Source organism: Malaclemys terrapin, chromosome 7 (assembly GCF_027887155.1).
Source record: "Malaclemys terrapin pileata isolate rMalTer1 chromosome 7, rMalTer1.hap1, whole genome shotgun sequence".
Classification (NCBI taxonomy): Eukaryota; Metazoa; Chordata; order Testudines; family Emydidae; genus Malaclemys; species Malaclemys terrapin.
In genome coordinates, this window is record NC_071511.1 from 117,774,476 (window position 1) to 117,846,237 (window position 71,762).

Below are 71,762 nucleotides of genomic sequence, written 5' to 3' on the forward strand. Positions count from 1 at the left end.
TATATGATCTTGGGCAAGTCACCTAGGCCTAGATTTTTAAAGGCGTTGTAGTGCTCAGTGTCACAATATCTAACTAATTAGGAGTCTGTCTTGTTTTCAAAAGTGATTTAGGCACTTAAGAGTCTTACAATGGTATTTAAGCTCTAAGCTTCTAAATCACTTTTGAAAACAAGACAGGATCCTAATTCAGCTGGGCATTGCAATGCTGAGTGCCACAATGCCTAAATACCTGTAAAAATCTGGGCCTAAGTCTGTTTCTCAGTGCCCCATCCATATAGGGATAATAGTACTTCCTTACCTCACAAGGGTGTTGTCAGGATAAATACGATAAAGAATGTGAGGTGCTCACATACTATTGTGGTGGGGAGTGTCACATTTCAGAGCATTTCTCTGCAGTGGTCCAGCAAGGGTACGCACTGTCAGGTTTCCAGCTCCCTTGCCCATCACCTCTCTTGGTGAGTCTCGCTCTCGGCTGACTGGGGTATTTCCAGGCTGCACAGTCCCATGACTGTACTGTTATTCCCACACTGCCCAAGCAGGCCTGCTTGCTTTGTCTTCAGAGACGGTTAGCAGTACGACTGCCTACAGTTATATTACTACACAGCTCTTTCTAAGCAAGCCTGTTTGAGTCTCAAGGTAAAAGCATTACAGAGAAAACCTATTCAAATCATTAGAAGAACCTACACGCATGCTAACAAGCTTACCAGAGTTCACCCCTACCCCAACATGGGCTCTGGTAGGAACAGTCCTTCACTACTCTGTCCAAGCAGGGGGGCTAGAACAATTTGTATAGGGGAAGTGCTGAGAGCCATTGAACCAAACCGTAAACCCTGTATGTGATGGAAACCACTTCCTGCCGGGAGGTGCGGCAGCACCCCTAGTTCCAGCACCTATGCGCCCAAGGGGTTTCCTTGTGGTACCAAGTTCATCACCGCTTCAGCTCAGAACAAGCATGCAGTCTTTTGGGGCTGGGCCCTCAGCAAGCCAAGTTTCTCCAAACCTTCCCTAAGAATTGGGGCTCTTCTTAGAGCAGAAATAGTGCCCCGAGCCTGTCTGAAAACAGGTATTTAACCAAAAATCTTTTCTTTGGCCTTGGCTACACTGACGCTGTACAGCGCTGCAACTTGCCGCACTCAGGGATGTGAAGACGCCCCCCCCACCCCCCCAGCGCAGCGAGTGCAGCGCTGTAAAGCACCAGTATAATCAGTATAATCACCTCGGAGAAGTGGAGTACATACAGTGCTGTGAGAGAGCTCTCGCAGCGCTGGTGGCACGACTACACTCACCCTTCACAGCGCTGCCATGGCAGCACTGTGAATTTCCAAGTGTAGCCAAGGCCTTTGTCTGTTGGTCCCTGGAGGATTCAGTTTGAACTAATATATGTGGACCCCACCAGATGGTTTCAATAACCAGAGGAAATACATTACCATCTCCGTATTCCTGGAAGAGTTACATACAATTCTACAATAACACAGTTGCATTTTTAATACAATGAGCCCCCAAAATATCAAACCAAACTCCATAAGGTTTAACTTAATTCAGGAAAGTATCAGGGGGTAGCAGTGTTAGTCTGGATCTGAATTAAGAATGGAAATTTCCATTACATGCGTCTGACGAAGTGGGTATTCACCCACGAAATCTTATGCTCAAATACATCTGATAGTCTATAAGGTGCCACAGGACTCTTTGTTGCTTAATTCAGGAAAGTTTATCTTCAGTCCATCAGGTTTGTCCAGGGTATAGAATCATATTGTCAGTCTGTCACAGGGACGATATTAAATACCCAAGACATCTAGGTAGAGAGGTCAGAGATTCCATGTGGGCAAAGGGATTTGTGAAAACAATGTCCAGGATCGGGGCCTAACGTAAGGCCAGATACCCTGGGTGAGTGGAGGGAATGAGGACAACAGTAGCAGTGATAGAAGAATGTGGCTATCCAGACAAAATGTGGGCATAACTAGTAGGTTTCTGGATGGGTTTGACCAAAGCAGACCATTGCTACAAATAGCCTGGAAAACGTGATGGAAAAAAGACTAGCATAGGTACGAAGAGATTTAGGGACGAAAGCCCTGGTGTTTCTGACCAGAACCAGCTGAGCCAAGAGCTGGTTACATTTGCTGTTTGTTGCACTGACAGCCAAAACTACCCCCGCCATTCACTGGGGGTATTTTATTCTGGCTGGTGCTTCTATAACCACCACTCTAAAGTCACACGGTCCCTGTTTTTGTAGGGGATGTTGTTTCTTCACAGAAGCCCATTGAACTCCCATGGAAATCTGAAACCTACTAACTGTTTGGTGGATAGTCGCATGCAAGTGAAACTGTGTGGATTTGGGCTATGGGAGTTTAAGTATGGAAAGAAATACCGAGTAATTACTGAGAAAAATACCAACTATGCAGGTAAGTGGATTATACAAGAATTACAAGCACAAGGGATGCACCAAAACAACGATTGATGGATTCATCTAGCGGATGCTTTCCTTCACACTTTTTATCTACAACACCTCTTTGAATATTGGTGATTGGAACACAGCTTTTGGAAATTACAGAGGGTTTTTTTTTTTTTTTTAATTCCAGTAATGCTGCCTATAGATGAGCAAATAGCAGCAAATAATGCATATGATCAGTTTTTGTCTCTATTTTGCTCAATAATTGTCTTTGAGCAGCTTATGATTTTCTACAATTTGTTGTTTGAAAATGTTTGCTGAATAATTTTGGTAAATAATTTTTGGTCTGTAGCTGTGGATGAATTAAGGCATAAATGCTATAGACATTTATCAATATTGATAAATGCAAAGTAATGCACACTGGAAAACATAATCCCAACTATACATATAACATGATGGGGTCTAAATTACCTGTTACAATTCAAGAAAGAGATTTTGGAGACACTGTGGATAGTTCTCGGAAAACATCCACTCAATGTGCAGCGGCAGTCAAAAAAGCTAACAGAATGTTGGGAATCATTAAGAAAGGGATAGATAATACAGAAAATATCATATTGCCTCTATATAAATCCATGGCATTCCCACATCTTGAATACTGCGTGCAGATGTGGTTACCCCATCTCAAAAAAAGATATATTGGAATTGGAAAAGTTTAAGAAAAGGGCAACAAAAATGATTAGGGGTGTGGAACGGCTTCCGTTAGAAGGAGAGATTCATAAAACTGGGACTTTTCAGCTTGGGGGAAAAAAAGACGACTAAGGTGGGATATGATTGAGGTCTATATAATCATGACTGGTGTGGAGAAAGTAAATAAGGAAGTGTTATTTACTCCTTCTCATAACACAAGAACTAGGGGTAATTAATGAAATTAATAGGCAGCAGGTTTAAAACAAATAAAAGGAAGTATTTCTTCACACAACGCACAGCCAACCTGTGGAACTATTTGCCAGAGGATGTTGTGAAGGTGAAGACTATAACAGGGTTCACAAAAGAACTAGATAAATTTGTGGAGGATAGGTCCATCAATGGCTATTAGCCAGGATGGGCAGGAATTGTGTCCCTAGCCTCTGTTTGCCAGAAACTGGGAATGGGCAACAGGGTATGGATCACTTCATGATTACCTGTTCTGTTCATTCCCTCTGGGGCAACTGGCATTGGCCACTGACAGACAACAGGATACTGGGTTAGATAGAACTTTGGTCTGACCCAGTATGGCTATTCTTATGTTCTTATAGACCTGTGCCTAAAGCCCTAGGTTCTGGAATCATTTGATTACAGGAGAATCACTTTTTTTATATAAATAAAGGCAAAGAAAAAAAAGAGGGGTAAAACTCTCCCCCCCCCATTCTATCCTTCATAGTTGCAAAGAAAAGCTTGAAAATGTGACTCAAGTGCAACTGATGTAGTGAAGTCTGCCTGAGTCTGCAGGTGGCTGAAACAATAGCTCTGAAACGTGTTAACAGCCTCATGCATCTGAACAGGGTGCTTACTCCAAGGGCCACAGCTGTGAGGAGTCATACCGATACCACCCTCTAAGGTGCTGGCTTCTCCCCAGTCCACAAAGGCCTCACTACCACACTCAGAGTATCTTTCCAGGCACAGTTTTATTTCCCAGATGTAGGCAAACAAATCCCAAAATAGTTCCTCAGCCCACTCTCGGCTACAACTCCCAGGGGATTTCCACCTTTGCCTTACTCAAACCTCCCTCCTTCCGCTTCAGGGCCTGTTGCAAGATCCTTCTGTGCTCTTTTAACAGAGCACCACCCAGGAGGCTCTTCCCCCCGTCCCTCACCCGCCGGTTCCCACTGTCCCGCCTCCGGGGGGGCTCTGGCAGCCTTTCCCAGGGAACTTCCTGCTGCTCCTGCCCCCGCGCTTCCAGACAGCCTGGCTCTTTATGGCTGCAGGTGGTGCTCTCCCCTCCTAATTGGCTGAACTGGGAGACCCTGTTCTAGCACAGGGGAGCTAGGTCTGCTTCATTTATGCCACCCTGTGACCCTGACCAGGGCCAGCTCCAGGCACCAGCTGACCAAGCACGTGCTTGGGGCGACACCTTGTAAGGGGCGGCCAATCTTGGGGTGTCAGGGGGCGGTCAGGGTTCTTTTTTTTTTTTTTGGTTCGGCGGGGCAGCGCTTGAGGGTTTTTTTGTTTGTTTTTGTTTCAGCAGCGCAGCGCCCGGGGTGTGTGTGTGTGTGTGTTTTGGCGGTGCGGCGCCCAGGGTGTGTGTGTGTGTGTGTGTTTCAGCAGTGCAGCGCGCCGTGTGTGTGTGTGTTTCGGCAGTGCAGTGCGCCGTGTGTGTGTGTGTGTGTGTGTGTGTGTGTGTGTTACAGCAGGGTGGTGCGGCGCTCGGGGCGGGGGGAGGGTGTTACGGCAGGGCGGCCCTCTTTTTTTTTTTTGCTTGGGGCGGCAAAAAAGTTAGAGCTGGCCCTGACCCTGACAGAGGACTCCACATGTGGGCTTTCCCCTCCCAGCTACTTGGGAGCCCATTCTCTGTTTTTACCCCTATTCTCCCAAAGGGGGTCTTGCTGCCACTTTGGGGGTTGGGGGGAGAGAAGGAGCGCCCTTGCTGCTGCCTGCCCCTCTCTAGCTAGCTACCAGGCAGTGGTGTTGTGTGGATGAATGAGTGCCTGCAAGCGGCAGAGAAATTCTCAGTTGGATGACACTCTAAAAGCACAAACCATCCCAAATAGTGTTCAGAATTTTAAAAGGCTGTCTAGCCTGTTCTTTGCCGATGATGAGTTTGACCCAGCTGAAGCACAGACTTCCTTGCTGTTTCCTATTTTGCCTTGTAGATCTCTATTGGACAGCCCCAGAACTGCTCAGGATGGGGGAATTTCCATTCCATGGGACCCAAAAGGGGGATGTCTACAGCTTTGCTATAATTATGAGGGAGCTGATTTATAACAATGAGGATGGCCCGTTCCAAGACCTGAACAAGGAAGCAGAAGGTAGAACTTTGTTCCTCTCTTTGTACTCCATTTCCAGATGGTCTTCCCTCTGTGAGCACATTTTTGTATCCTGGAGTTACCCTAAATGTAGTAGGTCTTCACTGCAAATAAAATGTGTTTTAAAATTCAGATTAGCTGTGACCCGTGTTAGCTAACTGTGGTTAAAATAGCAGTGAAAACACAGCTAACTCAGGTTAGCAGGTAGCATTCAACCTCAGACTCCCGTATAGGTTTTAACCTGCGCTGCCATCTCTTTAATGTTATTTTAACCCAGATTAGCCAGAGCGGGTTAGCTATTCTGAGTTAGGAACACACCTTTAATTTGCAGAGTAGATGCACCCTTGGGATGCAAGAGACTTTTTGTACGCTGAATATTATGAATGAGTATAGGCAGATAATTGTATTGCATAACTATCTGCTTGCTAAGGATAGACACCTTTGGTCTTTGGAGAGTCACACAGGCTTAACTGTATATATGTTTTAAGTGATTTTGCAACTTTGCCTAATAAAGCATAAGAATTTAGAACTTAATCTGAGCAAGAGTTCCATACTGGTTTCCTAACCTTGTATTGATTTCCTGTCACTATTTCTCATTGCTTCCCGCATTATAAGAAAAAAAATCACAGTTGCTTTGTTTAGCTTTGATTCAAATACAGCAGCAGCTGTCTTCTCCCACAAACTCCTATAGTCCACATATAGTATCTCCTTGAGGTGCATTACTCTTAGGAAAACCTCTCTCTCTTGTTCGACCTTCTATCGATCTGAATAAATTCCATGTTGTCTATTCTGTTCAGATAATAGGGCTCTATATACCTTTTTATCTGACTTTATGTGCAAATTAAATGCATCACAGCAAAGTGAAGTGTAGTAATCGCTCAGCTGAACATAGTACCAATGAAAACACCACACCATTCACACTTTGGAGCTATTCAACAGCCTGCAGTATTATGGCATGTGCCAAGTTACTACAACTACACTCTGAAATCCCTGTATCTGAAGCCTGATCTACACTACGGGGGGGATTGATCTAAGTTACGCAACTTCAGCTACGTGAATAACGACAGTGTGAGTCGACTGCTGCCGCTCCCCCGTGGACTCTGCCTGCTTCTCTCGCGGCGGTGGAGTACAGAAGTCGACGGAAGAGCGCTCGGGGGTCGATTTATCGCGTCTAGATTAGACGCGATAAATCAACCCCCGCTGGATCGATTGCTGCCCGTCGATCAGTGGGTAGTGTAGACATACCCTAAGAGGAAAGAGTATTAATCTATAGAGACAGATTTGGAGGCACAATTTTCCTCAGCACTCCAGGGTGTGTGAACACTGCCTGTGGGATGGTACAAATGGCTTCCTTCTTCTAAACTAGCCAGCTGCATGGGTTGCATAGAAGAAACAGACCCTAAGCTCATCCAGGTGAAAGACTGTGATTTGCTCTGACCCTTATGTGAGGTGCATAAGAGAAAGGGAATCTCCATGCAGTCTCTGTTTTTCCTCCTCTCAGATGCCTGCATTAAGGACCAGGACAATTTGCTCCAAAGTTAGGGACACTAAAATAATTAATAGACTCAAATCCTGATTGATCACATTTGCTAAATACAGAGATAATAAACCGACTCAGGGACCCAACTGTACTTGTCCCACTGCGGCCATCCCTGTCAACAGAGAAATGCAGTGAAAGGATCATTGCAATGCTTAGAACGTGTTGGGATGAAGATCCAGGGAGAAGGCCAACGTTCTCCTCTGTGAAGAGAGGGTTAAGAGATGCAAGCCCCGAAGGGTGAGTCTTTCTTACCTGTCTGAGAATGATACCAGATATACATTGTGCTTTTCATCCAGCAGGCTCCCAAAGTGTTTTATAGATGGCATCCATTACATAGGGATTACTCACACATCGCTGTAATGCAGCTGCATCAGAGATGGGATGTAGCAGCTGTTTAACAGCCCACAGCACCACTGCAGGATAGTTTAGAACAGGAAAATAAAGAGTTAGATTTTCCCAATATCTCACCTTTCTGACTATAAGGATAGTAAAGTTCTGGACTAGACTTCGAAGAGAGGTTGTGGAATCCCATCACTGGAGGTTGGACAAACACCTGTCAGGAACGGTCTAGATTACTTGGTCATGTCTCATCACAAAGGGCTGGACTAGATGACCTCTCAAGGCCCTTCCAGCCCTACATTTCTGTCATTGTATGAATAATGTCCAGCTGAAACCACAGTTGAGGGGTGGGGTGGCGGTTAAATGGATGTAGTTAACTTGAAATCTAGTCAGTTTTTAAAAGAGAGTTTAAAGTTCTTTCCCAGAACTGTAGCTCCTCCCTGTCAATGTTTGCATTTTTGCAATCACAGTTTTCCTAGTGGTGAAATGTTTTTCTTTCCTCTCTTGACTGAAAGACTCACATGGTGGAAACTGTGGGCTATACAGGAGGAATCATTAAACTAATGATATGCGGAGTACTGTCAAAGTAGACTGAAAAAAACCAGGCATTTTATGCTCTAATCTTTTTCACATACAGTATCTTAAGTGTTACCAGTAATAAATATGTAAAAAAACCAATCAGACAAAAATATATTTAAATTGATGGTATCTTTAAGTAGTTAGCATATAATTATCCACAGCAGAATTTGGCCGGGATGCCAGGATACCACTTTGAGTCTTGTAAGGGACTTTGATTTGATGTTTCATCTGAAAATTGTCACTTCTGGCACCACAGTGCTCCCAAAGACTATGCGGGGGCATTGGGTCAGTACTCACATTAATTGTAGCATGGATAGTCTCCATGGATATTTCTTATCCAAGTTAAATTATGAGATCTGATGACAGGCCCATAGTGGGGAGTAGCCAAGTATCAGAAGTCATTTCTCTCCCATGAACTCTAGATGCTAGAGGTGATCTTTGATGGAAATGGAAGTGGAATACAGTTCCCATCAAAATTTTGTATTACACCTCTACCCCGATATAATGCTACCCGATATAACACGAATTCGGATATAACGTGGTAAAACAGCGCTCTGGGGAGGGAGAGGGGGGACGGATCAAAGCAAGTTCGATATAACACGGTTTCACCTATAACGCGATAAGACTTTTTGGCTCCTGAGGACAGCGTTATATCGGGGTAGAGGTGTACTTAGTGCTATTAGGTAAATTAAAAACAATATTTGTTTGAGCAATTCCATTAGCCACATCAGCATCTTGGATAACATGGTAAACAAACTGGAAAAGTATGCCAATCATTTGGAGGACGTGGTGGAAGAAAGGACAGCCCAGTTGGTGGCAGAGAAGAAAAAGACAGATAAACTTTTGTCAGCAATGTTGCCCAGGTAATCAAACAACTTTTGTACGTTCATAAGTTTGTCGACAATAGAATTTGGGGCAAGACAGAGCCTTTCATACTCAGTGTATCTCAGAATGCTTTGCAAAGTACTATTGTCACTTAAACACTGCTAGTACAGCCTCGGGCTCTAACTAATGAATGGTAATTAAGCAATGAATTATTATTATTCGTTATATTGTGATAGTGCCTAGAAGCTCCAGTCAGGGACCAGGGGCACATTGTGCTAGATGCTGTACAAACCTAGAACAAAAAGACTATTCCCCCGAAGAGCTGACAGTCTAAGACAAAGGACTATAGCCGGGTACACCAGACATGAGGAGCAGTAGGAAACAATCAGACTGAACTGTTCAACATAAGTTGTGGTCTAAGCGTGCCAGCTCCCTTACTCCTTGTCAAATATTTTGTAGGTATAGCCTGGATTCAGGCTAGCCAGCATCATTTTAAAACGCATTTAATGCCATCAACTTCTTGTGCTCCACTGACCTTCACCCTCACACACCTCTCTAGCAAGTGGCTACTTTTCTCTGTCGCACCCTCTTTCCCTCCAGTAGATGCTTTAATTTGGGGACCTTTTGCCAAAGTGGAAGCTGGTGTAAATCCAGATTGAATCTGGTTTGGGGATTTTTAAGGCAGGCTTAAAAGTGCTTTAAACAGGCCACTTGGTGTATTTCCCAAACACGCAGGATATTAAGGCCAAATGGATTTATTCTGAGGTGGAGGGAGAGAGAGAGAGAGAGAGACATGGAGGAAATGATCACTTTCTCCTCCTGTCCCAGCTTCATCCGAGAGCAGCTCATCGCTGGGAAATCCGTGGAGCCTGAGAGTTTTGATTCTGTGACCATCTTCTTCTCAGATATTGTTGGGTTCACCAATTTGTGTTCTCTCAGCAATCCCCTGCAAGTGGTTAATCTCCTGAATGACCTGTACAGCCTGTTTGATAACATCATTAAAACATATGACGTATACAAGGTGAGACACGCTGCTCCCCGGGTTCTCAGGCAGCACAATTGCTGGGCCCAGTCCTGCAAGCAGTGTGTTTGCAGAACTTCTATCAAAGTCAAGGAAAGTTTCCTGGAGAGCGAGAGAGCACTCAGTCAGGCTCCCCAATCTGTAGTCACTTACATCCAAAACCCATTAATATCACTGACCTGATATAGTTCCAATTGTTGGTGGTTGAGTGCAGTCAGTGGCAGAACCATGACTAGAATGTAGAAGATCTTAACTCCTGGTTTTAAGCTTAGTCCACTAGTTTGCACTGTCTCTACATATCTATTCAGGGACACCATCATAGCACCTAATCACATCAGCCACACTATCAGAGGCTCGTTCACCTGCATATCTACCAATGTGATATATGCCATCATGTGCCAGCAATGCCCCTCTGCCATGTACATTGGCCAAACCGGATAGTCTCTATGCAAAAGAATAAATGGACACAAATCAAAGGTCAAGAATTATAACATTCAAAAACCAGTCGGAGAACACTTCAACCTCCCAGGTCACTCAATTACAGACCTCAAAGTCGCAATACTCCAACAACAAAACTTCAAAACCAGACTCCAACGAGAAACTGCAGAACTGGAATTAATTTGCAAACTGGACAACCATCAAATTAGGCTTGAATAAAGACTGGGAGTGGATGGGTCATTACACAAAGTAAAAACTATTTCCCCATGCTAATTTCCCCCTCCCCCCACTGTTACTCACAGCTTCTTGTCAACTGTTGGAAATGGGCCATCCTGATTATCACTACAAAAGTTTTTTTTCTCCTGCTGATAATAGCCCACCTTAATTGATGACTCTCATTATAGTTGGTATGGCAACACCCATTTTTTCATGTCCTCTGTGTGTGTATATATCTTCCTACTGTATTTTCCACTGCATGCATCCGATGAAGTGGATTTTAGCCCACGAAAGCTTATGCTCAAATAAATGTGTTAGTCTCTAAGGTGCCACAAGGACTCCTTGTTGTTTTTGCGGATACAGACTAACACAGCTGCCCCTCTGAACTTTAATATGGGCTGCTATTTGCCCTGTGCTCCAGACACGTAACGTGCTGCCTAAGTGCTTGGTTTTCCTTGCTACAGGTTGAAACCATCGGAGATGCCTACATGGTTGCCAGTGGCCTTCCCATCCGCAATGGAATGAAGCACGTTGAGGAAATTGCTACAATGTCTTTGCACTTCCTCAGTGCAATGATCCCTTTCAAGATAGAGCACATGCCCGAAGAGAAGCTGAAGCTGCGGATTGGCATTAACACAGGTAAGTAGCGCGAGTCTCACCTGCTTCCGATACTGAGATTTGTTCTCGGTCCATATAAGTTGAGCCACAAATACATAATTCACATGTTTGCATCAATTCGTAATTCACCTCAGGATGAATCAAGCGTCAGGTTAAGATGAGACAGGAGAGCATTTTTTAAGGGGGCTTATCCTCCATTCCTAATTCAGCCAAAATTCCCCTCAACCTTAATTTGGAGTTTTGCCTGAGTAAAGAACTGGTGGCCAAATGTTTGTTTTAACCTTGGGTATGGGGTTCATCCTTAATTCATTGTAGCGCATATTGAGCAGTTACAGCATGAGACAGGGAGTTAGGAATTCTGGATTCTCTTCATACCTCAGCCATGACTTGCTGTCTGACGTTGACTACTTACATAACTGCTCTGTACCTCAGTTTCCCCATCAGGAGGCTGGCAATATTAACATTCAGTGTCCTTACAGATTGCTGGGGAGATTAATTAGTTCCTATTTTTAAGTGCTCTGAGATCCGTGGTTGAAAGGTTCTATCGAGGTGTAGAACATTAATATAAGACATTCAGAAGCACTAACAGTGAGTGCACTTTCCTGTGTTTGTAAATCACCGTGTAAATGTACAGTGCTATGCAAACATTTTACAATGATTATAGTAACGTTGGGCTTCTGCTTTAGTACTCATCTAAAGAATGACACCTCCATTCTTAACTGGTGCTTTCCATTTCCTATCCAAGCAATGCTGGCACAGCTTGGAGTCTATGCTAACAGAAGAGTTTGTGGGGAAACTCAATGCAGCATATACCAGCAAGATCATTTAGATGTACATTTCAGTGGTAGGACTCTTCCTGAAAAGATAATGCATGTATCCAAGGTCATCTCACAAATACTGGCCTAGAACTATAACCTACCATTGGAGCTGTAATTTCTACAGCTGGGCAAAATTTTTCAGATGAATAGTTTATTTGCTGAAAAATGCAGTTTCAGACAACATGAAACTTATTCAAAAATTTGACACAAATTTGCCAAATAGTTTCATCTGCAAAAATGGAAGAGAAGGCCACGTCCCCTATAACTTTTTGGCCCAGTGTATGTAGGGCTGGGATGTTGGAGGCCTAGGTTCTCAAATTGACAGAGGTCAGGAAGAAATCTCCCTTATGGGCAGGTTATTACACAACTGCTTGCTGCTATAGAACGTTTTGAGACTTACTCTGAAGCATCTGGTACTGTTGAAGTCAGGCTGTTGTTGTAGATTGACCACTTGTCTCCTTTAGTATGACAGGAAAGCATAATCCCAACTATACATATAAAATGATGAGGTCTAAATTAGCTGTTACCACTCAAGAAAGATCTTGGAGTCATTGTGGAGAGTTCTCTGAAAACATCCACTCAATGTGCAGCGGCAGTCAAAAAAGCGAACAGAATGCTGGGAATAATTAAGAAAGGGATGGATAATAAGACAGAAAATATCATATTGCCTCTATATAAATCCATGATACGCCCACATCTTGAATACTGCATGCAGATGTGGTTGCCCTATCTCAAAAAAAGATATATTGGAATTAGAAAAGGTTCAGAAAAGGGCAACAAAAATGATTAGGGGTATGGAACGGCTTCCATATGAGGAGAGATTAATAAAACTGGGACTTTTCTTATCAAACTGTCTGTACTGGGCTATCTTGATTATCACTTCAAAAGTTTTTTTTCTCTTACTTAATTGGTCTCTCAGAATTGGTAAGACAACTCCCACCTGTTTATGCTCTCTGTATGTGTGTGTATATATATATATCTCCTCAATATTTATTCCACTCTGTATGCATCCGAAGAAGTGGGCTGTAGTCCACGAAAGCTTATGCTCTAATAAATTTGTTAGTCTCTAAGGTGCCACAAGTACTCCTGTTCTTTTTGCAGATACAGACTAACACGGCTGCTACTCTGAAACCTGTCAGATTAGCTAGGGATTGTTGCCATGTTCGCAGTTGCGGAAACTGAGACAATAAGCCATGAGTTGCGCAAATCAAGAATGGAAGTTGGCATCAAAGCTGGGATTAGAATTTAGGAGTTGCACATTCCCATGCTTGGGCTCCAGAAAGGAGACTAAGACACTCTTTCATTTAAACTGCTTCTCCAGTGCCTAGTTAGGAGTCCTAGTGCGGGGCAAAATTGCTTTGCATAACACTTGCTGTCTTGATAGCTTCATGGTTTGTGCTTTGTTTTGTACTTTAGGACCTGTTGTTGCAGGAGTGGTGGGAATCACAATGCCACGGTACTGCCTGTTTGGAGACACTGTTAATACAGCCTCAAGGATGGAAAGTACCAGTTTGCGTAGGTACCATTTACGACGAGTTTGCAGTCATCCTGCATGGAATTTTTTTAAACCACAAATAGAGGCAGTGTTACACTTAACCCGTTGTTAATTGACATTTTTTGTGTCAAACCTTTGCCATGCAATGCTCTGATAACCCAGTTTGATGAACCCTGAGGGTTTCTTACATCTGAGATCATTGTTGTCGGATAATAACAACTAGTTCTTACATGGTGCTTTTCATCAGCAGATCTCAGAGCACTTTACAAAGGAGGTCAGAATCATGCTCCTTATTTTACTGTGGGGGAAAGTGAGGGATGGAGGTGAAGTGACTTGCCCAAGCTCACCCAACTGGCCTGTGCCAGAGCCAGGAATAGAACCCAGGTCTCCTGAGACCCAGTTCATTGCTCTGTCCACTGCTATCCACAGTGGCAATGTTTCATATTTCACAACCAGCTGGGATGTTCAATCTTTGAAGAACTTAAAATGAACATGGTGTTTTGTATGTTTGTTACTGCCCTCAGACACACACGACTGTGCATCATAGAGCCTATACTGCTACATCAGTGGTTCCCAAACTTTAACAACCCGCGAACCCCTTTCACTAAAATGTCAAGTCTCGTGAACCCCCTCCTAAAAATGAATATTTCCATGGATTTTCTCCCTTACCTCAGCGTAAATTATAAAAGCATTGATCTTGGACATATGAAATTTGTTTTTATGACATGCTTATTACACACTATTTATTAATTATTATTTATCATTACAGTATTTTTATTACATTCTGAAAACAGCAACACTCTTCCAAGATCTCACTTCTGTACCTTGTATCACTTTTGATTAAGCCTGTTATAAGACAAGACTCCTATCAGAGGTGCCAGTAGAAAAAAGAGGTGCGGGGGCAAAGCCCCCATGCACCCCAGGGCCTGGGGGGGCACTGCCAGAAAAGTGGGGGGGTCCACGGGGGCCACTGGAAAAAAAGGGCAGGGACCCACAGGGAGGCACACTGTCGTGGGGGCGGCACGTGACCCTCATTGCCCCCCTATAGGAGCCTCTGGCTCCTATGTTTCATCAAGGAGTATCAGATGTAAAACAGCATGAAGGTATTTAAGAAGCCAACTCAGAGTTCCTCCTACACAAGCATTCAGGTCTTGAGCAGTCCAGGCAAACAATGCACGTTAGAACAAAGCTTAAACTTGTTCTTCATAATAATTTAAAAACAACAGTAGCAGCCTATTTAATTTTAAAAGCAGCAAAAAATATACACCTCCCTTTCTATTTCGTAAAAGGAGTCTTGAAGTTTAAATCTCCTCGGCGTGATAGATACGCTTGCTTTGATCTGCTTAGCTCTTGGAAGTCCCCAAAGTTCCGGGCTGCTGGCCCGTGCTGCCCGGGGTCCCTATGGACAGTTCTGTCCGCCATTAGGGAATTTTTTCCCGAGAACCCCCGTAACATTTTGTGAACCCCCAGGGGTTCACGAACCCCCGTTTGGGAACCACTGTGCTACATGGAGAGGTCTTTGCTTGCTCATTTCTTTCCCGCTGATGCCATGAAGCTCTGAATGACCGTATTGTGCAGCGTAGTGACAACTGCAAGGACCTAGATAGCCATGGATGTTACAATACTAAATATGAAAAGAGAAAGTTTGAGGTTTATATAATAAATACCGTGCTTTTGCCCTGGAAACCGTTTCTGACAAGTGACTTCATTTTAAATGGAGTCAGACTAAAGCCTAAATTTTAATTACAAACCCTTCTGAACAGGAGGAAAGATTCGGGCCAAAAATGAAACACAACTTTTAGGAAGCTAAACATTAGGTTCTAAAGAGATTGATCCCGCCCCTTTAACGAGTTAATCCTCCCCAGCCAGCCAGTCATATACATTTACAAAATAAGTAAATAGATTTATTTTGCTGTAGCTCTCCGAATCCATGTCTCCACAACCACTGCTAATGCCTTGCAATCCATCGGCGGGTATGACTTGCAAGAAAGAGGGACCATAACAGTAAAGGTATGAACATTGAGAGTGCAGAATGGGAGCCTATCATGCCAAATAGGTAGATCTAATATATTCGACAGCATATGAAGGAATTTTCAAGGATGTACAATGTATGCAGAACATATGCTTTCCTGGATATGAGCTGATGTTAATGCATCAGTGTAAAAACAAAACAACAAACATGTAGAGGTGTTCAGTACTATGGTGTGACTTAAATCAGACACCATCATTTTGTATATGATAACCATCTGCCTAACATAGGACAGTGCTTTGCAAACTAGAATGAAGCAATCCAGAAAAACAGGACTCAGTGATGTGAAGTCTTTGTGCTTTCACAGCCCTTTCAGCATCTCACATTCTTAGATCCTGTGCATGGTTTCTACCTTGTCATGCTCTGTTGATATTACTATTCTTTATTGCTTATGTTGCTGGAGTGCCTTGAGGCCCCAGTAAGGGACCGTGGCCTCATCATGCTAGCCACTGTACCAAGGTATAACCAAGAGATGCTTCCTGCTCCAAAGACCTTACAGTTAGAGCTTGCCAGAAGTTTTCCAATGGAACAGTTTCATTGGAAAATACCCATTTCTCAAACCTGAAATGTTTGACAAAAATGGTTTGAGTTCCACGGTCCCTGGCTGGGGCCAGGGACCCTGGGCTTCCAAGTGGGCAACCCTAGGACCCAGCTGGTCAGGGAGTCTGGAAGGCCTGGGGTCTCCTGCCCCAAAGCAGTTCCTGTGGTGGGGTTGCCCCGCAGCTACAGACACTGGGAGTCCAGGCAGCTGCTGACTGAAATCATCATGCGTGTCAATTTCATGAGCACAGTAGGAATTTCAGTCAGTATCAGCCATGGTTTCAGGCAGGGCTGGTCTTAGAGGTGGGAAGTCAGGACGTCTGCCCTGAGCACTGACATTGTGGGGCACCGGATCATTGCACTTGGAGGTGCCAAATCCCTGGAGGCAGGGAGGGAGTTAGTTTGATTTTTGTTTTGGTTTTGGGTTTCTTTTTAATTGCACCTTTTGAGTATGGGAGACACCGAAAATGTCTTCCGTCCTGGGTGACAGCACATCTAGGGGTGGCCATGGTTCCAGGGAGCCCATTTCATTTTGAAAACGCCACATGACGATGTCTCCTTTCCCCAAGATTTCCAGTTTGGGGGAAACTTTGAACAATTTGGAACAAAACCAAATTCTGAAATACCAAATTATCCCACAATCCAGACATTCCTAGTTTTGGCCAACTCTACTTAAAATCAATGTGGGTCCCCCTCCACCCCCCCCCCCCCCGCCCCTGATTTCTTTGTACAACTCCACTTTCACTTCTTTCTGTTATCAGGGAAAAGGAGAACAAAGAACGTTTTGGTTAAAAGGAAAAGCTGACCTTCACTTGGCTCTCCCAGAGTTCAGTGACAAATGGTGAGGCCGTTTGAAGGAAACTTTGCAGGTAAGACAGTGATAAGGTTTCTGTAGGGAAGGGTGTTAAATCCGTATGCTGATAATGCAGTTATACAGTTCAAGGACTGGAGGAGTGATCTAACATGTGGGTCAATTGAAGCTACTTGCGTGGCATTGCCTCTTAGGAGGTATGTTTGTGCTGCAGCTGGGAGCGTACCTTCCAGTCCAGGTAGACAGGCATGCACTAGTTCTGCTTGAGCTAGCAAGCTAAGAATACCAGCACGTCACGGGCTAGACACCAGAGTACAAGCCCACCTGATCTCCTAGGTCCATGGTCGGGTGGCTAGCCCGTGCTATACTGTCCACACATGCTAGTTTTAGCATGCTATCTTGAGCAAAGCAAGTGTTTGTCTGTCTGCTTGTGCTGGGAAACATGCAGTGTAGACATATCCTTAATGAAATATAGGAGATTTGGGAGTCATTAACTTGACTCCTCGGGTGGTTTATATCAGTGTTGCTCCATAGTGGAATTACGCTGTTCAGGATCTGACCCTATTGTGTGTTATCCAAATATTCTCATTCCGGCATGACAGTCTGAGTTCAACAGAGGCACGGCGGTGTAATGGCGTCGTGGTTCATGAGGACTGTGAATAACAATTCCTGGGCTATGAGATGGGATTATCGCTTACAATAACATTTTCAAGCCACACTGTTTTGCTTGTTAAATCTGAAAACAGTCGGTTATTCCTTGCCCATTAACTCCTAGACTCACTTGAAACTCAATCCACCTGGGATCTATGCTGGCATAGAAGTGTAACCAAGTGTTTAGTGTGTATTAGTGTATTAGTGTGGCCAATCCACACAGCATCTGAGTCTCTTAAAGCTCCCAATTATAAGCCAGTACTTAAACTCAAGATGTAAAGGTTTTGGAGCTCCCTGGCTCAATCCCTGATCATGACCAAAATGGCAGTTGTCACAGATGCACATGAAGAAATCTCCATTAAAGCCAATGGGAAGTTCTCCTTAAAAATCAATGGGAGGATATGACCTTTGGTACATAAGAAATAGAGGGAATTAAACTGGTCTTTGCACCACGTTATAGCATATTCACTGGGTAAATTTCAATTCTGTCATAAACTGATGACATAAGTAAGGTCTATATGAGTAATTCATTTGGCCCACAGTCTTTCCCCTATGAGGATTATTTGGCTTGTTGCATTAAAACCTTGGCAAATCCTATATCTACCCCCAGGAGATGCCCTTTCAAAGCAGATGCAGTTCTATATCTTCCTATTTATGTTCCCTTACTAGTTGATTAGAAGACAAGACAGAGAGTCTGTTGCAATGCTATTCAGTGTAATCTTTAAGAGGTGAGCGAAACATCTTCACCACTTGTAAGTTGATGATGCATTAATATGCATAGCCCACCAAAAACATCCTGGAAACAGAAAGTTTGTTATGCATTTCGAAAGCTTTATATAATTAGGAAGCAAAAAGATCAGGAAACATTTGCACCGCTGTGCTGTGGCACATCAAGAATTTGGAGATTGGCATTTTTTCCCCCCAAGATATTTTTGCCTTTTGGTTGAAAAGTAAAACCCAAAAGGCCAGATTTTCTGGTCTGCAAAAGCCTTTTTGTGCGGCACCTATGGCTGCAAGTGACCACAAAACTAGAGAATGCCAGTGGAGAATCCACCGTGTTCAGGATAATTCTCTACTGGTGTACACCAGCCTTCCCCTCCCATCCAGAGTAAGGGGAATGAGAGAATGTGGGTGAGATGGGGCGAGGAAGAGGCATAGCAAAGCAGAGCTCTGCTACACCCAATCCTCTTCTGGTGTAAGGCCCATTATACCAAGCACAGGCAGCCTGGAAATGAGGGAGCCATTGCAGCTGTTAATCTCCATGATGGCTGAGGACAGCTCAGGGAATGAAGAATTAGGACCACCCTAAATTCCTAGGCTAGGTGGCTATGCAGTGTTATGCCACATTCCAACCAAGGGCAGACTGAGTTGAAATAATTCTTACAACGTGTTAAGAGTCCAGTCCTGAAGTGGCCAAACCTTTCTTAACTTCAATGAGCAAAACTTCCACACCCGGACTGCAGAATTGGAGCTACAGTTTTTGAATCCATTTGTAAAACATTTTGGGATCCTTCTGGAAGAAAATCACTGTCACAAGATGGGCTGGCCCGCTAAGAGATTTGGACTCAGCCCCACCTGTGCCTTGTCATCAGGACCCTGGTGATGAGTTTGGGCTTCAGACAATGGTTGGGTCAGGTGACCAGGCATCATGTGATGGTAGCCCGTTGGCAGGGCTTCCTATAAGAGAGAGCCTTTTCCCTCAGAGAGAGGTAGATCAGGAGCTAGGACAGACCTGGGAGAAGGCTCTCCAGACAAACCCAGAGGGGACCTAGAAGAGGTGCCCTGCTCAAAGGGATGCGGGGAGCTGAGAGAGAGAGAGAGCTGAGGTCCGAACCTCTGATATAAGGGGATCTGGGGAGAGAGGCCTGCAGGGATCTGGGGAGAGAGACCAAGGAAAAGGGCTTCCCTCATCAGCGAGAGGAAAAGGCCTGGCTGAAACAACTTGCAGTTAGCAGCAGGAGCAGAAACCTCAAGAGATGTAACAGCTGTCAAAGGAAGAGGCTTGAGGAAACACTAGGCAGGAGGGGCTGGGTTTTTGGAAAGAAGCCCAGTGAGGGGCTTAAGAAACTGGAGCGGGGAGACAGGATAAAGACTTGTTTTAGCTGCTATTATCCATGTTGCTTTTTTATAATTGTGGTGATGTCTTAATAAACCCAGACCCCAAGAAGGGGTATTATTAGCCTCACTGGGTGCAGTTTTTGAGAAACCCAAGAAGGGGAAACGGAGTCAGCAGCAGGGTTCCATGCTGGATCAGGCCTGACCGTTAGTCACCCATATAAAAGAAGTCCTCATCTCCTCTGCACTGAAAATTGAATGGTATTGTGCTACTTCTCCCCATGGTTCTTGACACTTTGGATGACCATCATCTTCTCGTTGCAGTAGGAGGAACTCGTTGCTGGGGATGTTGAACACAATATAAACGGAGGCCATTTGACTGGAACATGGAAGGAATGGAAGACTAATATCGTAGTTCAAACATTGCACTGCTGAAGGCAGAGACCTTCAGAACTAGAGCTCAAGACAAATGTCTTCCTGCCCCACCCACCACAGCAGACCCCAGTCTTTTCTCGTCTTGGAAGGTGATCTCTCGTAAAAGCGAAATAGATTGTTGTGAACAACATGGGCTAAAATCTCTCACCACCAGCCACATTCCAGAATGAACCCTCAGATACTAGTAACATAAACACCAATTAAATGGGGAAATTAACAACCATGTGCAGTAGGGAGATGAGCAAAATGAAAGTTAAGTGCACTTTCACTTCTCTGCATTACAGGCCCCATTAAATAATGTTACAGGTCTTTCCCTTGTAGGTCAGAACACTCCTTGATTCCCTGGGAATAGCAGCTGGGTTGCCGTTGCAGCCTGTACACACTGTTCCAGACTGGTTGAGTTGCCCCCTTTGGGATAGGGACTACCTTGGCTGAAACCTCCTAAGGATCTGTATGCCAAATCACTTCTGAATTTTGGGGAACGACAGATCCAAATTGGGATCAGGATCCAAACTTTGTAGCTTGTGTTATGACGACATGCAGCTGGTTGCGTGGGCTAAATCGGTGTAATATCAGCTGGGCGGAATGGCACTTAGACGCTTGGTTCCACAACTGGCTGGGACTGTGGGAATTCTGTGACGCACTCAGCTCCTGGGAACACATGGGTGTGAGACTCACCTTGGTACAAAATCATAGCTGCTGTATAGTCAGTAGCGGCATTAATGAACCTATCAAGGGAGCTCAGTTCAGACATCCTACACAAGAGTTGTGATACCAGACCTCTGATACAGGGATAGATAACCAACGTAGACCAAAGAACCTCCCTTTGGTGAAGGTGCAGGGTAGACCCAGAGCCAATACTGTCTAACCTTCACATTTCATGACATGAGCACGTTAATCCCTTCTGGCATGGACAGGCAGAAAGCTTTAGGCAGGAAAGCAGCTGGGGGGAGTTGCTGAAACCTAGTGTTAGGGACGCTGAGCAAATAAAGAAGGAAAAAAGCCATGTGAAACTTTTTTTTGAGTCAAGATGCTCTGTGAATCTCTAAAACATTCAACAGGATCTGCTGTGGCCTAGGAAATATCTCAAAGCAGGAACATCTCATTGAAATGTCTTCCCATGGGCAGTTTTAATGATATGAACAGGCCTAAGTGAGGAAATCCATCCACCTAATGTAAACCCAACCTAGCTAGAACAATTTGTCTGGAGAGTGTGCACTATAGGCTCAAAAGGGTAAATACAGTCTGATCTGATACGATTATGTCAGAGGTCATCATGGTGGGTTCTGTTTGTCACTTATTTCAGCTAATAGGAATCCTTGCTTTAAGCTACTTATAAATTAAACTACCTATATTAGATGCCTTACACCTATTTAGGCAAATGGTGCCCAGAGTGAGAGAGAACCTGTGCAGAATTTGAGAATAGTGGACATACAGTATCATCTCTGAATACTCTAGCAAGGAATAAGGAGGACAATAAGTATGAAACGTATTTTATTAGAATTACTTCAGGGCTTCCCCACCGCATTAGCGTTAGCGGTGTTGACTTTCATGTGCTGCCATAGTTTATGTAATAGGTTAACACTGAACTTGTATGTTATTTTTTTTACGGTAGTTAAGTATTATATGTGTAATGTCAAATGAATTATTAACTATTGTTATTATTAATTATATAATTCTGGTAGCAGTTAGAGGCCTCAATCAGGGCATGGGCCTCATTGTGGTAGTGCTGTGTATGATTACAAAGTTTTTTGTTTTAAATGGAGATATATGTAACTCATAGAGCTGGGAGGGACCCTGAAAGGTCATCGAGTCCAGCCCCCTGCCTTCACTAGCAAGACCAAGTACTGATTTTGCCCCAGATCCCTAAGTGGCCCCTTCAAGGATTGAACTCACAACCCTGGGTTTAGCAGGCCAATGCTCAAACCTCTGAGCTATCCCTCCCCAAAGAGCCTAGAGTCAGACAAGGTGTATCAAACAGGTGCAGCTGGGAGGGAGTGGGAAGGAAGAATGGAGGAACCATAACAGGATATTATAGCATCAGTAGCAATGATCCCAGTAAATGAATCAGAGAAAAGGCAAGCACATTAAAATGGTAGCTTGAAAAGGATGCAGCTCTTACAGGAATTTAGCAGGGTTCAAAGTGGGACAGCATTGTTACATAGCTAACAAAGAACAGACAGAATTAGGATAGTGAATGCAAACAAAGTGCATTGGAAAGGAGATAGAACCTGATGCCTCAGGCTTTAAACCAAACTTGATTAGGGATTAGGATAAAACTGGCGTGAGGCAGATTATCCCATCTCTCTACCACAGGGCTTTTTGCACTTTTGTGTGAAGCATCTGGTGCTAGCCACTGCTGGAGAGAGGATACTGGACTAGGTGGATCTCAGGTCTGATCCAGTCCGGTATTTATGTTCTTGTTTTAGTTATGTATTTTCGGTACTGTATGTATAGATATGTGTACTGCTGGCACTGGGATGAATGGAGGCAAATAAACACTGATTGTACCTACTGTATTCATTTTAGTCTCTTTATCATAGATACATAAAAGTTTGATGGAAAGACCTATCCATCCATCTCCTGGCCCACTGGAAGAATGTTCCTTTCTGGACATTTTCAAGTGTTTTGTTCAATCTGGTTTCAAATGTGTCAACCAATGGACCTTCCATCACTTCCCATAAGACACTATTCTACAGCCCAACACATCTCACTCCCGGGAAATGGTCATGTCTCCCTCTAGTGGGAGGTCCCAGAGGTGATAAATACCTGCCACCAACTGACAGCTAAGAATTGTTGTTACTATTATAATTTGTATTGTGATAGTATCTTGGGGCCCCAACGGAGATCAGGGCCCCATTGTACGAGGTGCTGTTTGAACACTGCAGTCAGGAGGCGCTTTTGTGGCAGCCGTACAACAAACCGGGGGTAGATTTGCTTGCGCTAGCTCGCTCAACAAAAGCAATGTAGCAGATAGCCCCCCCCAGTTAGAAGTCTGCCTGGAACCCTCCATATGTAGGAGTGGCCAGCCCCATGCTGCCCCCAGGCTGCCACTACACTGCTGTTTTTAGTGAACTAGCTTGAGCACGTCTAACATGTGCTGCCATCACACCTTCTGATTGGCTATCCATAGTGAGAGAGAGTCCCCGCCCCAAGGAGCTTGCACTTTAAATACTTCTCTAGTTCAAGGGGTGAGGATTTGTGCCTTTTGTGCTGCTGGTCATGCACGTGACCCTTGCCAACAACAGTGGTGTCTGTACATATGGAGCCATGCTAGATTATGTAGTTCTGCTTCTCCACAGAGTCAGTTTTTACGGCTAACATGGTTCTAGGTGCAAGTGAATGCAACATTTCCCATTGTGTGGTGCTCGGACCCCTGGTGGACACAAAGGGTAGGTAGAGGAGGGGAGGTGCAGGAGATGTGTGAGGGCTCAGTTTTGTATGGTGCTGAGCATTTGGGCCTGATCCTGATAATAATAATAATATATGGAGATATACCTATCTCCTAGAACTGGAAGGGACCCTGAAAGGTCATTGAGTCCAGCCCCCTGCCTTCACTAGCAGGACCAAGTACTGATTTTGTCCCAGATCCCTAAGTGGCCCCTTCAAGGATTGAACTCACAACCCTGGGTTTAGCAGGCCAATGTTCAAACCACTGAGCTATTCCTCCTCCCTATAATACCCATGAATAATCCTATTGACTTCAGTGGGACAGCTCATGTGCTCCACTGGATCATGGCTGAGTGCTCAGCCCCTTGCAGGATGGAGTCCTAAACTGAGCTGGGGAAATCTTTAACAAAACCCAGTGGAAGGGGGCTACAACTGGCGGGCTTTTTGTTTGTTCGTTTGTTTCTGAAGGGGGCTCCGCTTTGGGAAGTGCTGAGTTAGCCATGCCCCTGTGTTTCTTGCATAATAGAAACAAGCACCGTTTCACACCACACCAGTTCAAAGGGGAGATGTGAACAGCATGTGTAAGCCCTTGCCGTTCACTTTTCTAACATAACTGCAGAGACTGGGGAAAGAAAGATCAGCGTCATTATTTCCCATTATTATAGAAACAAAAAATCAAGCCATGTTTTATTTATTTCTCCTGTAAAACAATACAGTTTCCCTGCCCCCCCGTGAGTAAAATAAACATTGTTTTAAGTAGTAAAGTACAGTTACAAAGTGTGTTTGGGCTGGGGGGGAGGAGGAATATGTTAAGAACTGCAGCTGGGCTGTGTCTCACAGTAAAACAGCAGAGATTCCAAGCATGAAGATTAGATGACTGAGAATAGCTGCAAGGAAATCACAAAGAGTAAGGTAAGTTCTCAGCTGAAACCTTCAGATGTCTTACATTAAATTCTGTTTAGGTTCTTATCCTGTGCCCATCACCTTGACATCTGAGCTCCCTAAAGTGACGCAGTCTGTGTGTTAGGCTTAATATTTAGATTTTGAAATGTGTGTTACAAATCCAACCAGGAACAGAAATGTTTTCGTGGCATTTTTTGTAAGTTAGTGGAAACGTGGATTTGTTTCTGCATCTGAACGTTCTTCTGCGGTGATGGAAATCCCCAAACGCAGCAGCATAGGGCTAGTGCAGTGGTCTCCAAAGCGGGGTGTGCGCACCCCAGGGGGTGCGCAAGAGGATCCTTTGGGGTGCACAGCAGGAGGAGCGTTGCAGTTCGGGCGTCTTTTTTTTTTGCTTGGGGTGGCAAAAATGGTAGAGCTGGCCCTGCGGCACGGCAGGGGGTGTGTGCTCAAAAATTTGTTACTGATAGGGGTGCGCGATCAAAAAAGTTTGGAGACCACTGGGCTAGTGCATGAAAAGAAGAATGAAACTGACACTAGACAGAAAGGGCAACTGACAGGTCTAGTTTCACTGTCCAAGGTACCTCAAGTGCCAAAAAAGGAAACAAACCACATAAATGTTGCAAAATAAAAATTGATGTTGAAAACTCTTTTTCTTCTGTAGGAACTCTGTTTGCTCTGAGTAGATTTACAAGTTTTTAAAAAAGCATACGGGATCGATATGGACGGTTGCTTTCTGGGCTGGGCATTTTTGGTGTCTTATTTTGCTCTTTACCTGAGAAGTTGTAGTGACTGGATAAACCTCCGCCTGTATAATATTAGAAAAGAGAACAATTGGATGGCATTGTTGAAAGGAAGGCAAAGTCCAGCAGTGTGATGAGGGGGAACAGAACAGATAACATGCAGTAAGTATGTCACATGTTGCTAAGTATTTTCTCTCATGGCTTTAACATCTCTGCTGTGAGCTTCATGCTGAACAGGACTAATCCTCCTCCCGTCTCCAGGGCTAATTCTCCTCTTGCTTATATTGATGCAAGTGTGCATACAGGAACAAGAGCACGGAAGTCGGTGAAGTTACACCAGGGTAAGTGAGAGGAGGATTTTCATTTACACTAAAGGCTTCTTTATACCACTCAGGTAGCATAAAGGGGCTGTAAAGTCGGTGTTGATTTAATTGCCAAGTGCAAAGGGCCACTAGTGTAAGGGCTGGTCCACACTAACCCCACACTTCGAATTAAGATACGCAACTTCAGCTACGTGAATAACGTAGCTGAAGTCGAAGTATCTTAGTTTGAACTTACTGCGGGTCCACACGCGGCAGGTAGGCTCCCACGTCGACTCTGTGTACTCCTCTCGCGGAGTAGGAGTACCAGCGTTGACGGCGAGCACTTCCGGGATCGATTTATCGCGTCTAGACAAGACGCGATAAATCGATCCCAGAAGATCGATTGCTTACCGCCGGACCCGGAGGTAAGTATAGACGTACCCTAAATGAGAATTAGGCCAAAGCATCCGCACCAAAAGACTTGCATGTGAGGGCTGGATCCTCATAGACTCATAGACTCATAGACTTTAAGGTCAGAAGGGACCATTATGATCATCTGGTCTGACCCCCTGCATGCTGCAGGCCATAAAACCGTCCCTACCCCTTCCCTGGACTCTGCTGTTGAAGTCCCCAATCCTGTTTTTAGTGACTTCAATCGGCAGAGACCCTCCTGCTAGAGATCCCTGCCCCATGCTGCGGAGGAAGGCGAAAAACCTCCAGAGGCTCAGCCAATCTGCCCTGGAGGAAAATTCCTTCCCGACCCCAAATGTGGCGATCAGTAAGACCCCGAGCATATAGGCAAGAGTCTCCAGCCCGACCCCGTTAGCCATTATACTATTTACCCACCATTGCTTGGCTTTCCTTGACTACTATGGTTTACCATTAAACCATTCCCTCCATAAACTTATCTAACTTTATCTTAAAACCAGACAGGTCCGTCGCCCCCACCGTTTCCCTCGGTAGGCCGTTCCAATATTTCACCCCTCTGACGGTCAGAAACCTTCGTCTAATTTCAAGTCTGAACTTCCCCACAGCCAGTTTATATCCATTCGTTCTGGTATCCACGTTAGTACTAAGCTGGAATAATTCTTCTCCCTCCCTTGTATTAATCCCTCTAATATATTTAAAGATAGCAATCATATCCCCTCTCAGCCTTCGCTTTGTCAGACTAAACAACCCAAGCTCCTCTAGTCTCCTTTCGTACGACAGCTTTTCCATTCCTCTGATCATCCTAGTGGCCCTTCTCTGCACCCGTTCCAGTTTGAGTTCATCTTTTTTAAACATGGGAGACCAGAACTGCACACAGTACTCCAAATGAGGTCTCACCAGCGCCTTGTACAACGGAAGCAGGACCTCTTTATCCCTACTAGATATACCTCGCCTAATGCATCCCAAGACAGCATTGGCTTTTTTCACCACCACGTCACATTGTCGACTCATAGTCATCCTGCGGTCTACAAGAACCCCTAGGTCCTTCTCCTCTTCCGTAACTTCTAACCAATGCGTCCCCATCTTGTAACTAAAATTGTTATTAGTCATCCCCAAATGCATCACCTTACACTTTTCACTATTAAATTTCATCTTATTTCTGATACTCCAATTCACAAGCTCATTCAAGTCTCCCTGCAGGATATCCCTGTCCTCCTCCGAATTTACAACGCCTCCCACCTTCGTATCATCCGCAAATTTTATCAGCCCACTCCTGCAATCGGTTCCGAGGTCAGTTATAAATAGATTAAATAAAATGGGTCCCAAAACCGAACCTTGAGGCACTCCACTAGTAACCTCCCTCCAACCTGACAGTTCACCCTTTAATACAACCCGCTGCATTCTCCCCAGTAACCAATTCCTTATCCACTTCTAGATTTTCATATCGATCCCCATGTTTTTCAGTTTAACCAATAATTCCTCATGGGGTACAGTATCAAACGCTTTACTGAAATCCAGGTATATTAGGTCCACCGCATTTCCCTTATCTAATAAATCCGTTACTTTCTCAAAGAAGGAGATCAGATTCGTTTGGCACGATCTGCCCTTCGTAAAACCATGTTGTAATTTATCGCAATTGCCACTACCCTCCAGGTCCTCCACTAGTTTCTCTTTCAGAATTTTCTCTAACACCTTGCACACTACAGATGTTAGACTAACAGGCCTGTAGTTACCCGGATCACTTTTTTCCCCTTTCTTGAAAATAGGAACCACATTAGCTATTCTCCAGTCTAACGGGACCACCCCCGAGTTTACAGATTCATTAAATATTATCGCTAACGGGCCTGCTATTTCCCGCGCCAATTCCTTCAATATTCTCGGATGTAGATCGTCCGGTCCTCCCGACTTAGCCCCATTAAGGCGTTCAAGTTTTGTTTCTACCTCGGATACGGTAATCCCCCATCCCGAGTGCCCCTCTATAGTGGTGCTAGTATCCCTAATACCTTCATTGGCCTCATTAAACACCGATGCAAAATATTCATTAAGATATTGCGCCATGCCTAGATTGTCTTTAATCTCCTCTCTGGCAATAGACTTCAGCGGTCCCACTTCTTCTTTCTTTGCTTTCTTCCTATTTATGTGGCTGTAAAACCTCTTACTATTGCTTTTAATTCCCCTCGCTAGGTCCAACTCTACATGGCCTTTGGCCTTTCTCACTCTATCTCTACATTCTCTGACTTCACTTAGGTACATTTCCTTACTGATCCCTCCCCTCTTCCACTCTTTAAACGCTTTCTGTTTTTCCCTAATCGCCCCTTTGAGTCGGTCGCTCATCCAGCTCGGTCTAAATCTCTTGCTTAGTAATCTTTTCCCCTTTTTTGGAATACAGGCCTCCGACAGCTCATGCATCTTTAACTTAAAGTAATCCCAGGCTTCTTCTGCTTTTAAATCCATTAATACGTTTGCCCAATCCACTTCCCTTACCAGTCCCCTTAGTTTGTTAAAATTGGCCTTTTTAAAATTATAAACCCTAGTCTTTGATTTAATTCTGTTACTCCTTCCATGTATTTTAAACCGAATTAGCTCATGATCACTGGAGCCCAAATTGTCCCCTACTACCACTTCCTCAACAAGGTCCTCACTACTTGCTAGAATCAAATCTAAAATGGCCTCCCCCCTCGTCGGTTCAGTTACCACTTGATGGAGGAATTGATCAGCAAGCACTTCTAGGAACATCTGAGCCCTGTTATTGCTACTAGCGTTTGTTCCCCAATCTATATCCGGGAAGTTAAAGTCCCCCATAATTACACAGTTTCTGTTAGTAATTACTTCTCTAAACACATTAAATAGTTCCTTATCCATATCCTGGGTCGATCCCGGCGGTCTATAGCACACTCCAAGCACTATCCCCGGAGAGGCTCTAGTAGTCCTATTACCCAGTGTGAGTATTGCCCAGACAGACTCTGTGTTATCTAATCCATCCACTATTATTTCTTTACAGTTTATTTCACTACTGACATACAAGGCCACCCCCCCACCTTTACCCTTGTTCCGGTCTTTCCTAAACAGCGCATACCCCTCCATACCTGTGTTCCAGTCGTGACTGCCATTCCACCACGTTTCCGTTATTCCTACGATATCCGGTTTCAGTTCCTGGACCAAGAGCTCCAATTCCTCCATTTTGTTACCTAGGCTTCTGGCATTGGTGTATAAACACCCTAATGTATGTCGTTTAGCCCGTCTCCCATTAGCAGCACTATATGTTGCGGGCCTCCTTGTGTCCGTCCCCCCTGTCCTTCCTATGTCCAATCTCATCTCCCCGGCTATGTCTCCTCTCCTTTTACTCATCTTTTCCATACTGGAATCTGGCGTGGAGATTAACTGTGCATCTCCCAACCGTCTCCCCAAACTTCCTAGTTTAAAGCTCTTTTGATTAGATGAGCCAGCCTCCCTCCCAGAAGTCTATTTCCTTCCCTACTCAGGTGAAGCCCATCCCGCGAGAACAGGTGTCTGTCCCCGAAAGCCTCCCAGTGGCCATACATCCCAAAGCCCTCCTTATAGCACCACTCCCTTAGCCAACTATTTATCCTACAGTCCTAAGAGTGCTAACTTCTGGGCCCTCCTCTAAGGAGAAGTAGGAACAGGTGGACAGACGTGATGGGTTTGAGCTACATTTGTGTGTGTGTGTTGGGGTGGGGGGATATTCCTGGGATCCACAGTTGTGCAGATCCACCAGCCAAAGCGGCTTATCCATAGAAACATTTGCAGCACAGCTTCCCTGGCCCACAGCAGACTTAGGGGAGAATTCCCCCTTCCCCACCACCACCACAGTGGACCATCTCTGTATGCAGCCCCTTAACCCAGGGTGCACGTGTATTTCAGGATTATAGTCGCTGAACTCCATGGTTGCTTTATCTATGGAAGGACTTCGGAATTGGTCCTTCTACAGCAACTGTAGCAAAATTCAACCCTTCCAAGTAACCACCAAAGTCTAAAGATTGTTATTTAACTGCTGCTAATCTTCTCCATTCTCTGTCTAGGGACAAATTTATATGGGAGCAGTACCTCTCCCTCCTACTGTCATCCCTGCCTGGAGAATGACTCACTGGTCCCATATGTGACACTTTGTAAGAAAGAGAAACTCTTTTCCAAATAGAAAACATCCACACTTACTGTGCACTGCAAATTCCGCCGCTAGAACGCCTCCGGTTTGTTCGGTGCGTCGTTTTCGTTTTTCACACGGCTCAAAAGAACAGACAGTCATTTATTTTAAAAAAGAAACCCTGCAGTTTTCCTTGTTAGAAAATGAAATCTTGGCCAGTCCCTGTATTTTGCATTTTAAAAGGAAACCTGACAGACTCCAACAGGGCCATCCCTAGACATTTTGGTGCCCCCCTATGCAGCCCCCCCATGCGGTCCCCCTGACCCCTGCTGCAGTCCCCCGGGATGTAGCTCAGAGGAAGGGGTGGAATGGGGGCAGGCTGGGGCGGAGCAGGGGTGGGAAGAGGCGGGGCGGAGCAGGGGCTGGGACTTTGGGGAAGAGGTGGAATGGGGGCAGGGTGGGGCTGGGGCGGAGCAAGGGCTTTGGGGAAGAGGTGCCCTATGCCCAAATTTCCTGGTGCCCTATGCAGCTGCATAGTTTGCGTATGGGTAGGGATTGCCCTGGACTCCAATTACTAGCTCCTTGCATCACTCCTGAGAGGGGCAGAGCAGGACCAACACTCACTTTTCAAAGAAAATCCCTGTTCCATATTTTTTGAGAATCCTGGAGTGGATTCAAATGGGCCATAGGCAGCAGTCCTTAAAAAAATGACCTTCAAATACTTTAAGGTGCTGAAATGACAGCTGCCATCAAGACCCATGTCTTGTATCTAACCACAGACTTGGCCAACCTGCCCTCTCCACAATAGCTTAGAGAAACCCCCTCTAGAGGGGGAATGCAGGATTGATCCCAATGTGTTCAATCCTTGGCTGCTCTATAAGGTGATCATTGAGGATACCGCTATGGTTATTGCCAGCTGAGATTCCTGTCCACTGGGGAGTGGCCTGAGACCGCCAAATTCATTCCTCATAGACTGTCAGATATGTAGCATAATGCCTTCTGTCACTATTGGTCTTGGAATCAGTGCACTACAGCCTGAGTCATCTTGCCTGTGCCCTGCCCCTTCCAGATCTCATAACTTGTTTATTTTTACACAAGCTGCACATGGTAACTTTGATTTCCAGAAAAATACATTGCTTGTAACCCCAGAGTCACCACCTTGGTTCAAGCTTATCTGCAGCAGACACGCTGCTGGGATTCCTGGTCAGAATGGGCTTCACCAGCTGTTAGACTCCTGGAGCTCTTTGTGTCTGCCAATGAAACAATCCCCATCCTACACCCTCAGGCCAGCTGCAGAAGATTTGTGGCAGCTGAACCTTGATAATGGGAATACTTGGAAGTACTGAAACCACCAGCTTGGCTCTCTGTCAGGTTCCATTCCAGGCTCAGGGATTCATAGAATCATAGAATATCTGGGTTGGAAGGGACCTCAGGAGGTCATCTAGTCCAACCCCCTGCTCAAAGCAGGACCAATCCTCAACTAAATCATCCCAGCCAGGGCTTTGTCAAGCCTGACCTTAAAAACCTCTAAGGAAGGAGATTCCACCATCTCCCTAGGTAACCCATTCCAGTGTTTTACCACCCTCCTAGTGAAAAAGTTTTTCCTAATAGCCAACCTAAACTCCCCCACTGCAACTTGAGACCATTACTCCTTGTTCTGTCATCTGGTACCACTGAGAACAGTCTAGATCCATCCTCTTTGGAACCCCCTTTCAGGTAGTTGAAATCAGCTATCAAATCCCCCCTCATTCTTCTCTTCTGCAGACTAAACAATCCCAGTTCCCTCAGCCTCTCCTCATAACTCATGTGCTCCAGTCCCCTAATTATTTTTGTTGCCCTCTGCTGGACTCTTTCCAATTTTTTCCACATCCTTCTTGTAGTGTGGGGCCCAAAACTGGACACAGTACTCCAGATGAGGCCTGACCAATGCCGAATAGAGGGGAATGATCGTGTCCCTTGATCTGCTGGCAATGCTCTTACTTATACAGCCCAAAATGCCGTTAGCCTTCTTGGCAACAAGGGTACACTGTTGACTCATATCCAGCTTATTGTCCACTGTAACTAGGTCCTTTTCTGCAGAACTACCTAGCCACTCTGTCCCTAGTCTGTAGCAGTGCATGGGATTCTTCCATCCTAAGTGCAGGACTCTGCACTTGAACCTCATCAGATTTCTTTTGGCCCAATCCTCTAATTTGTCTAGGTCCCTCTGTATCCTACCCCTACCCTCCAGCGTATCTACCACTCCTCCCAGTTTAGTGTCATCAGCAAACTTGCTGAGGGTGCAATCCACACCATCCTCCAGATCATTAATGAAGATATTGAACAAAATAAGCCCCAGGACTGACCCTTGGTGCACTCCGCTTGATACCGGCTGCCAACTAGACATGGAGCCATTGATCACTACCCGTTGAGCCTGATGATCTAGACAGCTTTCTATCCACCTTATTGTCCATTCATCCAGCCCATACTTCTTTAACTTGCCGGCAAGAATACTGTGGGAGACCATATCAAAAGCTTTGCTAAAATCAAGGAATAACACGTCCACTGCTTTCCCCTCATCCACAGAGCCAGTTATCTCATCATAGAAGGCAATTAAGCTAGTCAGGCATGACTTTCCCTTGGTGAATCCATTCAGGTTTGTTTGCTTTATTTTCATAAATGATTTTGTTCACTTCTGGCTCCATGTGATAAGTGGGACATCCAGCAGGACTGGTAGGAGACTGTTTCCTGGCCTTAGTTACATGTCATGGGTCAGGGCTACAAAAGTTTCATAGAGCTGGTTGGAAAAAACAGTGAACATTTTTTGAAAAAGACGTGTGATTTTTGTTTTCTTTTACTGTTTCTTTCAAAATTGTGATAGTTTTTTTTTCACTCATCTCTATTGATGGTGGAAAATCCTGAAAAAAATTCTATAAAATCTTTCACTGAACTTTTTCCATAAAAAACCCCCCAACTGAATTTGCACCAAATCCTTTAATCAAACTTGAAATGCAGACATCAGCCTACTCAATATAGGGACAGTTATGTGCTGACTCCAGCCGCTACTCTTACAAGTGCATTGCTTTGGCTCCCTCTAGTGGACAGAACATAACCATGAAGAAACTTCTCTTGAGAGCAAAGAAACAGACCAGACCCCCAGATTCCAAACACTTGACTGGGGGCTGACGACCCTGGATCTGAATTTTGTTGCTTGGGCCCATCTCTAATTCTTAGCAGAAGGACTTACCACAGGGCAGGAAAACTTTTCACTGTCACATACGTGTGTCTCACAGTGCAGCCAGACTTTGGACAGTTTGGGGATGTTTTGGAACCGGAAAGCATTGAACTGGAAGGTGGCCCGGCTGTTTTTCCCATTTTCATGCACTAAGATAGAGTTGTCCGTCGCGCACCTAGATTGCACGTTGAAAAGCATCATGAGAACAGAAACAGCTGCAAGGCCTATCGGCCCTAGATTTCTGATGCGCTGCTTTCTTTAGCCTTCTCCGAATAGCAGTATCAGGGTACTCCCTTTGACTGAGACCGGAGTGAGACAGGCATTCATAATGCTCTGCTTGAACCCATCTTGATAGCCATTCTGCTCTTAGCTGCACCATTCTGACATGCAGGGGAATACATGGGTTGCTTGGGTGTCAGTGAAAGCAGAATGTGATACAGCTTCTTCATGCAACCTTCTTACTTTTGGCATCCTTGGATGATTTTACAAACATTGGAGGGACAACACAGTCCTCTAATAGGTAATAGCTTGTTACCTAATCTGTCCTGGACTATGTGCCTCAGTACCATAACTCATAGGCTGCTACTCAAACCGCAAGGCCAGTCCCTCTTGTGCACACTTTGTATGACTGTAGTTCCCAATATCACGCTTTGCCAACCAGAACAAACATGACCTTAAAACACCCAACTTAATATTCACATAACCCATCCAAGTAACACATCGTTTGGCCTCACTCATACAACTACCTACCCTTTTGTGATCAGTGGCCACTGGATTTGGTAGAAATACTCGGATGAAGGTGTTGCCCAGCAGTTGTTCAGAACTACTTTAAACCTGAGAGGAAACCAACCAATACACCGACATCAGCAACTAACTGTCAGTGACAGTTCCCGGTTGTAAATCAATATGTTTCATACCTGTTACTTAACCCCTTGGCTTCCACTCCAGCAAATACATCTGAACCAATTTCTGAGGTTTCAACGACAAAGGGAGCTTCTTTTTTACTTGAAAACTTGGCATTCTTTGAGAGAAAGAGGCAGCGTGCATTAATAACACCTCCAAAGCAAAGATGTGATTATGTAATAAAGCCAAGCACAGGAAAATAGAGTTCAGAGCTCTGGATTCCCTTGCTCGGGGGCAGAGGTGAAAACAAGCCAGTACGCCCCGGAACGGTGTACCGGCAAGAACCGGTTTGCCGTACCGGGGCAGCCTGGCTTCCCCAGGGGGCAATTTAAAGGGCCTGGGGCTCCCAGCAAGGGCTGGAGTCCCAGGCCCTTTAAATTGCCACCAGAGCCCTGCTGCTGGAGCCCTGGGGGCTATTTAAAAAATCCGGGGCTCCCGCTGCTTCTACTGCCCCGGTCCTTTAAATAGCTGCGGGAGCCCTGCTACTTCTCCAGGGCTCCCACAGCTATTTAAAGGGCCGGGGCAGTAGAAGCAGGGGAGCTGCGGGCCCTTTAAATAGCCCCCAGAGCCCTGGGCTGCTGCTGCTACCCAGGGGGCGGCACTTACCTTACAGGCTAGGCTGGGGCTGGCTCTGACTCCCTCAGCCACGCCCCTTCTGCCCTAAGCCCTGCCCCTTCCCGGGGCCAGAGCTGGCCCCAGCGTAGCAGTAAGTCACTGGACTTTCACCCCTGCTCGGGGGTGCTCTGATATGGGATCAGACACGATTAGCTTTACATATCACTATATCTCTCCATCTTTGCTAACAGCATTTCCCTCATAATGTCAGATCACAACAGTCACTAACATGATTAAGGCTTAAATTACCAAGTCGAGTTGCAGGGGGGGCTCAGGAAACCATCTTCCTTTTGTCAGGAAAGGGGCTAGCCGGCTACCTTATTTTTATGTCAAGCAAGAAAGAAGAGGCTTCTGCAAAAGACGGTCTGAGTGTGTTTCACTGAACTGACAAGGTTTGCATGCTGGCGTCCTTGGGACCCTGAGCCTAACAGCTTCTCCTTGCACTGTAGCAAAACAAAGCTAGTAAGAGACTGAAACTGTGTAAACAAAAGTGTGGTGTCCAGTTCAAAGCGCCATCTGTCTGGTTAGATAGATAGATACACAGCCCCAAAGCTCCACAGAGCCATCTTTCATCTGTTTCTTCCCTCGCTTTGTTTCCTAACTTTCTCATTCTCTAGCACTTTTTTCTCACATTCCTCTGGACAAAAAAAGCCTAGAGACATTACAGCTGTCTCTTGTAGCTATAGCTTTGAAATATCCAATACGCTGCCTGTATTGAACTTAACCCTAAAGACTGTACCTAGGCTAACAACCATGGGATGCTCCGTGACATTAAGAACTCTACACTGGTTTATAATTGCTTAGCCTTGTTGCAGAAGGAAGAATGGATGATGGGGAATGCAGAAACTGGATGTGTCAATCCTCACAGGCTCTACGACACTCACTACCCACAAAGATGGCCAAGAGAAGGTGGTGAGGGACGAGGGATAAGAACACCGTACTTATGGCTAGGATGGAATTAATCCTGCCTGCCTGACTCGGTGGCTGAGGAAACGCATCATGGTACAAAGTTCCTGCTGCCACCTAGTCCCTTGAAAGTGCTGGTAGGAGGTGGAGGCACAAGTATCTGTTTAAAGGACGGGGGAACTCCTACTCCAGTGTGAGCTGCCCAGGAGCGGCCGGAAGAATTCTGAGTCAGGCAAAATCCCTCCTGCAGTGAACCGCTGAAGTGCGCACCCCTGCCCCTCATGTCAAGTACACTCGCTCCATCACATCTGCTGCATTGGCCTCGTCCCAGTAGCAACTTATTGACATGTTGTTTTTTGTAAAAACAGCAGGTGCTTTCTATTTGGAGGGCCCTGGCACATTCCTCAGGGTTTAAGACTTGGAAGGGAAATATAGGGCTCCATGCTGCCCTCTGCTGGGAGAAAGCAGAATTTTCTACAGCCTTTTTTACAACACAAGGTAATGTTAACCATCCTGAAGACACTGGGGAAGGTATTTGTTATCTTTGGCCTGAGGTGATTAACATATTTGAAGGCCCGAGACAGCCACAAGCCTAACTCAACATGTTGTTTTAAGATGCCAGCATAGATACTATGACATGCTCTGCCAAGAAACAGAAGGAACCTCCAAGTAATGCTGAAGCTACAAATGGGTTTGAGCATCATTAATCCTAACCCTGCAATGAGCTGCACTCGTGAAGCTGGTTTTCCTGACCTGTACCACCTGACATTGATTTTTCTATTAGTTTCTTCCCCCAGTTTGTTTATTTCACTATGACTTTCATAGGTGCCCATACCAAATTGTGCAGGTGCAAATGCTTGTGTGGGCATGTTGTTACTGAGTCTGTGTGCACAAAGGGCCATCAAAGTAGTTGCATGCAAATGGTTCTGAAACTCAAGCCCCTTATGCTTTTTAGTTTCATTCTGAGCCATTTGGCGTCACCATGAGAGCGATTAGCAGAGGTGGGAGGATCCATTTAGTGCTAAAGCAATATTCTGCCCCAAACTGGAGCTGTTTGAATAGTACAAAGAATGGAGCTGATTGCAAAACAATTTCCATCCTGCAGGACATTTTGATATTTTGACCTTTTCTTTTCATCTTGAATTGGGATGAGAATGAAGTATCAAAACTTTTCACTGAATGAAAAGTTCCAAAAAAAATTTTTTTTTGGTGGGGGGGGGGGAATATTCTGTTTCAATCCAAACATAATGTTTCATTTCCTTTCTGCTCAATGTTAATCTATGAACTGCTGCAGTGCCCCCCGGGGATTGTAGCTCTGGGTCCCTCATTCCATTATTCTTCCCTATAGGCCCTCATGCACCATACAGAGTATGTCCCCCCAAATGACAATCTGGTCTAACCCTGCTCTATGATGACTCTAATAGCTGTAAGAACCTGCCATGCTAGAACCTGGGGGTTCTGAGTCACTGATGCTATCGCATCACCACAGGAAGCTTAGGGGGACCCTGTGATGCTGGTAGAGTGACCAGATGTCCCGATTTTATAGGGACAGTCCCGATTTTTGGGTCTTTTTCTTATATAGGCTCCTATTACCCCTCACCCCCTGTCCCAATTTTTCACATTTGCTGTCTGGTCACCCTAGATGCTGGACTCAGTAGGAGGTAACGCCCAGCAGGACTTGAGTGGCAGCTCCTCGCAGCCCACTGACTATCTGGACTGGCACCAGTACTTAAGCCAGGAAGCCATTACAGGGAGCTGTCTAAGAAACAACATAGACTGCCTGCCTGCCTCTGCTTCAGACCCTGTGTGTAAGAGACCTGAGACTCCGGCTTCTGACTCTGCCTGTCTCCTGACACCTGTCTCTTGTTTTGCCTTCTGGCCTGTCTTGGACTCTGGCTTTCTGGGACCCGACCGGGCCTGACTCCCGCTCTGACCACTAAGTCTGACCACTCTGGTTGTGACAGTAGCTCAGCAATGAGGAGAAAAGAAACTGCACTGTCTCATGAGAGAGTGAGTCTGGCTTGGAAGCCGGCCCCCTTGGGCAAATGGGGACATGAGTGACTCGTAACTACAACTCCCATGAGGCAACAGGGCAGCTATTTTGGGGCTGATGGAAAATTCCACCAAAACTGAGCTTTTTCCCATTTTCTAAAGAGACAATGTTTTGTTCAGAATATTTTGAGCAGCCCAAACAAAGTAGTGATTCACTTATATTTTGCCAATACATGTCATGAGTTAGCTCCACCCTTATTCATAGTGGTCATTATTTGTGGTCGGTGAGTACTCAAGGAGGACGATTGGCTGTTTGTGACTCCTCCTTGGAGCCTCAAGAATTTTAGTTCAAATAATTAACTTGGCTAAAGAACAGACTGGAAATATCTCGTTCATTCTCCATCATTTGTTATTCTCCCATCATTCAGCAAGGAACTAGCAACACTGTGGTACTGTGGTACTTAACAGATCAGTCACACACCACAAATAACAAACATAAGCAGGGACCAATGCTTTTGGTTGTTGGTTCCCTAAAACCAGAGGGGATGGGGAAGATTCCACTGGTACCCTAACTCCAGTACGTATAGGGGAAGATTTCATCTATCCAAGCCCTGCAGATGATCCATATGCAAAGCCTCCCCATAGCCTGGCTTCAGGAGCTGGCTCCATATCATTACTAGTCATTAGTGTTGTGATTTATTCATGTAAAATCTAGGCTCCTGGGCTACCCTCCACTTACCCTGTGATTTGATGGAAATAGATTCAGGGATTGGTTGCTGCTCTGCCAATATAGACAGCCTCCCCTCCCCCGCCCCGGACCCCTGAAAAGGTGGTAGAACTTTAAAAGAAAATCTTGCTGGCGTGGGGCAAACATTGGAAATCAAATCCAGTGTGAACTAAAGATCTCCGGGGAACACTAAACAGCCAGCTCATCAGAGAACAGCTAAGCAAATTTCAGGAGGAATGAAAGGGGCTTCTATATTTAGTGAGACTGGAGGATCGCAGCCGTGTCTGTGGATTCACACTGTTCTTTGTTTAGGCTAGAAGCAAAGTCTGGCTGTTTCTTCTGACACCAATCCAATCTGTAACCATGCAAGAGAGAAACACGCCTCTAGTCAGCGAAATCTGGGCCACAAAGGGACATTATGTGTTTTAAAAATGTTATAGGAGCCACCATCTAGATTGATCCTTCTTAATGTATTAGAAATAAGGACTCCCTATAATTCCCATGTTAATTATCTGCTACATAGTGACCGTGTGCTCAGTACCGTACAAAACAGAGGATATGTGCTCCTTTTCCCAGGGCTTTCCCCCTCTTATGGCTGGATTCCCTTCTCACGGACGCTGGTGGAAATATGGAACGGCGCCCATGAAGTGAGTGGACTCAACCCAGTGAGCAGGCTCTGACAGAATAACTACCGGATGACAAGGAGCACTTACAGAGTAGAAGTTGAGGGATAATTCACTTTCAAATGAACCGGAGCTCCCATTCTTCACATGGACTGTCGCCACTCTAGAAAATTGAGAAAATGCCGTATGACTGAAACATATGCTATTGATAATGGAGCCAGCCCCGTGCTGAAAACGGGGGAGTCCGTTCCTCCTGGTGGAGTTACCTTTGGTCGAAGGCAGCCTGGTTGACCAAGTAGTTTGCATGGTACGTGCAGGTGAATGAGTAATTCACAGGCTGGCTCTTCACAATGACCGAGCTGTCATTGGAGATGATGGAGTTGTAGAAGTGATAGATAGGGTTTTTAAACTGTAGTCGGGGGGACAAAGAGAGAAATGCCGGCAGTGAAAATTGGATGCAGACAGGGACCTCTGCCTGACGTTTGAAACAGGAAAAGGCAGTTCTCGTGTCATAAATGATCAGCAAACAGTCTATTCTGGTTCTTTATGCATTTGTGTTACAGTAGAGCCTTGAGGCCCCATATGCCGAGAGCTGGGCACACAAGTAATGAAAACTGTAATGTTAGTACATGCACACAGATGAATTGCACGTGGACCTAACCCCATATGCATTTTGGCTGCGCCAGGAATGCAGGACCATCTGACTTCTCACATAAGTGTCAGTGATCCATGATATTGAAAAGCACTAGAGCCTTTGACAAATCATCAGAGATTACATCCTTTCTGCCTCAGTTACAGCACATATAGCCTGACCCAAAGAACATTAATGGTCATGGGAATCTTTCCACTGACTTCAGTGGGCTTTGGAATGGGCCCATGCTGTACAAAGTATCTGCCAACTCTTGGGAAGTGAATTTTTGCCCATGATGTACTTACCTCTGATTGAGTTCCACAGTAGGACTTGTTTTTGGGTGATAAATCTGGAATCGTGAATTGGTAGTATCCCGAATCATGAACTCCATTGTAGCAAATGCCTCCAAGAGCCAATTGATTAACCTCCCATCCATAGGGACATTCGGGAATTTTTGTAATGATGGTTTTAGGATAGCAATACACCAAAATGATGTCTAAAAGGAAAAAATACAGGTATTCTAAGTTGCATTTTCCTGCTGAGACTGATCTAGATCTGAACTTTGTGGGTAGTGTTTACATCTGGAGTTTACATTTGGACCTGCCTTTACCTCAAACTGGATTAAGGATCTGATCCAGGACCACTAATGTCAATGGAAGTTTATCTACTAACTTTAAAGGAAGCCTGTTTGAGGCCCATGGGAGTTTGGCATTTGAATCCCATTGGATTTATATCAATTGGGATTTGCCTGGCTAAACCCCTTTAGGTCTCTTTGAAAATCCAATCCATTAGCCTAAATCTATAGAGCAGGAGTAGGCAACCTATGGCACGGGTGCCAAAGGCGGCACGTGAGCTGATTTTCAGTGGCACTCACACCGCCCGGGTCCTGGCCACCGGTCCAGGGGGCTCTGCATTTTAATTTAATTTTAAATGAAGCTTCTTAAACATTTTAAAACCCTTATTTACTTTACATACAACAATAGTTTAGTTATATGTTATAGACTTATAGAAAGAGACCTTCTAAAAACATTAAAATGTATGACTGGCACGTGAAACCTTAAATTAGAGTGAATAAATGAAGACTCGGCACACCACTTCTGAAAGGTTGCTGACCCCGCTATAGAGCAAACCATAATAATCTAAATTCTTTGGGTGAAATTCTGTCCCATTGGAGTCTGGGGGAGTTTTGCCTTTGACTTCAGAGGGGCCAGAATTTCACCCTTTGTGTCAATTTTATTGAAATTAGAACAGCTAATCAAAGAACAAAGAAAAATGAAGTGAAATTGTACTACAATGAAATTTGTCAGATTAGAGTACATTAATGTTATGGGCCCAGATCCTTAGCTGGTGTCAATTAGCATATCACCATTGACGTCACTGAAAATAACCTGGGCAAGTGTGTTTGTTGTCTTCAGTAGACCTACACCTATCCATAGCAGCTTTAGATCCAGGCCATACTATTACTAAAAGTTCATATATTAATACCCATCGCTGTAGATACAGCGCCAATGTAAACATAATTGTCACAATTTTCAAGCCAAAATGCAGTGTGCAAAAGATGAAACAGACCAACCTTTTTAATAATGATGAGTACAGAGACATGAACATGAACTTGAACATGAAGATGAAGTACAGATATTACACATCACAGCTATAGGGTTGCTTACTTGGTCTTGCGGGGATAGTGTGTCTTATTTACTTGGAATCAGGTTGCATGAATTTGAATATATAAAAAGTAAAAGCAGCCTAAACACTAGTGGGCTGAAAATTGAAACCAAAGAACACAGCTGCTTATGGGATACATAGGGCTTGATCCTGAATTCACTGCATATCCACAGGCTTTGCTTTGAGTTGTGGGTGCTCAAGGAAGACAGGATTGAGAATGTAGTTGTGGAGACATTAATAATTTCCACTTTTTTTTAAATCAATGAACTTTCAAAACTCCCAGCCTCATCCTCCCTGTAACTGCGCTCTGATCCTGCACCCACCCACACAAGTAACCTTGCACACATTAGTAGGCCTACTGAATTCAGTCAGGCTACTCACATGAGTAAAGCTCCTTACTCATGCGCATCTGTTAAAATTCATCCATAGCTCATGGAAATGATTCCTGCTGATCCATTTTGTTGACATACACGCAGTGGACATGCAGATAAAGTGATACTTCATATTCTAAGGACTCCTGGATAAATTTCTAATACATGTTCTCTAATTTTTGAAAGTTGCAAGCCAAGGTCCCAGTCCTGCACTTAATCAATTGGGCTCCCAGGCAGAATTCAGTGGAGGATCAGAAAGTTACTTCCCCCTCAGTACAGTCCCCTGGTTATATATGTTAGGTTTCCAGCCCTACAAACCCTTAGGCACACCAGTAGTCCAACTGGAGTCAATGGAACTACTCACATGAGTAACGCCTGTTTATGTGGCAAGCTGCAGGATGTAGCCCTTGATATGTTAGAATGCTTTATGTTCATTTCTATTTTCCGGGCTGTTTTAGGCCCTGATCCTGCAGAGATGCACACATGCTTAACTTTATACACTGTGACTGCTCCTTAGTTTGGTCTTAGTTTGTTTTCTGTGCTAGCTGAGACTAAAGTCAGAACAATAAAAACGGTGCCAGAATTAAAAACTTTAGAGCCTATAATTTAAATCCCGCAAGACAGATATTTCATTGCTACCTAACCAGAAATCCTTTGGCTTCTTTTACCTGTGAGAGAAGATCTTATTTAGAAAAATAAATTGAAGTTATTTTACCTGCTTTATTTGGATTGCAAGGGGCTGCGAAGGCTTGAACCAAGATGTTCAGCAGATAAAGAGCAACAATCACCATTTCTTCCAAGGGGCCGAGAATACACTGGTAACAAAAGCAGAGTTTGCCTTTTAGAATGCTGTTGGGTCTTAACACATTTTTTTAAAATGTTGATTTTTTTAAAAAAGAGAAAATGTCTGAAATTTTCCATTAATTGCAATCATAGAATTGTAGATGTGGTTGAACATACTCCCTAGTCACTGCTGGAAAAATCATTTTGATATTGATACATCATCTAGCTTGATTGCAATTGCCGCTCAGAAATATTTACTGAGCACTTCTGCCTCTTTGGCGTCATTATTGAGAATTTTAGCATCTGAGTCTAGTAATGGATCTGTACCACTGCTAGGGTTTTGTTGTGGGTTTTTTTGTTCCTATAAAAGTCACAGAACAAAAGAGCTACAAACATGAATGAATCGAAATTAGACCATGAATATGAAGGAAAAAAGACAAGCAGGAAAAACAAAATCAAGCAAGAAAATAAGAAAAGAGAGAAGAGCTCATTGGAAAGAGGAAGAAGTGTAGAGGTGAGTAAAAATACATACTTTACTTATTAGCCAACCAGAGAAACTATTCCCATATTCAGTTCGGCTGGTTGTTATCCTGCAATATATATCTCCCTCTCTCATGCAAAGCTGTTGAGTGAATGATGTGATTTCTCCTTTAATGTTAGCCTCTGGGTTTGCAAAATAGCAATATGAATTAATAGTATTAAGAGTTCAGTCACAGACCTCAAACCTGCAAGCTACTCTGCACCAATGCAGGCATGCCCCAGCACAGAACAGCTTGCAGGATCAAATACTTGTATTTTTCCATACTAGACACTTTTTAGGTAATTCCTGTAGCTTATAGATCACTCAGCACACAGAAATAACAAGTAGCATTTAGCCAATAATGTGTCCAGATAGAGAACCGATTTTTTCCTTGGAATTAGTATTTTCAACACAAAAACATTTTCAATCAATCAGCCTGTTTTTCTAATAATATATAAAATGTTTATACTGGATATCCAAGTGACAATTCCTTTAACAAAATCACATGCACCTATAAGAAGTTTAAGGAATATAATACCTACAAGACAAGAACAGGCAAAGGATTCAGGTGTTCATTCTCCCTGTTTTATTCTGTTAGCTGTGTATCTGCTCTTCCCAAGATGTCTTTCTTTCAAATGAATCCAGCTGGCGTTATCGTCACTTTATATAGGCCATCTTGTGAAAGGGACCCATCTTTGGTTAAAGCTCAATCAACCAGTAGTATCCAATAGGGTAGGATGGTCAAAAAGAATTGTACAAAGTAACTGAATGGAAAGTTCAGTTCCCCTGCTCTAGATTAGACATTATTAACGCTATCTGAATGAGGTTGAAACATATTTATTATGGTCTTCAAACAGAAGTCTGCTAACCGTATGAAAGTTGCACCAAATTTGTTTTACATCTTAACTTGGAAGATTGTGGATTTTTATTTATTGGCAGAAAGCCAGTTGCCTGCTGGCTGAAATCTGCTTGCTTAAAAGACACTGAATGCCCATTGGGTGAGAATTTCAAACAAGCACAAGGGAACTATGTGTCAGGAAGCAGGGCCTGCAGCAGACCCACTCTCCAGGCAATCTAAGAAGTGCAGTTAGCCTTTAGCAGGCTGCCTGATTCGCTCCATCACCGGACTGGTTGGACGGAGCAGCAGACTGACTCTTCAGACCAGCTGCAGCAGCAGTTCACTGGCTGCTCAAAGCATTTGCCCACAGTTATGATAGGTCCTGTGCCTGCTTGGTCCAGCCCTGCTCTTACCTTAACTCACTCCAAGTTACCTGGTCTAACGCTTGGCTCTGATTTCTGACCTCTAACTTTGGGTCTAACCCTTGGCTCTGGCATCTGGCTGCTAAATTCAGTTTGGGCTTTGCCTCTGTCCGTGATCCTTGGCTTGGGCACCTCTCTGCTCTGACCACTAGGCATGACTGCCCACATCCTGGTCACGGATGCTACATGCCCAACTCTTATCGAATATCTATGGGAGTTAGGGCCTAGCTCACTTGGGTGTTTTTGAAAATCCCACCCCCTAATGTCACTCAGACACAGGAGAGAATATTCAATAAATTATTTGCCAGCGTTGGGGCTCTTTCATATGTCAGTAGATTTTATTATCCTTTAACAGAGGCTAGCATGAATCCAAGCTGGAATATATTCCCTTAGGTGGGACTTGCCTTTTGCATCTAATCCCAGAAAAGTGTCCATAATGGGTAAAAGTCACCCTTGTGCGGAGAGCCAGATCAAAAGGCCTATACACACCATGCATTGTGGCCAGCTGAGGCTGCAAATGTATGTGGGTAGCGGCACATGTAACCTGTGGCTTCCCCACGACACGGTGTTTTGAGACAGTAGATCATATGGAGACCCAGTGATCATGACTGTAGCTCATCCACATTCTGTCCTTTACCAGGCTGTATACTAGGAGGTGCTAAGCCTGCCCTCTAGCCCTGCTACCAGTGCTCCCTCTAATTTCTTACATCCATCTGCAGAAAGAATTTTGTTACGTGCACCGACATGGAGGTGATGTGTGGTATGGATGGGGCCGAGGGGTTCGGAGTGTGGGAGGGGGCTCAGGGCTGGGGCAGTGGATTGGGATGTGGCGGGATGAGGGCTCCAGCTAGGGGTGAAGGCTCTGGGGTGGGGTCAGGGATGAAGGGTTCGGGGTGCAGGAGGGTGCTCAGGGCTGGGTCACGGGTTGGGGTGCGGGAGGGGGTACGGGCTTTGGGGTGGGGTGGGGATGAGGGGTTTGGGATGCAGGCTGCTCCAGGGCTGCGGCAGGGAGAGAGGACTCCTTCCAGCCTTCTCTCGCTGCAGCAGCTCAGGGCAAGGTGAGAGGCGCCTCTCCCCAAACACAGCAGCTCCGATGGGGTGGGGCTGGGCAGGGCTGGGCTGCGACAGTTTCGGTGAAGAGGCGCCTCTCCTGGGCTGTGGCAGTCCCGGTGGGGCTGGGCTGGGCCAGGGGGAGGGGCTCCTCTCCCTGCCTGTGCGGCTCTTGATAGCCTGCGTCCGCGCAGCTTACAGGGAACTTAGCCTGCTACACAGCAGGAAGTTGGCATTTTCACTGTGTTTGGGGACTTCAGAGGGTGCGATGTCCAGTGAGGATTTTTCTAAAGCTGGTTGAAATTTTTCAAAAGAAAAATAGCTAAATTAAAAAAAAAAATAGCCTTTTATTCAAAATGAAAATTATGCAAAAAATCCGCCCATCCCTTTTATTTGTTTGCAAAACTCTTGCTGACTGTTTTTAATTACAAATTTTTGTCAAAGATTTGTATCAGAAACCGCGAAACTGCGAAACTGCTATCAAAATATTGATTGAAATATTTAAGCTGTCTGAAAACCTTATTTTCAGAAAGCTACATGTGTTGATAATGGTATCAATAAAAACATCAATTAACAATTTTGCAAAAATGGAAAAAAATTGCTCTATTTTGAATTCTGCAAAATGTAAACAACTTCCACATTTTGAATTTTTTCATAAAACTTCCCCCCAAGAAAACAGCCTAGATTTTTCCCAATAAGATGTATACAACTAAAGTGATTCCTTACATGGTGAGTTAGTATTAGGGAAGTTTTTAATGTGTATTAGCATTTCTAATGGGATGTGCAACTCCCTCTTCTCTTTTTGATAAATACTTTTTACTCCTGCCATTTTTTTCTCCTTCTTATTCCTAAGGAGATGAGTTAGTCACAAATATCACAAACAGTTTGTCCTTGGGGTGTACTGGAGGGGAACTGGGTCTAAAAATAAGCAATGAGTTATGTGGAATTCTAGTATGCAGCATTGTAGCTGTGTTGGTTCCAGGATATTAGAGGAACAAGTTGGATGAGGTAATATCTTTTATTGGCTCAACTTCTGTTGGTGAGAGAGACAAGTTTGAGTCCTAATTTTCAGTTCTGTGTAACCTCGAAACATTGTCTTTCTCACCAACAGAAATTGGTCCAATAAAAGATACTACCTCACCCACCTTGTCTCTCTAATGTGGAATTATAGTAATATAAACACTATTTTCTTAATAGTAAAAATGTTGGGGCCATCTTAGGCTATGAATTTTTAAGCAGAACTCCCCAATGATTTCATTACAATGTGAGGGTACAATATAGCCCATGATATTTAAAGTAAAAATAGTGGAATACTGGACCTAACGATTCCCTATTCCATATTTCAAACAATAAGCCACAAGCCTGACTCCACAACCTTTAGTCACATAAAAATTGCAAGACTAGACCAGAGTATATTAAATAGGCTGTTCCTTTTGCTCTCATGGTCCCAATTCCGTAAATCGTTATCGATTGATTTAAATGAAATTACTTACACATGTATTGACATGCAAGATCAGGCCACTCGACCCTAGTCCACTGTCATTGCAACTGAGTTAAAGAATAGTCCATTATACAAGAACTAGAGAGCATGAGTCAGCTGGTTTAATCCAATTACAGATGAGCCTGGGCACAGACCAGAAATCCTGGAATTAGTGATATTGAAAATCCAGATCTATATGTCACTTTATAAAGCCCAAATCCAAACGTCTACTCATGTCTTGATCAAAATTAAATGGAACGTTTGGTGTGTGTGTGTTTTAACAAAACAAAACAAAAAAGAGAGATTGAGATAGAGAGTGGTTAGCTTATTGTTGTCATTGCTTTTGTGATTCTCTACTTCCTAGTTTTGCCTGGAACTGGAAACATAACTGTCAAAACGTCATGAGACAGGGTACGTGCAGCCCAAACACAAGAGGAAGGAACTCATGAGAAAGCCTGTCCTCGCAAGTTTGCCCCTCCCACTTCAGACTCAAGGAACCAAATTCAGCCCTGTGGTAGACAAAGTGCAACTCCATTGACTTCAGTGGAGTTGGATTTGGGCTGATTTTGGCTCAAGGGGTTTAACTGAGATTTGATCAAGAGCTACGTAGGTATGGGCATAATACAAACACCCTGACTGACAAAGAAAGAAGCACCTATATTTTTGGTTGATCATCCTATAGCATTAGTAGAAACACTTAAAATACATGAAGATTACCTACATAATAGTGCTTTTTCTTTCAAGCAGGGTGATGAAAAATATTCACCCCTCAGGTAGCCCAACTGACTTCAATAGAATTACACCCAGATGGATTTATCTCAATAATTTTAGGAAGAAAATAAATCTCCCACAATCTCCTCATGGGGGAGGGGGAAGCCTCCAGCTATCTGATACTCCTTTTAGGTGAAAAGTACAAAACAGAATGAAGTCCATGAAACAAATTCGACTACAGGGCAGACTGGTCTATAGATGTTTGTATTTGCATAAGAAACAAGGACTGCACAAAATGTACTTGGGCCAACCGGTATTTGATACCTGGGCTGATAAAAGGTTAAGACCTGCGGGAGGTTTGTATTTCTCGGAGTAATTTAAAAAAATAAAATGAAAGCTCGTTAAATAGCAAAGTACACCACTGAGACTCCTTGCCCAGCCCCTCCCCTTAATTTAAGCAACATTTTAACAGTGTACGTATCAGTAAAAATCTCAACAAAGAGTAAATGGAAAGCTTTGTTGTGAACCTAACCTAAAACGGCAGCTTGTCTCTTTTGCTTTGGTCCCCTCCTTTGACTGAGAGCTGAGCAAACATTTACTGTCTGGGTGTTATATGATGGAACTTAGTCTCTGATGGGATGAATATTATGACATCTGATTTTTATTATACGGGATAAGAGAATAAAGGTGATGGATGCTCATATCTATAAGCAATGATCTTGTGGGGCCTAATCTAACTCTAACTGGGGTCAATGGAAAGGGTCTAGCTGATTTCAGTGGGAATTAGATCTGGCCTATAACCCTGAACTCTAGATTCCACTTCTTATTGATGTTGTTTTGAGCACTGTGTTTCAAAGCACATTATAGAAAAATTGGGCCAAATACTGAAGTTCTTATTCACTTCCATGGAGTTTTGCCTAAGAGATAGATGACTGATTAAAAACTGAGGCCCAGCTTCTCAAAGATATCTAAGCTCCTAACTTCCATTGATTTCAACAGGAGGTAGGAGCCAATACCTTGCAGGTTCTGGGCCTGGCAGCCTGATCATGCCATCCTTATTCACCCTAGTAGTCCTTATTTAGGAGAGTAGTTAGTCTGGACGGATGTTGTGAGGCTTATTTTCATACTTGTATGTTGCTTTGAGATCTTGAATGAAAGGAGATCTACATAAGTACAAAGTATATTAACCTCTAAAAGCATTTATCCATTAAAAAGCAACAAAGAGTCCTGTGACACCTTATAGACTAACAGACATATTGGAGCACAAGCTTTCGTGGGTGAATACCCACTTCGCTGTTAGTCTATAAGGTGCCACAGGACTCTGTCGCTTTTTACAGATCCAGACTAACATGGCTACCCCTCTGATCCAATTATCCATTAGTTTACCCACAAAGTTAGACCTGTTCTTTTCTTGTGAATTATCCGGCAACAAACCCTGATTTGTCTGAATGTATTTGTTTTTAGTGATTGTTCAGTTAACAGGTAGCGTAAATAAATTTCAGTCCATGGAGTATTTGGGAATTGAGTGCTTCAGCTCTTCATAATGTTAGTCATGGTGTGTGATTGGTCGATTCCCTGAGCACATGATGGTCTTTCTGTTTCCTGACTGGATGGCTGAGCTAATTAAACAGGTGGATAATGGAAAGCATTTACTCTAATCCATGCAGGTATTCCCTGATGTGTGGTGTGTGTGAATACAGGAGAAGAATAACCATTACCCAGACATTTATATCAACCAGTCATTCGCCTGAATGTTCATGATGGCCCATTAAAAGCGGTGTGAACATGCTAGAAGTAAACATCTGTTGGTAACTGGAATGACTGCTCACGAATGTGATTTTTGTAGTATATACCCAGTTTTATCATCTAATTTAAATGAATATTCTTTTAAAATTTCTCGTACAAAGTTTTCGCCTGGGAATTTGTTTCCACTGGGACTCTCCGGGTATGTCTACACTGCAATTGGACACTGGCAGCTAACCCGTGCCAGCTGACTCAGGCTTGCGGGCTTGGGATATGGGGCTGTTTAATTGCAGTGTAGATATTCAGGCTTGGGCTGCAGCCTAAGCTCTGGGATTCTCCCATCTCGCAGGGTTGTTGGGCCCGGGCTCCAGCCTGAGCCTAAATGTCTGCACCACAATTAAAAGTCCCTCAGCCCGAGTCCTGTGAGCCCGAGTCGGCTGGCACAGGCCAGTCATGGGGTTTTAGTTGCAGTGTAGACATACCCTTTCAGTTCTAACTAGTAGAGCTGGGAGATATTTTTTTTCAGCGAATAGAATTTTTGTCAAAATATGCATTTTTGGGGACTCCAAAATATTGGTCAAATCCAACCCATATTTGCAAACAAGTTTGGCCAAAAAGAAAAAAAAACCCTAAAAATATTTTCTCAAAATAGACAACATGTTTTGTTGGGACCATTTGGAAATGTTTTGTTTTGAGTTTTTTGTTTTGAAATCCTTCATTTTGACTCTTCATTTTGAAATGACATTTCATTTCCAAATTTGGGCAGTTAAAAAAAAACACAAAAAAGGACTAAATTGAAATGAAAAACTAAAAAAAAAACCCAACTCCTCATTTTGAGTTGACTGAAACTATTTTGGTTGATTCAAAAAAAGTTTTTGAAGCAATGAAAAATATTGGAAACATTTGGTTTTGGTTCAAACTGAACTGGATTTTTTGTTTATTTGGTCCCTGAACTGAAAAATCCATTATTTGCTCCGGTCTACTAACTTGTCACATTGGGTAGTGATTTCATTTCATTAAACTATAAGGTTTCAATGTAAGTTTGCCATTAATTTTTTTTAAAAGGCACATTTAGGGCCAGATCCTCAGATGCCAGGGAAGCTACTATTGATTTACACCAGGGAAGGAGCTGGCTTTTAATATTTTCTTTTATGCGCTGTACTGCCATCTCACTGTTCTCCAGCTCGTTTGCTGCAGGGCATGAAGTTGGGGAATGCAGCCTCATTCTCTTCTGAAACATAATGAAAGAGATGGGCTAAGACAGCAGCTACAGATCTCCCGCTGAAAGGCTTGATGGTTTGTCTCATACTAGCGCATGGCGAGTTAGAGGCATAACAGTGCTGTTGCCATATCTGCGGCAACATTCCAGTGCTACTGGGACACGGTCCAAAAAAAGAACATTACTGGAGCAATAGGTTTGGTGCCAGTGCTGGCTGCCAACCTGAGAAAATCAGTTAAAGCAATGAACGACACAAATGACCCATTCTCCCTCCTTCCTCCCCTTCCACTAAAAATTCTTCTACACTGCGAAAAGATCAAGACCTGTGGTAGCAGGTAGAAACTAAAAGGCTTACAGAGTGGTGTGCATGAAAGTGCTGTCACCATTGCTTAAAATGCCTTTATGCCAAATCTACCATTCTAATACAGAGACTGGGTACACAATAAAAACTCAGAGTGGCTCAGAGACAGTATGGGCTGGGGAATTTTCAGTCTAGGGAAGAGGACGCTTCTTAAAGTGGCCACATCCTTGATTAGTTGTGGAGGATAGAAACACTAGACAGACACATTTTCCACTGGACCAGTCCACACAAGAGATCCACTTCCTGGACACTACAGTACAAATAAGTGATGGTCACATAAACACCACCCTATACCGGAAACCTACTGACCGCTATACGTACCTACATGCCTCCAGCTTCCATCCAAGACACATCACACGATCCATTGTCTACAGCCAAGCCCTAAGATACAACCGAATTTGCTCCAACCCCTCAGACAGAGACAAACACCTACAAGATCTTTATCAAGCATTCGTAAAACTACAATACCCACCTGGGGAAGTGAGGAAACAGATTGACAGAGCAAGACGGGTACCCAGAAATCACCTACTACAGGACAGGCCCAACAAGGACAATAACAGAACACCACTGGCCATCACATACAGCCCCCAGCTAAAACCTCTCCAGCGCATTATCCACGATCTATAACCTATCCTGGAAAATGATCCCTCACTCTCACAGACCTTGGGAGGCAGGCCAGTCCTCGCTTACAGACAACCCCCCAACCTGAAGCAAATACTCACCAGCAACTACACACCACACCACAGAAACACCAACCCAGGAACCTATCCCTGTAGCAAACCTCGTTGCCTACTCTGTCCCCATATCTACTCTGGCAACAGCATCAGAGGACCCAACCACATCAGCCACACCATCAGGGGCTCATTCACCTGCACATCCACTAATGTCATATATGCCATCATGTGCCAGCAATGCCCCTCTGCCATGTACATTGGCCAAACCGGACAGTCCCTCCGCAAAAGAATAAATGGACACAAATCGGACATCAGGAATGGTAACATACACAAGCCAGTAAGTGAAAACTTCAATCTCCCTGGTCATTCTATTACAGATTTAAAAGTCACTGTCATTGAACAAAAAAACTTCAGAAACAGACTTCAAAGAGAAACAGCAGAACTAAAATTCATTTGCAAATTCAACACCATTAATCTGGGCTTGAATAGGGATTGGGAGTGGCTGGCTCACTACAGAAGCAGCTTTTCCTCTCCTGGAATTGACACCTCCTCATCTATTATTGGGAGTGGACTACATCCACCCTGATTGAATTGGCCCTGTCAACACTGGTTCTCCACTTGTGAAGTAACTCCCTGCTCTCCATGTGTCAGTATATAATGCCTGCATCTGTAACTTTCACTCTATGCATCCGAAGAAGTGAGGTTTTTACTCACGAAAGCTTATGCCCAAATAAATCTGTTAGTCTTTAAGGTGCCACCAGACTCCTTGTTGTTTTTGTAGATACAGACTAACACGGCTACCCCCTGATACTTGACATTTTCCACTGAACACACACCCCATAGTTTGTCTCGTATTTGGTGGCCTAAATTAGCATTATGAGAGTCATCTGGGGGCGTGGGGGGGAGGGAATGGGACTGCAAAAGCATCCAATCTACAGTTCTTTCCTGTTTACACCAATGGAAAAACCGAATGTACCAACTAGTGTAAATTTGTAGTTGATGCTGCTTAGTTCTTTTGGAAAGGTGCTTAAGTACAGAGGTTGGCCTTACTGTAGTGTCTGATCATTCCAACTGACTTAAAACATAGCATTTGATTTGATATAAGGCTGAAGACAATGAACATTCAGAGCTCCAGGTCTTCAAAAAAGAAACCAGCATATACTTAGCTACGTGTTTTACACGTGCAGAAACGTGTTTTACACGTGCAAAAAAAGTATTGATCCAAAAATGGGACTACTGATTGTGAGTGCCTAACCTGAGATGTGTGAAAAGGAACCTGACTTTCAGAGCACAGATGCTCGGCACTTACTGAAATTCAAGCCCCTTTTTAATGTCTCAAGTTGGTCACCCAAAAAATGGAACTGGTCAAAATATCTATTCTCTCTCAAAGGTCTTGGCCTATATTCTTTACTCCTTAGTGTCTGGAGAGTCAGGCTTTCCAAACACGCAGGGCTTCATGCCAAAACCACCAGTACTCATGTGGAACTTAAGCTCCCAGCCCTTTCACAGGGCATGGGCTAGCGCATGTGAACATACACCTTCCAGCAAGTCTAAACAAGAACTCTTTCACATATTCCCAGTTTATGAGCTGAATTTATTTTTAAGAGCTGCTGAAGACAACATCCCAGTTCTTTATGCAATCTGTGCATTATCCTAATCCACCAAAATACCCATGCGATAGAATAAGAAATAGAAAAGGAGGGCGCTACTCTAGCCGCTGATCATGTGAAAGGGGGGCAAGGCACAGATATGTCTGCTCTGATTCAGGCTCCCAGAAAACCCCATGAGGGAATAGAGGGAAGAACATTCTGGGGTGGAATATAGCTGGGCTTGGTCTGTGCTTTTGGGGATGTACACCAGGACCTGGAGGAGAATTATGCTTTCTCTCCTGAAGATTTTGTTCTCCTAGCAGGTATAATCTAGGCAGGCAGCTGTCAGCAGGACTATTGCTGGTGGGAATATGGGCACACAACAGTGCTGCTTTGATCTGAGTGGGCAGGGAGGAGAAAACCACAGTGCACGTTGTTCCATTGGACACTGTAACAGGGTAGCCTGCGCCATTAAGGCCAGGTGGCCTTGGGTCCAGTCAGCTCTATTCCATTAGCCCTGGTGGCTATGCCTGGACAGGGTCGGACTTCAGGGGAAGGAAGCCCAGTAGGGGGGAGCTGGCTGGAGAGGAGTGCAGAAGACTCTGGGGAGCCAGAGGATAGTACAAGGCAGACAGAGGCCTGTAGAAGATTCCAGACAGGAAGGCTGAGGAGAGGCTGTTCAGGAAAGCACAGGGGGCAACCCAAAGGAGCCCAGTCAGGACTGAGGGGAGAGGTGAAAGGAGCCTGGGAAGGGTGAAAGCTGAGCCCTGAGGACAGAAAAGAGCGACCCCTTGGGAAGGTGGGGTTAGGCCCAGTTGGAGAGTGGGGTGAAGACTTTGCACTGGGTTTGGTTTGGACTTGGACACCCTGGAATGAGTGGCCTTTTGTTAGCAGCTTGGCAGGAAGGCCAAGTCATGTCTATGACAGCAAGTTGCCACTAAAACAAGAATAGGCTGAAGACTGACTAAAGGGAAACTGATGCAGAGATGCTGGCAGGCCACCCCTGCTGCAAGGGGGGCACTCTGGAGACAGCCACCTTCCCCACTCCCATATGTTATCCAGTGGTGGCTAGCCTCCAATCTTGGATATGGTGATATAGACCTGGACTTGGTGACTTGAGTGGGAGCTAAGCCTATTTAGCACCTCTGACAGCCAGGGCACATGTATTTCAGTGCCTCTATCTAGATTTAGATGCCAAACTTTTGCCACCCAAGTATGAAAATGTCACCTTTGAGCTTTTTGTGCTGCAGGTTGACCCACTGCTATGATGCTGTGGGTATAACCAGGCACACCCTGTGTGTGTGTGTGTGTGTGTGTGTGTGTGTGTGTGTGTGTGTGTGTGTGTGTGTGTGTGTGTGTATATATATATATATATATATATATATATATATAGCTGGAGGGTGGACTGCAAGCCTGAGGCCCCTGGAGGAGAGTCTTAGAAGTGGGTTCATATTGCTGATGCTTAGGTCTGAATTTGTTTGAATATTTTATTACTCTCTGTGTGTGTGTGTGTGTGTGTGTGAGAGAGAGAGAGAGAGAGTGATTAGCTATGTAAACTATGTAAGCTGGGAGCTCCCTGTTTCAAAGTAGCGTGGGGGTCGCTTGGACTGGGCCTTCACAGGAGCCTCTGACCAGTGTGTGCTGCTGTTTGAGGACTTGGATTGGTCACTGGGTGCTGAAGGAGACTCACAAAACGGTCTGAATTCCAAGATTAAACAAAGTTGTCCTTCAATAATTGGGCCTTGCTGCTGAAGGGGTAACTCAAGGCCTAATCCAGTTAATGCGCAATGCTCTGAGATGGTTTGGTGAAAGTCTCTAGTAACCAGTGTTGCAAACTCTCACCAATTTATTGTGAGTTTTGCAAAATTTGATGTTTTTCCTTGTAGCCTGTAGGCCTCAGCATCCTGTAACTACAACAGAATTTCAGCTTTTATTTTTGTTTTTAAAAAGTAAGTTTCTAGCCCTTGCACGTGAAAACAAGAACCCTAAAGGTTCAAAAGCTGGAAGGCAAATAAACAGGACTCCAAATGCATTCTTTTAAAAATCTCATGATTTTTAAGCCACTCATAAGTTAGGCTCCAAATATCATGATTTTTTGAAAGTTTGGGTTTGCCCATGCTGTGCTATAGAAGTGTAAAGTCTACATATTACACTCAGACCTTAGTCTGCTCTCTCTAATACCTCCAGTTAAAATCCAGTTACTCACTGTTATCAAACAATCTTCCATCAGTATCTATAGTGCTGTCCTCTCAAATCACAGCCCGTATAAAATGTAAACGCGAACCTTTGCACTTTTATCAATAGCCGTTGCTGATTAGAATCAGAGTTCTTGTTTTCCAAGCCACATAATCCCACTAGTTCATTCTAGGACCTACTTTGCTTAATACACTGTAACCATTAGCCTTCTGTCGTCCTAATTTTTAAATGTTTGTGATTTCCAGCAGGTTGATAACATCCCAAATGGAGACAGTCTCTTATTGTCCAGGGCCTGATAAATGCATGATGAAGAGTTATTAAGTGGCTTTTGAGTGCTGGTGCTCTTTCTTTTGCGATCATGCATCATACTTTACGGTGATCATTAGAAATATAAATAGCTTTTGCTTTGCTTGTATGCTTGTATGCTGTATTCCTTCCTTCTCCTTTAGACTGTATGGTCTTGTGGGCAGGGACTGTCTTTCTTCAGTATATATTTGTACAACACCAATGCAAATAAGAAATGGCTTTGTATGAAGTTGAGTTGAGATCACGTGGGGACTGATCCAATGGTCAATGAACTCCTATTGACTTCAGCTGGCACTGGATTGGGCCCTAAACTTGCAATAAATAATTCAGGCTCTGTTTTGTTGTGCAGGAGCTGTGCATTTTAAGTGTGAGGATACAAATGTAATTGTTTTTTTTTAAAAAGTCCAAAATGATTGGCTATGAAAGGTAAACAATGTGAATTTGAGGGTTAGGCAGACAGATTAGTGAAGTGAGCTAAAGGGTAAAATCCCGTGTTTGCTTATAGATTGGGCCAGGGTTTCTGGAGGCTATTTTAACAAGGCCACTTGCAGACATAAAAGACCTAATTCCCTCTGCCCCGTGGTTCTGCCATTCATGCCAGGCCCAACACCTCTTCATCTCATATTCCCACTCCCCTACATCTGTGAATTTTCCCACACCAACCCCCTTCAGTTGCTTTCTACCCCTCCTTCCCACTCCCCCACTCCTCATCCCTCTTCAGGGACCCTTCTCACAAGAGTCTGCTCGCACAGGAGGTAGAGGGGTTATTGCAGCTAGGTGCGGTGGAGGTTGTTCCTCCAGAGTACAGGAGCAAGGGGTTCTATTACCGTTACTTTTTAATCCCAAAGGCCAAGGGTGGTCTGCGACCTATCCTGGACCTGCGAGACTTGAGCCACTTCCTAGTGAAGCTCTCTGGCCTCTATTATCCCCTCCCTGGATCTGGGAGACTGGTACACCGCCTTCAATTTGAAGGATGTGTGCTTTCACATCATCTCAACTGCAACTGGTGCTGTTCCTCCTGCACGACCAGCACAGAATGTCTCCCCACATGTGTAACCAGGTTATAGTAAAAAAAAAAAAAGAAAATGTGTATGTATAATATTTGAATGTAAGCACTTACTCTCTTTTTGCTTTGTTTCCCAGTGGCAGAGATGTAACTGCAGGGAGTATGTGATCTGGCATTTTAGTGGCAGGAAGAATGTAATTTTAATCCAAGAGAGCAAGGGAACATTGTGGTCATCTAAGCGCTTTTTTTTTCTGTTCTCAATTATGGCACATCAAAACCATTTCTTATCGCTCCCTGCCTCAAGGAGATAACGTTTTACCTTCTCTGACATTTATCAAAGTTCTCGTCTCCCATTAAAATTCCTAAGTGGTACAGAATCTGATTAATTTCCAAGGGATCATGGAGTTTAAGGATTGTAACAGAGTATACATAATGCCACAGATCAGATTCTAACCTCAATTACATTGTTGTAGATCCAGAGTAACTCTATTGCAGTCAGTTTAGAATCTGGACCCAGGTATCTGAAATAATTAACACAGGAACATATAAGTCAGTGCAGCTGGTAGCACTGTGAAAACTAATAGCTAAAGGGAAAGCTAGACGGGTATCTTCATATTGAGTCACCAGTGAAGATCTGAACAATGTAGGAACATTATAAATTTTAACTGAATCTGAAATGCTTGTAGTGATGGATTTGAGCATTGGGTCAATTCAGGGGATTAGTTGCTCCTATTTTTGCCCCCAGGGTTCCTGTTAAAATCTACCCCAGAGCGAACTTTAGAAATGTTTTGTTATTAGAGTTAATTGGACTCTGCGTTTGAGCTACTGCAATCTATGACTAAAACATCTCCGTTTCTTAAGGAGTCCGTGGTTCCCTCTATTGCCTGGTATGAAGGTGTGCGGACTGCAGAAGATATGGAGACAAGTGGTGGTAGGGTTACCATACATCCGGATTTTCCCGGACATGTCCAGCTTTTTGGTCCTCAAATCCCCGTCTGGGGGGTATTGCCAAAAAGCTGAACATGTCCAGGAAAATGCTTTGCCGGCATCCCTGTCCCCAGGGCTGGCTCCAGGCACCAGCTGAGCAGGGTCTGGGGGCTGCCCGGCAAACTGTGAAGCCGGTAGCACTCAGGCAGCTGTTTTGCGTGGCTGGGAGGGAGGAGGAGGGGAATGCGGGGCGCTCAGGGGAGGAGGCAGAGCTGGGGCGGGGACTCTGGGGAAGGGGTTGGAATGGGGACGGAGTTGGGGGGGTTGGGGGCGGGGCCCCGTGGAGTGTCCTCTTTTTTAAATGTTTTAATATGGTAACCCTAAGTGGTGGTGACATGCAAAACACCCCTTTCTCTCCCCCACCCGCCTTTCCCCCCTGTGCCTGTGTCTATGCCAGCAAACTTCATAGTCGTAACTCACAGCTCATGCAGCTGCATTAGCGGTGGTAACAGCCAAAGCTGTATTATAGGCAGAGCTCAGACTTTGATGGTGAAAAAGCATGAGCCCTGTCCCCACTACAGCTTCTGACGTGTCTACTGCCCATGTCTAAGTCTGCCAGGCTACTGTAGACAGGACCCCTAGGGCTGACCTCTGCTTGGCTTGGAAATCAGGGGAGAAGTAAGGGGAAGAGCTACTCCTTATGGAGTCAGTGCCTCTACAACGAGCCGCATATTAACTTCTGAAGAGCCGCATGTGGCTCCAGAGCCACAGGTTGGCCACTCCTGCTCTAAGTTTTTTCAGTTAAAAAAAAAAAAAAAAAAAGGAAAAGAGGAGGAGGCATAAAGAAGACCTTTTTCTGCATTCCTTTACTGCTAGAGGATAATAGCCCCCCGCGCAGGGGCATGCCTGGTTCTCCCTGCTCCAGGAGGTGCCTCTCCCGCAAGGAGTCGATTCCTGTAAGGTCAGATACTCTCACTGTTTCTGGTGCCTGGGAGAGCCTCACAGAGGTGCTTCACCTGCCACAGCTAAATCAGCAGTCTGCAGGAACTGGGAGCGGAAGTTAAAACTCCTCCCCCCAAAATATTTTGGGATGGAAAAATAATTTCCTGCCTTAACACTTGCAGCTTAATATTTCAGCTTCGGAGGGAAAAGTGAGATTTCCCAATACTACATTTTCTAAGACCCTTGCTGTGTAGAACACTTTCCCTGCAACCACTCCATTCCAACTGAGTTGTATGGAGGAGAAACCAAGTTTAGTCTGCAGAACAGCTCCTTGTCTGTGTAAGCTCGAAAGAGAGCCTCTTTCACCGACAGAAGTTGGTCCAATAAAAGACATTACTTCCCCCATCTTGTCTCTCCAATATCGTGGGACCAACAAGGCTCCAGCCACACTGCAAACTGCTGATTCCAGATGCTTTTTAATTTCAGCAGAGAAAAGGAATGGAGTGAGGCAACCATCCAAAGACTGCTCTACTTCTCCTTCTGTCTCTAATTAGTCTCAAGGCCCAAGGGCAAAGAGCGTAACAGCTGGTAGAAAGAGCAGAGAGTATGAGTTTTAAATTGTGAGGATGGGGGATTTCTGTGGCTATGAGAGTGGCATACTTTTGACTATAGTACCACCACTGCATTTTCCACATGATCCTTTGATTGCAGCAAGTGATAGTTCTAGGTGAGTAAAATCCATTGAGCTAAATTTTCAAAAGTGACTAGCGATTTAGGGTGCCCAACTTGAGAAATCAGTAAAGGGCTCTGATTTTCAGAAATGCTCAGACCCATTAAGTTGTCTTAGTCTGGGCACCCAAAAAATAGAGGCATCCAAAATCACTAATCAGTTTTGAGAATTTAAGACAGTTTCAACTCTCTAATGGCTCCTACTTGAAGCTGCCTGGAAAAAACAACTGGAGATTTGGGGAACTACAGTGCTTGTGTAACACCAACAGACGTCGGGAGGTGGAATTGAACCTGGGACCTCTGGAGCTAAATGGCTATTAGCTAAAGCTGTAGAGCAGACTCCTTAATCTTGCTCTCTAAGTGGTCTCGCTGCCACTTGATGAGACAGAACACCACACCCAGGAGGTGTGTGGGTTACATACCTGCCCTATGCACGGGTGGCATATGTGTGCATTCGGTGCAAGGAGCTCCTGGCCCTCAGAGACTGTGTACGGGCTTTGGAGACCAGGGTGTACACTCTCTCTCTCTCTCTCTCTTTGTGCCACTAGATGGGACAGAATGCCACACCTAGGAGGTGTGTGGGTTACACTTACACCTCAGAGCTAATTATTTTTATTTTGTGTTGTGATGGTTTGAATCTGGAGGGGGACAGATTTTAGATTTGCAGATTGTACTATTTTGCATGTATACAGCATGTTTCATCTAAGACTCTCAAAGCACTTTACAAACATGAATTAATTCAGCCTCAAAACACTGACTGTCCTTTAGATAAATATTATGAACCCATTTTACAGATAGTTTTTCTGTGATTCAGTTTCTTTAAGTGACTTGCCAAAGGTCACAGGAAATCTGTGGTAAAGATGGGAATCGATCCCAGGCCCCTGAATGCCTTAGTCACAAAGTGATCCTTCTGGATTATTATTTAGTATTGCATCATGTTGGCTGGAGCAAACAAACACTGGACCAGATCCCACTTTATTATATGTCCCAATAAACTCCAGTCATATCAAAGAAAAAGGTGGAGTGGGTTGTTGGTTTTTTTTGAGTAAGCAGATTGACCATGAGGGGAATTGAATGACACAAGTTCCTGACACCTCTAGTTATTTAATACCTGAAACCTCTCATGCCCTCCCTCTCCATTCCCACTGCTAATACCCTGGTCCTGCCAAATGTTCTCTTATCAGTACTACGCATTCCTCCTCTCTTATCTCCCTTCAAATCCATCTGCACCCTGCCACTAAATCAACTTCTTGCCTGTGCTGAATATACAACCCCACCGCCTTGAATACCTGACCTGGATTTCAGGCATCAAGCTTCTTATCCTCACCATTTCAGGATGGAAACACATTTTAAAATATCTGAATTTAAAAAAGGCATTTTTTCATGGAATTCTCTGGGGGAAAAAATGTTTTCTTGGACAGTGCTGACAGATAAACTTTCAGTTTCATGAATCCTAAATGTTTCCTTTTAAAAATTCTCTCTTCCATCATCAGCTCAACAAGGAGGGCGGTAAGGTGGAGGACACTGTGAATGTGCATGGAGGGGAAAGTGGAGGGCAGGACCAGGATGACCTGGTGTGTGACAGCGGGGGATGGTGGAGGATAGGTGGGAGGGGAACTCTGGAGAGTGCATGTGCATGGAAATGTAGGGAGCAGTGTGGCAGGATGAGTGTTGACAGAAAGAATTATGGAATTTTTTATGTGGTGAACAGTGTTTGACCATTAATGCAACTGGTTAATAGTGTGGGGGAAATATCTGACAATGGATGGAGTAACGAGTGAGTATCATTCCGACTGCTCTGCTAGCAAACAGAGTACGCTTTTGGCACATAGGGGAGCTATGCTGATTTACACCAGCTGAAGATCTGGCCTACCGTCTTTTTTTTTGAGCTCTCAGCTACATCTTTCGCTTGATTTCAGTTCTACGGAAATCAGGTTTCAGCAACAGTGCTGAGGGCCAAGTCATATCTGAGCCTGCACAGGTGTGCTTCTGGGATGAGGATTAGGGTAGTTGTTTGTATTTACATGTTACTATGCTATTTTTAGGAACTGGCCTCTTTATTTTGTAGTTTGGGGTATCATCTGCATAACAGTCTCCTGCTTCTGTTAATGTTCATGCTGAGATTTCTCCTCTCGCTGCTTACAAGATGCCTGCTAAGGTATGAGCAGGCAATGTCACAAAATTACATCCAAATATAAGCCTGATTTCTGCAGCCCTTAGTCCCGTTGTGTAGTACCTTACTTCTTGAATTCATTTCAGTGGGACTACTCGATGAATAAGATACTACTCAGTGTAAGGATGGCAGAATCTGGCCCTCTGCTGTCAGCTTCTGATCAGCTTTTCAATGGACCATCCAAACTGGTGATTCCTTTTATTCATATTTCCTGGAGCCCATTGACTGCAGTACAGAACACCATAAAGTGTTTGGATGTCACAGGGAGATAATTGTTAAAGGATTTGCTTTCCTATTTTGCAGCTAGAATATTTTGCTATTGTTTCCAGACATCAAGTTGAGACCTTTTATTTAACAAAAAGAAGAACAGGAGTACTTGTGGCACCTTAGAGACTAACAAATTTATTAGTCTCTAAGGTGCCACAAGTACTCCTGTTCTTCTTTTTGCGGATACAGACTAACACGGCTGCTACTCTGAAACCTTTATTTAACAAGAAATCCTTGAGAAACACTTTTACTTTTTCATAGTACCCCTCCTCTGTTTCTTTGTACATACTTACCATGTGGGCAGACCCCAGCAGCCTGCATTTTTATCAATAATCTGATGATTGAACACATCAGCCCACTTTTAAGATCCCAACACTGTCACCCCATCAAATCCTGTATTCACTTCAGTATTTTGCTACCTAACCTTAAGGTCAATTCATGGTTATGGCTGTCTGGGTCTGAGGCTATATTCAGTGCCAACCATTGAGGAAAAAATTGACAGATCACATTGTTGATATAAGCTACAATTTAAACCATGAAGGAGGAAAGAGCTTTTAATTATGTGGCAGCTTACTTCCCATTTGTATTCTTTGTGCCCAGGCGGTAACAGCTTACCTATCTGCCAATCTATCCATTTTCAGTAGCACTTGTCATTGGCTAGCAAAACTAACTGTAGTCATGTGTCTGTTGTTCCTTCTGATGGTTTTAAAAATGTTTAAGGCTAAATTCTGCCTTGACTCATACCCTCATTAACTTTAGTTAATGCATAGTATGGAAATGAAGGCGGGATTTTCTGCTTACTGTTTTAGGGATTGACTTAGTTTCCATTGCAGGTAAAGGGATTTTAGCCATTGACTCCAATGGGAGTAGGATTGAGTCCCTAAGATCTAGTCCTGCAAAGGCTTAACTTTAAGCATGTGAGCAGCCCCAGGTACAAGTTAAACACATATGTAAGTGTTTGCAGGACTGGGGCCTTAATCATCTTTTAGTATGAAGTGCCCAGTGACACGCTTATAAAGGATACTATATGTGAGTTGATGATTTTGTTGTTGTGGTATTTTTTAAAATGTGGTTTTTGGGGGAAAAAAATCCAGGCTAACTGTATAATTATCATCCAACCTTCCCGTAGCATCAGTGGCTGGTTTCAGTGCATAGTCCTGGTAGTATCAGGTGTATAGGTATTATTTTCAGTAATTATAGTTCTAAAGGTATTGGAGTAATAGTATTATTTACACCCAGAGATGTAATACTTTGCTATTACATGTGCAATGAAAATATCTCACTTGATTTCAACTGGGGAAAAGAATGATCACAATCAAACAAAAAGTGGATTGCATTAGCTGTTCTATGTATGAATATGCATGCACAGCTGTGTAGGTGGTGGAATCCAAATCCACCTCTTTGAAAAGATTGCTTTCAGTGCATGGGTGAATTAGCTTCTTTTGATAGATTGAATGATATATTTTTGAGAGAAATGGAAGAAAATTCTGGAAATAAAGAACAATTTACAAAGGGGGATATTTAAATTAACGTGTAATTGCACAAGTAGGACTATAGATTCCAGACACCAATTCTTCCCCTCTTTCTTTATTTTGCTTTTCTTTTCTCTCCAGTGCTTCTTAGCTGGAATAAATTTCTTATATTTATGTATAAATGAAGATTGCAAAGAGTTCCTTTGATTTGTAGGAAATTTTTCCAGTGTGTTTTTGCTTTTGCTTTTTGTCATTGTGTGTGTGTGTGTATGTGTTATATGTACATATGTTGAATTTTTTAGTATGTATATGTGTTATATGTACATATGTTGAAATTTTTAGTAAGCAATTAGCCCAATTCTATGCTCATTCAAAACTCCAGCTGAAATTAATGAAAGTTTTAGATGCACAAGATATGCAAGATTGGACTTAATATTACATTAGAAGTATTGTTGGTGTTTTAATCACAAAGATGCTGATGGTTCTGTTGTTTGGAAGGCTTGAAATTAATGATGGGTGAAACTGGATAAAGATTTGGAACTTGATTCAGAAAAGCACTCAAGAACTTTATCTGCCAAGATTCATTCCTTCGGTAACCCATTGATGTTGAAGATATACTAGGAATTAATTAGCCCCAGATGGTTAGCTGAACTATCTGAACTTCTTGGATCTACAGAAATGGCCTGGAAATCTTCTGAAAACAAGCTTTCTTGTGAGATTTTTCTGGATCTTCCGGCTTCTGGTCTTGGCCAGAAATTACACAAGACAAGCCCTTCTTGCAGCATTCAGCTGGAACCATAGGGGCACAATCATGTTACAGTGATTAGTGTGTGTGTGTGGGGGGGGGGATAAGGGGAAAAAAGGAGTTAATCAAACTTAAAAAAAAAAAACTTTGTTTAATCTTAAATCCAAGTTTAGTTCAGATTCGGTTTGAGTTGTGGGCTGAGGTTTCTAAGATATTTCCTGTTTAATTCTTATCTGACATATTATTTATTTCTATTGCGTGCACCCACCCCCCCAGCTTTCATACAAGTTTAGAACTGAGAAATCAAGCAGTCCAAAGGCAGGAAATGTAGAATTAGGGAACCAAATTCTGCTTGTGTAAATCTGGAGTGCAGCAGGGAAATTCAGAGCAGAATTTGGCACAAGGTCTCTAGGCTAAATTGATTAGTGATGCAAATCATTGTGTCAAGTAGCATTTTGAGTGCGAGTTAGAAAAAAGACCTCTGTGCCAAAGTAGTTCAAGATGTGCCAATCTGAAACTTGAGCAGAAGGAGTCTATGTCCTATAGTCACTCAGCAGGGTTGGCAAGGAAGGGGTGGAGGGCGTGGCTGGAAAAGGCAGGGTGGCCAATCCAGGAGCTTGTCAAGGGGCAAGATCTGCTAAAGCAACCTAGTGGTGGCATAAACAGTCACTAAGTGACTAATGGGAAAGTGTAAAATAAGGCCACCTCAGCTCCGTGCTTTAAGTTACACTCCCACCATGATGGGCATTCTTATCAGAGCTGGGCAAAAATGTTCCAGAAGAAAAGCTTTGTTTTCAATGTGGCAACATTTTTCAGAATCCAGAAGGAAATTTTTCAAAATTGAGATTGGTCACACAAGTCTCACAGTAATAAGTCACAAGTTGCACAAGTCACACTCTGGTTTCCTGTTTGGCAGAGCCTAACCTATGTGATGATGAGAGGCAGCACAAGCACGTCTGACTAATTTTCTCTATTTTGGGAGTTTTTGCCCTTTATTTTGCTATGCGGAGCTTCTAAGACCATCAGGAGCTGGCTGCATCTGATGTCACCACTCTGCTAGTCTTGTCTGACAGAAAGCTTTCTGTCATCTTCCTGACTTGCTGCCAAGGGCAACCTTATCTCTGAGATAGTTGATATAGTTCTTTGCATGGAGTTTTCTCTGTTTTTGAAAAATAGTGAAAGGAGAAGGAAATGAAAGGGTACACATGAATAGAAAAAAAGAAATAACATGGGAGGCCCAACTGACTGCTGGCAAACATCAATGGAGTTGTTTCATTTGAAAGAGTGGTAAAATTTGGCGCAGAGAACAAATATATAGGGATGTGGGCCCTCGTTCAAAGTCTTGTATGGGTGCATGTACAAACAAGAATAAACATGTGTGTGTAGTTTGTATTTGGATACCAGAACATCTCTTATTTGAGCTTCTAATTATAGAGAGGTGAATCAACATTGCAATGTTAGTGAGGGTGTATTTATGCATGAATTCTATCTCTGGGGAGGGTCTAATCATGTTGCACTGCTACAGAGTTGCACAGTGGAATTTAATACTGTGATCCAAGAACTCCTGAATGCCAACTGGGAAGAACATTATGGGATTGTCCTGATTCTGGGTCATCAAATAAGGTATAGTGAGGTCTTAAATGAAAGCTGGGGTCATGCTGGTCATTAATATCATTGTGAAATGTATGTACCAATATTATGTAAGGAGTTATGTGTATATACATTGAAAATATGTGCTTGGAGTCTGTATCAAGGTATGACTCACCAGCAGAGGAGAAAAAAGAGGTTTTCTGTCAGACGAGATGTGTATTCACCTCTCTGACTATCTAGATGTAAATTAAGCATTGTAAGCTAGCACAAAGGGTGCCCATGTACATATGAAGTCAGCGAAGAGATGTGAAACCAATGGGGAAGCAGAAAAAACAATGCGCGGGTGGTTATCTGTCTCTGAGTGCAGACAATTAACTTTGGGGGTGTATGTAGGAGAAAAAGATGACACCCCCTCATTCTGCACCTAGGAAGTAAACAATATGTTTACAGTATTGAAACAGGATCTCTGCCAACCTTGGGTGAAAATGCTGCAGAGGTCTTCGGGTGAGATAAACTTCTTTAGACAGGTGGCTAACCTGATAGTTAAGTTTAGTCTCTAGAAAGCACATGCTGATTGTTTTATGTGTAACCATTTGTTTTCAATATCCTTATTCACTATCTCCTGGACCTCTAGCCTTTAATAATAAACTTATTCTTGGTTTCATTATAAATATAGCCGTGCTGTTGCTAAGCAAAGGGCTGATCCTGAACTGAATCTTACAAGCTGGTGTGTATCCTGTTCCTTTGAGAGCAGCAGACCTAGTAGTTCTGTGAGTAGTCCATGTCAGGGCTGGATATCACAGGGAAAGGGACTCGGGGACTGGGGTGCACCTATTGTTAACCTGCGAAGCAAAGTAAGCCCATTGCCCAGAAGGGGGTGCTTGAGTGGCTAACCAGGCTAGGGGTGTTAAAGAGCCAGGGCCAGCTCTGGCATTTTTGCTGCCCCAAGCAAAAAAAAAAATCAGGGCGGCCAGAATGGCAAAGCAAAAACAAAAACCCTGCGGTGCGGCTGGAGCCAGGGTGCAGGGGGACTCCTGTCGCTGCAGACGTGTCCCAGCTGGGGGGGGGAAGAGAAGAGGGGCAGCCAGGGTTTCAGCAGGATGCTCGCCACGCGGCCCCGACTGCTGCGCCGCCTGCCGGGAGGGCTCCGCACCCCTCGGGTCGGCGGGGAGGGAAGGACGCGGGCTGCCCTGCCAGGCTTGCTACAGACCTGGCACTGGCTGGGGCAGACGGAGCGCGCATCCCTCTCCCAGCAGGGCGCTCCTCTCCTCCGCACTGCCGCCCCCTTCAGGGCGATTGGCGAACAAAAAAAAAAAACCAAGCGGCTGTGCCATCCTAAGATTGGGCGGAATGCTGCCCCGTAGAATCTGCCGCCCCAAGCACGAGCTTGATTGGCTGGTGCCTGGAGCCGGCCCTGACACCAGCTAAGCAAACAAAACTCCAGTGAAGGCAGGGAGTAATAAGGTGACTCACAGTCCTGGGTACCCCGAGAACCATCACAAATACATCACCGTAGGTCCCCATCAGAGACTACGCACCTCAAAAATTAATATACTTTTAATACTGTGCAAGCTATAAATGAAATATTTAATTGGTTATAACCCCCCCTCCTCTTTTTTTTCCTTCCTGTTTACAAACTTACCCAGTGACGTGTCCTCCATTAGGAGGTACCGGTGCCCTTGTTTCAAGTTTGAAGTGTAAGTCATTTCTATGAAACTTGTTCTATAACCACTTATAAAAGTAACAGTGTAATTATAATACTGTTACAGGCAATTCAAAAACAAACAAAACATGACAGGTAACGCCTCCATTTGATCCACACCATTTAACTGGGTGTCATTTCAGAGTTTTACACAGCTGCACAATGCATCTACCGACAAGTGTGTAGGCTCAGGTTTACCCATGCTGATTCCCTTCTCTGAGTGTTCTTCTTACCAGCTTATCTACGCTGAAGAATTTGGTAGGAGGGAGGCCTTTCGCTCTTTGCTGAAACAGGCTTCTTGCCTAGACTCCTTACCTAGTAGCATCGCTCCATAGTTCCATTGCTTCCGGAGCCATGCTGCCATAGTTGGGTTCCCCCGACAGCTGCTTAGTAATGCTAAATTGCATTAACTCTCTGCAGGATGAGAACATAGCGGGTCTGCTGGGCAATGTGTTACAGGGTAGAAAGTCATCCTGCTCCTGGAGCCCCTCATTCCTTCCAAAACCTCATTCCTTCCAAGGGTGATCAGGAATCTCGATGTTTCTTGAACATTCTGTTTCCAGTATTTATTGCAGATTATCACCCCTGGCTGTATTATATTTGATGACAACATTGAAAACTGGGTAGAACAGGACGTCTTGGGATCTGTTCTTACACATCCCAACACCCACTGTGGATTATGCATTGCATTTCTGAGCTCAGGCTGTGTGATATTAAGACATGATTCCATCACGTGCAGCAATTTCATCTTGATAATCCCAACAGGATTTGGTGGTTGGAGGTATCTGTGCTTTTACATTAGTTTAATCTTGAGCTAGTCTTTCAAGCTCTTGTAAGGTTAAGTCATTCTGTGTTTCTTAGTTGAGCTTAGGCTAATGTTGTTTTGGGAATGGGGTAATCTTTGCGTTGTATATACATCTATCACAGGATGACTAGCTCCTTTAAGAAGAAGCTGGACTGTTTACATGCTGTCCAATTGAGACTTAAGGGGAGGCACCTGGGCCTTATGAAAGAGGGAATACGGCAGAAAGGTGCAGACACTGAGAGAGATCCCTGCAGGCTTCAAAAAGTTGCTACCTGTGGACTTCTCTCTCAGCTCAGCGAGGTAAGGGAAGGGATTTGGGTGTGAAAGAGAGAGGGCTGAAGAAGGCTGAGGGCCAGGAGGAGCAGACTCCAGGGAAGTAGGAAAAACTTCCTGAGGATGGCCTGCCAAGGCAGAGAAGAGTTGCAGAGAGCAGACTTGAGGTGGGAGAAGAGAGGACAGGGACTGAGCTTTGTTTTGTGTTTTATGCCAATAAATTAGACTCTGGGAGAAACAGGAGGGGCATTATTGGACAAAAATAAAGCCTGCGGGGAGTTTATTAAAGGAGCACAAAGAAGGGAACTGAAGCAGGGTGCTATAAAGCAACACTAAGGCTGAAGGGGGCGCTGTAGGCCAGGTGTGCCAACTGACAGCATCCTCCTGTTCTGCAGCATCTTGCATTCACTATTTATAGGCACCTTTGAAAGCATCAATGCAATAATAAACGTCTTTCCAGGCCTGTATATTGTGTTTAACAAATGCTTTTGCAATGTCAATGTTATTTGATTAAATTTACCCAGTGATTTGCACAAAGGTTTCTATTAACATAGCTTCCAAAGTTTTATGATCTCTGCTTCTACTGTTTTCTGCCCATAAAATCATTTACGAAACCATTTGCAATCAGATCCCATTACTATCTTTTCTTTATCATCCTGTTCTGTGGTGATTCAGTCAGTGAAGTTGAAGCTGATGCCACCATCAGATCATTTGCAGAAGGGCAGCCAGCAACTCATGTGATCTTGTATCAGCTGAGATCTTAGTCTCTTTGTTAATTTAAAAATGTTAGTAAAGGTGGTGCTGTGACACAACTTTTTTCAATTCTCCAAGACTTTTCTTTTTCCCCTTACACAACGGGACTGGAATATCTTCAAGCAGCCTTCTAGGACAGGGAGCGTAGGGTAATGGGTAATAGCACCGGCCTGGGAGTAATGAGATTCAGGTTTTATTCCTAGCTGTGCTGATCACCAGCTGCACACAGGAAAGTCACATCAGCATTCTGATCCTCAGTTTTCCTTCTCACCCTCTGTCTGTCTTGCCTGTTTAGATTGGGAGCTCTTTACTAGGTAATTGTGCAGCTCCTAGCACTATGAGACTTGAGCTCAGTTGAGTCCTTTAGGCATTACTGTAATAAAACAATAAATAATACTCTAAGTGGTGCACTTGGGATAAATTAGCAATGAATTTGCTGAGATGTGTTAGTAAAGTTTCCTTATTTCAGGGCATTTCCATCTGTACATTTGCTTATGAGCTTGTTTTGTTTTTGTTTCTTGATGTGTTCACTTGAACTCTGTTGTCACCAAGGACAGGTCTACACTACGGGGTTAAGTCGACCTAAGTTATGCAATTCCAGCTACGTTATTCACTTGGCTGGAGTCAACGTAGCTTAGGTCAACTTATTGCGGTGTCTACACTGCGCTGGGTTGACGGGAGAAACTCCCGTCGACTTACCTTATGCTTCTCATTCTGGTGGAGTACTGGAGTTGATGGGACAGTGATCTGCAGTCGATTTAGCGGGTCTTCAATAGACCCGCTAAATCGACCCCCGGTGGATCAATCGCCACAGTGTCAATCCATGGTAAGTGTAGACATACTCTTAGTGTGTCCCCACATAACTGACTTCATTCAGGTCAATCTGGTATTTTGATTCCATTCAGTGTCAGGTCCTTTCGTTTGGTGTCACAGAACACAACACAACTCCTAATTGTGTTGTCGATCATTTCCATCACAAATCAGCAGATCATCTATAATTATATCCATCCCAGCCAGGTCTCCGAAGATCCAGGATTTGATGCTTAGGTCCACCTCAAGTGCTGAGGCCATCCTAAAAGGAAGATACTTAAGTGTATTGACAAAAAAGGGGAGTTAGTGTAGTGTGAAAACCTGGCCTGTTTGAAGTCAGTGCTGACACAACCCTTGGCTTGAATCCGGAGATGCAAACAGTTTGGTATCTTGAGGTTTAGATGTGACTTCCTCAGCTGTTCTCATGGGGTAGTGCAAATATTTGAGGACTTCATTCAAATCTCTTGGATCTATACAAACCCTTAACTCATTTGCTTTTATTATGGTAGCAATGGTAGCTATTCCAAGATGATACCCGAATTCACACAATAATATCCAATTTACCAATCAGTTCAGTTCAGCTTTTACTTGCTCCCTCAGTACTTGTCGGACTCTCTCTATTACATATGAGGCATGTTGGAATATGCTGTGATACAGTGGAAAGGTTTTTAACTAAGCTTGTTTTGGAGCCAGGAGTCATCCCAGTCTCATATTATTTAAAACCTTTTATGGAACTCCACACTATGGAATTCCACAGGCATATTTCTAACACCACCCCCTAAATCATAGGTCATTATGAATTCACAGTTCATCGTAAGTCCATCATTTGTTGAATGGTACAGAATTACCGTCGTGTCTGTGCCCATAGCCTGGTATCCAGGCAGTTATCTATTGCTCTACTAGTTGTCCTTGAAAATCCATTAACTTTTTCCTCTCCTGCTGCACCATCCAGTAACTGTCCCAAATAACAAGTACCTCCCAGTGATATATTGTAACAGAGTAAAATTTATAAAACAAGGGAAAGCACAATTATGCTTAGATAAGTACTACAGAGAGCATTGTTGGGGCCCATTTGTTGTTTCATTTTCTGCTTACTCAGTGTGCCCTGGTTGTATGTCCTATAAAGTATGTCAGTATAGCAAGATACTTTTCCCCTTATAGGCCCCAATTCAGCAAAGGATATAAGCATACGTTTACTTTCAAGCATGTGCTTAAATCCATCCTTATTCAGCTAAGCACTTAACCATGATATATGCTTAAGTGCTCAGTGTGCCTAAATTAAGGCCACAGATTGTTTGTAGTTTGGCTTTTGAGGTCATAGAGTTAGATTTCCACTGGGTAGTAGAAATTACATCATCATATGAATAATACTTAGGTTCTGTTGGGTTTTAAAATCTTTGTAAACATACAAAAGACCGGGAGGCCAATTGTGGACTCCCAGGCTATTTAAAAGGGTATACTATACACTACAGAGTGTAATTAGGCCTTAATGAGCACTGTTTCTTTTTTTTTGGCTAAACTAAGTTTGGAAAATTACCATTTACAAATTAAAAAGTTATAAATGCTTGAACATTCTACTTCTACAGCTGTGTAGTCAAAACATACATACCTATTTAGCTCCAGGATTAAAACTCCAGCATTGCAAAACTACACTTACGTAACTAATTCCCAGTTCTGCACCATTGCTTACATGAATAATTCTTACTTCTCATGCAAGTCTTTTTAGTGGCAGTGAGACTTCTCTCACTCCTCTGAGTAAATTATATTATTCTGCAGTAAGCAGTCCTGCACGATAACTGAATTTAGTGGAAATATTGTACTGCACATGTGCAATGCTGACTTTTTTTCCAAAAGCTTATAGCATGAGTAGGAAAACCCGCTGTTCACAAATCTATCCACGGAAAAAGATATCCTTCTTAAGCGGAGTTATATCCATCTTTTCTCCAACCCCTTGGAAAATCTTCCATATAAACTATGCATGGCTGGAGCTCCTCGGGGCATGGGGATATAGTTGGGTGTAAATGGTGCAGAACTGTAGAAGAGAAGTGGGCAAATCAGTAGTTTTCGGCATTCATTTCTATGCATTCACACTGCTTTGGAGGAGAGTTTGGAGTAAGCTGCAGACAGGGATGCACTGGTGGTATGGACTTGTGGAAGCCATGCTTTCACATGGCACGCTCTACCCAGGGTATGTTAGAGGGTTCGGCCTTCCTGGTGAACACTTCAATCTTCTGCAGATGCTTTGAGGTCCATGAGCTATCCCTACAGGGCTAAGGGCCATCACCATGCTAGAGAGCCATGGAATTCATACTGTTATTTTTTGTCAGTTTTCCAAAGGAACCAGATTCACATTTGCTTGCAAGAG

At 44.0% G+C, this 71,762-nt stretch overlaps 2 protein-coding genes across 3 annotated transcripts in view; one reads left to right on the plus strand and one right to left on the minus strand.

The window, feature by feature from the left end:
* LOC128841153 (guanylate cyclase 2G-like) overlaps window positions 1-22,271 on the plus strand; it is a 61,519-nt gene extending 39,248 nt beyond the window's left edge. The window contains exons 13-22 of the mRNA XM_054035923.1: window positions 2,231-2,399; window positions 5,236-5,391; window positions 6,988-7,165; window positions 8,569-8,709; window positions 9,500-9,692; window positions 10,811-10,985; window positions 13,199-13,297; window positions 15,196-15,287; window positions 16,608-16,715; window positions 19,688-22,271. Of these exons, the coding sequence (XP_053891898.1) occupies window positions 2,231-2,399; window positions 5,236-5,391; window positions 6,988-7,165; window positions 8,569-8,709; window positions 9,500-9,692; window positions 10,811-10,985; window positions 13,199-13,297; window positions 15,196-15,287; window positions 16,608-16,691 (1,287 nt within the window). The 3' untranslated portion in view covers window positions 16,692-16,715; window positions 19,688-22,271. The remainder of the gene's footprint in view (window positions 1-2,230; window positions 2,400-5,235; window positions 5,392-6,987; window positions 7,166-8,568; window positions 8,710-9,499; window positions 9,693-10,810; window positions 10,986-13,198; window positions 13,298-15,195; window positions 15,288-16,607; window positions 16,716-19,687) is intronic.
* Window positions 22,272-23,863: 1,592 nt separating this feature from the next.
* Window positions 23,864-43,227, minus strand: TECTB (tectorin beta). 2 transcript variants are annotated; one of them, XM_054035304.1, is made up of 11 exons: window positions 43,157-43,227; window positions 42,027-42,126; window positions 39,581-39,771; window positions 38,911-39,053; window positions 38,735-38,807; window positions 33,796-33,899; window positions 33,629-33,712; window positions 32,891-33,053; window positions 29,736-29,805; window positions 24,864-24,896; window positions 23,864-24,075 (listed from the first exon to the last, which is right to left on the minus strand). In XM_054035304.1, the coding sequence occupies exons 2-11, from the start codon at window positions 42,100-42,102 to the stop codon at window positions 24,023-24,025; spliced, it is 990 nt and encodes a 329-aa protein (XP_053891279.1). In that variant the 5' UTR covers window positions 42,103-42,126; window positions 43,157-43,227; the 3' UTR covers window positions 23,864-24,022. The 2 variants fall into 2 exon arrangements, with proteins under 2 accessions (XP_053891279.1, XP_053891278.1); XM_054035303.1 differs by having other exon boundaries at window positions 38,735-38,834.
* Window positions 43,228-71,762: the final 28,535 nt, after the last annotated feature.

Coding starts and splice junctions, on each gene's coding strand:
- TECTB (XM_054035303.1), bottom strand. CDS start 42,102: ATGGTGATTGTTGCTCTTTATCTGCTGAACATCTTGGTTCAAGCCTTC. Junction 38,835..38,910: donor CAGGCTGCCTTCGACCAAAG/GTAACTCCACCA, acceptor CATATGTTTCAG/TCATACGGCATTTTCTCAAT. Junction 33,900..38,734: donor TATCCCTCAACTTCTACTCT/GTAAGTGCTCCT, acceptor TTTCTCTCAAAG/AATGCCAAGTTTTCAAGTAA.